Source organism: Neoarius graeffei, chromosome 8 (assembly GCF_027579695.1).
Source record: "Neoarius graeffei isolate fNeoGra1 chromosome 8, fNeoGra1.pri, whole genome shotgun sequence".
Classification (NCBI taxonomy): Eukaryota; Metazoa; Chordata; class Actinopteri; order Siluriformes; family Ariidae; genus Neoarius; species Neoarius graeffei.
The window spans coordinates 89,294,741-89,366,829 of NC_083576.1; the positions used below are offsets into that span (position 1 = coordinate 89,294,741).

Below are 72,089 nucleotides of genomic sequence, written 5' to 3' on the forward strand. Positions count from 1 at the left end.
ATGGATCTTTGAAATTCTTGCCAAGATCTTCAAGGATGTTTAATATTCTTAACAAGATCTACAAGAATCTTAAAAAACAAAAAAACACATTCAAGTCCAAACAAAACAATTATTTATTGATGCTATCATAACATAACATATCATGAACACAAAGTTATGTTGAACATTCAGGAAAAAGCAAACAGATGGCAACATAACAATGTCCTCATCAATCTGTGAATGTGAATTTATAATAATGTGTGTGAGTGCAACAGGATGGTAGTCATTGAGGCAGGACACTGAAGACTTCTTCAGCATGGGGAAGGGATTGTCTTCCTCACTGCCATGCGGTTCTGTGCCTCAAACTGTGCATAGAAGCTGTTCAGTACATCTGGAAGGGAGGCATCATTGTCACAGGCAGGTGGTGTTGTCCTGTAGTTTGGGATGGCCTGGATGCCCTGCCACATGCACCATCTGTCGCCGCTGTCCTGGAAGTAGCTGTGGCTTCTCTGGGCGTGTGCACACTTTGCTGCTCTGATGGTCAGAGACAGTTTGGCACCTCACTGCTCTTAGGGCCGCTCTGTCGCCAGCTCTGAAGGCAGCATCTCGGGTTCTCGGTAGAGCATACACCTCTGCAGTAATCCACAGCTTCTGGTTGGGGCTAATGGTGATGGTCTTAGAGACAGTAACATCATCAATGCACTTGTTGATGTAGCTGGTCACTGATGCTGTGTACTCCTCTAAGTTAGCACAGTTGCCATTGGTTGCAGCCTCCCTAAACATGTCCCAGTCAGTTTTCTCAAAACAGTCCTGGAGAGCAGAGATGGCTCCTTCTGGCCAGGTTTTCACCTGCCTTAGAACTGGTTTGGAGCATCTGATGAGCAGTCTGTATGCTGGAATTAGCATAACAGAGATGTGGTCTGAATAGCCAAGGTGTGTGTGTGTGGGGGGGGGGGGGGGGGGGGGCGCCAGGAATGTTTGTGTAAACAAGATCCAGTGTGGTTTCCCCTCTCATTACAAAGTCCACTTACTGATGAAATTTAGGGAGCACTGACCTGAGATTCGCATGGTTGAAATCTCCGGTGATAATAAACAGTCCATCGGGGTGTGCATTCTATAGTTCATTGATCGCACCATACAGTAGGCAGAGCGCTTCCTTAGCATTAGCACTGGGGGGAATGTAAACTCTGGTTATGAATGCAGAAGTGAATTCCCGTCGTAAATAATATGGTCTACATCTAACAGTCACAAACTCCACTCACGATGAGCAATAACCAGAGACTAGCACTGAATTCCTGCACCATTCTGTGTTGATGTAAATACATAAGCCATCTCCGTGAGTCTTACCACACAGAGCTGCATCTCTGTCAGCTCGGAATGAAGCTAGCCCATCCAGCTGAATGGCGGTGTCCAGAACTCGGGCACTGAGCCATGTGTCCATGAAACAAGGATGCAGCAGTCTCTAAACTCACACTGGGTGTCCACTGGAGCTGGATATAGTCCAGTTTATCTTCCAGGGAGCAGACTTTGGAGAGTAGAATGGATGGGAGTGTCAGCTGGCTAGTGTTAGCTGTTAGCCTAGCATGGACACCCATGTGCTTGCCGCAGTTCTGCCTCCTCACACACCGCTTCCGATGACTCTTCCTGTGTCACTGGCCTCAAACGAGGCCGAGGACTGGAGACCTGTTCCTCGCAGCAGGCCGAGGTGAAGTGGCTTCTCCACCACATCATATTTTATGATGTTTACTGCACGGTATCTGTATTGAAAGAGTGTCTGGCAATGGTAGACACAAACGCCAGTTGATCTGATGTCTGTGTGCTGTAGAGGGTCGAGCAGAGGAACAAAATGACAAAAAAAAGCACCATTTTGGATCCTGAGAGGCTGCTGCATGTTACTGCTGTGCCACCATTTTGGACACAACTACACTACTACTACTACTACACAGTAAAAAATGGAGTGTCAATATTGCAGTGTAAACCTATTTTCCTCTGGATAGAGTAGTTATAACACTATGCAGAGTAAAATCGTCTAAATGGTAGTGTCAAAAGTGAGAGTTAATTCCCACTTGCACACAACGACAAACTCTACTCTGCAGGGTGATGATCATTGTTAATTTTGACACAAAATAGAGTAAAATTAACTCTAAAAATCTTACACTGGCTATAGAGTAAATTTTACACTGATTTTGAGTGGGACCAAATGTTGTCTGACAGAGAGTTAAATTCAACTCTTAAAGAGTAAAATTGACACTATGATTTTTACTTTGTACTACTACTATTATTATTATTATTATTATTATTATTATTATTATTATTATTATTCCCCCAGGAAACTCAGATGTTTTTTTTTTTTTCCTGAGGCACACTGCATGTTAAGTGTTACGCAATGTTCTCGTGTAGAACACGTTTTTATTTCACAGGTAGGACAACTGTAATCATTGTTGCTTTACAGTATCTACACTGAGTAACCACTTATCAAGTCCATATCCTCTATAAGTCACTCTGAAGGTAGAACGTTAATAACTATTATACATAAGTTAATACCAAATAAAGTGTGTGTGACTCTAGCTAAAGACATCCTAGATCCACTCCTCAAACAATAATTCCATGCTCTACATCCAGACAAACCTGGACGCAGAGGTAGGGGGCGCCCTAAAAAGAATATAGCTCCTAGTGGGAGCTCCTCGGGGGGTCTAAACTTCATGAACACACAGTCTGGGGAACTTAGGAGTAATAACACTGAAACACACACAAATACTGTCAGTAAACCTGCTGAAACTGTCCAAACTACAAACATGGACACCATGGACTACACTCCCCAAAACTCACAGCACCCTCTCTCCTCAGACTATTGACATCAGCTGTCACTCATCATCCTAATTAGTCCCCCTGCCTATATAAACCTCTCTCTCACATTACTCCAATGTGAAGCATCGTTCTGCTCTCATCAGTTCATACTTGTTGTTTCTGACTGACTCTCATTATTCTGAATCTTGCTTCTCTCTTTCCCGTTTACGCTCTTTGTCTTTCCCCCTTAACATTGTTTGCCGATTGCCTGACCTTCGCTTGTTCTATGACTCTAAAACTCTCGTCACATGTTTTGGCTCCGTCACTGTTTGCTCCTTGTTAGTCTTCTGCACATTCATCCGTAAGTGCCTGTACCATGACAAACACACACACACATCAGTACAATCTCATCTACTCTCATCTAATTTAGAAATGGATTTAATTTCACTTTTCTAAAATTAAAATAATGGAATAAAACAGTAATCCATGTCTAATTGTCAGATACTCACATGAAACCTTCCTGTGGAGAGCATGGGTCTGTCTTTGTAATGTTCAGGATCTTTTCGGAAGGAATTTTACCAGTGAAAAACTCAGAACAGCAGTCTGTAGGCTCTCTGATATAGTCAACACCTAAAGATCCAGATTCATATTTTGCAGGACGTTCAAGAGCTGGAGCTGAGTGAGATACATCTTAAATGTTTTTTTTTTTTTTTTTTTTTTGTATTTTTATATGTATTATTTGGACCTTTGAGTCTGTAACAATAAAGTGTATATATATATATATATACACATGAGGTGTTTTTGTCAAATGGAAAATAATAATAAAATAAGTGTGCATAAATGTCAAATGTCATTCATCATTCAGATCTTCAGTTAAGGAAACGTTCTGATGTGATCTTATGACTACTACTACTACTACTACTACTACTACTATTATTATTATTATTATTATTATTATTATTTATCCAGGAAACTCAGATTTTTTTTTTGAGACACATTGCATGTTACATGTTACACATAGTTCTCATGAAGAACACATTTTTTATTTCACAGGTAGGCCAACTGTAATCATTGTTGCTTTACAGTATATACACTGAGTAACCACTTGTCAAGTCCATATCCTCTATAAGTCACAATGCCAAATTGGCAGTATTGTCCCTATATATATATATATATATATATATATATATATATATATATATATATATATATATATATATATAATATTCCCCCTTATGGAAATTAAAAAATCAAGGACCGCTTGTGCAGGAAGTTGAGAGGTACCGGCTAGAGATAGTCGGACTCATCTCCACACACAGCTCTGGAACCCAGCTCCTCGAGAGGGGCTGGACTCTCCACTTCTCTGGAGTCACCCATGGTGAGCGGTGGTGGGCTGGTGTGGGCTTGCTTATAGCTCCCCAGCTCAGTCGCCGTGTGTTAGAGTTTACCCCAGTGAACCAGAGGGTCGCCTCTCTGCGCTTTGGGATTGGGGAGCGGGCTCTTGCTGTTGTTTGTGCCTACGGGCCGAATAGCAGTATAGAGTATCCGGCCTTCTTGGAGTCCCTGGGAGAGGTACTGAGAGGTGCTCAGACTGGGGACTCCATTGTTCTACTGGGGGACTTCAACGCTCACGTGGGCGATGACTGTGACACCTGGAGGGGCGTGATTGGGAGGAACGGCCTCCCCGATCTGAACCCGAGTGGTGCTTTGTTATTGGACTTCTGTGCTAGTCATGGTTTGTTCATAATGAACACCATGTTCGAGCATAGGTGTGTTGATAAGTGCACATGGCACCAGGACACCTTAGGTCGGAGGTTGATGATCGACCTTGTTGTCATTTCATCTGATCTCTGGCCCTATATCTTGGACACTCGGGTGAAGAGAGGGGCTGAGCTGTCAACTGATCACCACCTGGTGGTGAGTTGGATCCGCTGGCAGAGGAGGAAGCCGGACAGACCTGGCAGGCCCAAACATATGGTGAGGGTCTGCTGGGAACGTCTAGCCGAGCACTCTATCGGGGAGGTCTTTAACTCCCACCTCCAGGAGAGCTTCTCCCAGCTTCTGAGGGAGGCAGGGGACATTGAGCCTGAGTGGACCATGTTCTCTACCTCCATTGTCAACGCGACTGTTCGGAGCTGTGGACGCAAGGTCTCTGGTGCCTGTTGTGGCGGCAATCCCTGAACCCAGTGGTGGACACCGGAAGTAAGGGATGCCATCAAACTGAAGAAGGAGTCCTATTGGGCCATGTTGGCCTCTTGGACTCCTGAGGCAGCTGATGGGTATTGGCAGGCCAGGTGTGCTGCAGCTCGGGCAGTTGCGGAGGCAAAAACTCGGAACTGGGAGGAGGTCGGTGAGGCCATGGAGGAGGACTATCGGTCGGCCTCGAAGAAATTCTGGCAAATCATCCGGTGCCTCAGGAGGGGGAAGCAGTACTCTGCCAACACTGTTTACAGTGCGGGTGGGGAGCTGTTGACCTCGACTGGGGATATTGTCGGGTGGTGGAAGGAATACTTCGAGGATCTCCTCAATCCCACCATCACATCTTCCATTGAGGAAGCCGAGGCTGATGACTCAGAGGTGGACTAATCCATTACACAAGCCAAAATCACTGAGGTGGTTTACAAGTTCCTCGGTGGCAAGGCACCGGGGGTTGATGAGATCCGCCCTGAGTATCTCAAGTCTCTGGATGTTGTGGGGCTGTCTTGGCTGACATACCTCTGCAACATCACGTGGCAGTTGGGGACAGTGCCTCTGGAGTGGCAGACCGGGGTGGTGGTCCCTCATTTTAAGAAAGGGGACCAGAGAGTGTGCTCCAATTATAGTGGAATCACACTTCTCAGCCTCCCCAGGAAGGTTTACTCCAGGGTACTGGAGAGGAGAATTTGGCCAATAGTTGAACCTCGGATCCAGGAGGAACAATGCGGTTTTCATCCTGGTTGTGGAACACTGGACCAGCTCTATACCCTTCATAGGGTACTCAAGGGTTCATGGGAGTTTCCCAACCAGTCCATATTTGCTTTGTGGATCTGGAGAAGGCATTCGACCGTGTCCCTCATGGTATCCTGTAGGGAGTGCTTCGTGAATATGGGGTTCAGGACTCCTTTGCTAAGGGCTGTCCAGTCCCTGTCCGAATGGAGCAGGAGTCTGGTTTGCATTGCCGACAGTAAGTCAGACCTGTTCCGAGTGCATGTTGAACTCCGGCAGGGCTGCCCTTTGTCACCGGTTCTGTTCATAATTTTTATGGACAGAATTACTAGGTGCAGCCAGGAGCCGGAGGGAATCCTGTTTGGGAACCACAGGATTTCATCTCTGCTTTTTGCGGATGATGTTGTCCTGTTGGCTTCTTCAAATCAGGACCTTCAGCATGCACTGGGGCAGTTTGCAGTTGAGTGTGAAGCGGCTGGGATGAGAATCAGCACCTCCAAGTCTGAGGTCATGGTTCTCGACAGGAAAAGGGTGCCTTGTCCTCTCCAGGTTGGTGTAGAAGTCCTGCCTCAAGTGGAGGAGTTTAAGTATCTTGGGATCTTGTTCATGAGTGAGGGAAGGATGGAGAGTGAGATTGACAGGTGGATCAGTGCAACCTCCACAGTGATGCGGTCGCTTTACTGGTCCATCATGGTGAAGAAGGAGCTGAGCCAAAAGGTGAAGCTCTTGATTTAACGGTCAATCTATGTTCCGACTCTCACCTATGGTCATGAGCTTTGGGTAATGACCGAAAGAACAAGATCGCGGATACAAGCAGCCAAAATGAGTTTCCTTGACAGGGTGGCTGGGCAATCCCTTAGAGACAGGGTGAGAAGCACAGTCACTCAGGAGGAGCTCGGAGTAGAGCCGCTGCTCCTCCACATTGAGAGGAATCAGCTGAGGTGGCGTGGGCATCTCTTTTGGATGCCTCCTGGACGCCTCCCTGGGGAAGTGTTCCAGGCATGTCCCCCCGGAAGGAGGCCCCAGGGAAGATCCAGGACACGCTGGAGGGACTATGTCTCTCAGCTGGCCTGGGAATGCCTCGGTGTTCTTCCCGAGGAGCTGGCTGAGGTGTCTGGGGCGAGGGAAGTTTGGGCTTCCATGCTCAGACTGCTGCCTCTGCGACCTGGCCCCGGATAAGCAGATGAAAATGAGATGAGATTACAACCACGATTCCAAAAAAGTTGGGACAAAGTACAAATTGTAAATAAAAATGGAATGTAATGATGTGGAAGTTTCAAAATTCCATATTTTATTCAGAATAGAACATAGATGACATATCAAATGTTTAAACTGAGAAAATGTATCATTTAAAGAGAAAAATTAGGTGATTTTAAATTTCATGACAACAACACATCTCAAAAAAGTTGGGACAAGGCCATGTTTACCACTGTGAGACATCCCCTTTTCTCTTTACAACAGTCTGTAAACGTCTGGGGACTGAGGAGACAAGTTGCTCAAGTTTAGGGATAGGAATGTTAACCCATTCTTGTCTAATGTAGGATTCTAGTTGCTCAACTGTCTTACAGTGGTGCTTGAAAGTTTGTGAACCCTTTAGAATTTTCTATATTTCTGCATAAATATGATCTAAAACATCATCAGATTTTCACACAAGTCCTAAAAGTAGATAAAGAGAACCCAGTTAAACAAATAAGACAAAAATATTATACTTGGTCATTTATTTATTGAGGAAAATGATCCAATATTACATATCTGTGAGGGGCAAAAGTATGTGAACCTTTGCTTTCAGTGTCTGGTTGGACCTCCTTGTGCAGCAATAACTGCAACTAAACATTTCCGGTAACTGTTGATCAATCCTGCACACCGGCTTGGAAGAATTTTACCCCATTCCTCTGTACAGAACAGCTTCAACTCTGGAATGTTGGTGGGTTTCCTCACATTAACTGCTCGCTTCAGGTCCTTCCACATTTTGATTGGATTAAGGTCAGGACTTTGACTTGGCCATTCCAAAACATTAACTTTATTCGTCTTTAACCATTCTTTGGTAGAACGATTTGTGTGCTTAGGGTCATTGTCTTGTTGCATGACCCACCTTCTCTTGAGATTCAGTTCATGGACAGATGTCCTGACATTATCCTTTAGAATTTGCTGGTATAATTCAGAATTCATTGTTCCATCAATGATGGCAAGCCGTCCTGACCCAGATGCAGCAAAACAGGCCCAAATCATGATACTACAACCACCATGTTTCACAGATGGGATAAGGTTCTTATGCTGGAATGCAGGCTTTTGCTTTCTCCAAAATTAACGCTTCTCATTTAAACCAAAAAGTTCTATTTTGGTCTCATCCGTCCACAAAATATTTTTCCAAAAGCCTTCTGGTTTGTCCATGTGATCTTTAGCAAACTGCAGATGAGCAGCAATGTTCTTTTTGGAAAGCAGTGGCTTTCTCCTTGCAACCCTGCCATGCACGCCATTGTTGTTCAGTGTTCTCCTGATGGTGGACTCATGAACATTAACATTAGCCAATGTGAGAGAGGCCTTCAGTTACTTAGAAGTTACCCTGGGGTCCTTTGTGACCTCACTGACTATTACATGCCTTGCTCTTGGAGTGATCTTTGTTGGTCGACCACTCCCGGGGAGGGTAACAATGGTCTTGAATTTCCTCCATTTGTACACAGTCTGTCTGATTGTGGATTGGTGGAGTCCAAACTCTTTAGAGATGGTTTTGTAACCTTTTCCAGCCTGATGAGCATCAACAATGCTTTTTCTGAGGTCCTCAGAAATCTCCTTTGTTCATGCCATGCTACATTTCCACAAACATGTGTTGTGAAGATCAGACTTTGATAGATCCCTGTTCTTTAAATAAAACAGGGTGCCCACTCACACCTGATTGTCATCCCATTGATTGAAAACACCTGACTCTAATTTCACCTTCAAATTAACTGCTAATCCTAGAGGTTCACATACTTTTGCCACTCACAGATATGTAATATTGGATCATTTTCCTCAATAAATAAATGATCAAGTATAATATTTTTGTCTCATTTGTTTAACTGGGTTCTCTTTATCTACTTTTAGGACTTGTGTGAAAATCTGATGATGTTTTAGGTCATATTTATCCAAAAATACAGAAAATTCTAAAGGGTTCGCAAACTTTCAAGCACCACTGTAGGTCTTTTTTGTCGTATCTTCCGTTTTATGATGCGCCATATGTTTTCTATGGGTGAAAGATCTGGACTGCAGGCTGGCCAGTTCAGTACCCGGACCCTTCTTCTACGCAGCCATGATGCTGTAATTGATGCAGTATGTGGTTTGGCATTGTCATGTTGGAAAATGCAAGGTCTTCCCTGAAAGAGACGTCATCTGGATGGGAGCATATGTTGCTCAAGAACCTGGATATACTTTTCAGCATTGATGGTGTCTTTCCAGATGTGTAACTTGCCCATGCCACATGCACTAATGCAACCCCATACCATCAGAGATGCAGGCTTCTGAACTGAGCGCTGATAACAACTTGGGTCGTCCTTCTCCTCTTTAGTCCGAATGACACGGCGTCTCTGACTTCTATAAAGAACTTCAAATTTTGATTCGTCTGACCACAGAACAGTTTTCCACTTTGCCACAGTCCATTTTAAATGAGCCTTGGCCCAGAGAAGACGTCTGCGCTTCTGGATCATGTTTAGATACGGCTTCTTCTTTGAACTATAGAGTTTTAGCTGGCAACGGCGGATGGCACGGTGAATTGTGTTCACAGAAAATGTTCTCTGGAAATATTCCTGAGCCCATTTTGTGATTTCCAATACAGAAGCATGCCTGTACACTCAAAAAAACCAACATGGGTGTTTGTTACATGAACCTAAGTCTAACATGTCACGGTTGACATTTAGGTCACTCAACAAAATTGTTTCTGGCTAAGTTAAGGCATTTTACTTGGGTGGAAATACTTTCCATAATTTTATTATGTTCACTGAGCAAGTTATTTGCAAGTTATTTTTTTGAGTGTATGTGACGCAGTGCCGTCTAAGGGCCTGAAGATCATGGGCACCCAGTATGGTTTTCCGGCCTTGACCCTTAGGCACAGAGATTCTTCCAGATTCTCTGAATCTTTTGATGATATTATGCACTGTAGATGATGAGATGTTCAAAGGCTTTGCGATTTTACACTGTCGAACTCCTTTCTGATATTGCTCCACTATTTGTCGGCGCAGAATTAGGGGGATTGGTGATCCTCTTCCCATCTTTACTTCTGAGAGCCGCTGCCACTCCAAGATGCTCTTTTTATACCCAGTCATGTTAATGACCTATTGCCAATTGACCTAATGAGTTGCAATTTGGTCCTCCAGCTGTTCCTTTTTTCGACCTTTAACTTTTCCAGCCTCTTATTGCCCCTGTCCCAACTTTTTTGAGATGTGTTGCTGTCATGAAATTTCAAATGAGCCAATATTTGGCATGAAATTTCAAAATATCTCACTTTCGACATTTGATATGTTGTCTATGATCTATTGTGAATACAATATCAGTTTTTGAGATTTGTAAATTATTGCATTCCATTTTTATTTACAATTTGTACTTTGTCACAACTTTTTTGGAATCGGGGTTTTATATATATATATATATATATATATATATATATATATATATATATATATATATATATATATAATGTGTGTGTATATATATATATATATATATATATATATATATATATATATATATATGAATGTGGATATATATATAAGCAGTTGCAGAAGAAATAAAAAAGAAATAAAATGGTCAGCAGACCTGCTAAAAAACACAAAAAAATGACTGGTTTACAGGAGAGTTAAAACCGCATTAAAAGTTCAAGTCCATTTCAACAGCTCCTCCCATGTCCACGCTTCTTCTCTCGGTCACTCAATGTCCTCCTTGCACGCCTCTCACGCAGATCTGAAGCCATCAGATGCTTTTCCTGGGCGGCAGATATCTCGCTGCTGACCCAGGCCTGAGTGAAACAGCGTTCACTGAAAAAAAATGGCCTGTTAAATTAACACAAAAAAATCTTGTACATCGGTTGCACTTATTAAAATCATATCCACCAAGACCAATTAAGTCATGTTCTGTTTTCTGAACATGACTTAATTGGTCTTAGTGGATATGATTTTAATAAGTGCAACCGATGTACAAGATTTTTTAACAGGCCATTTTTTTCAGTGTTGGTGGACACTGGCTGCTGCACGTCTTCTCACTGCAACTTCTCACAGGAGCTGGCTACTAACTCCTGGGAGGACCACTTCTCCAAAGACTGTTCTCTCCAGCGTCTGCTGCGGCCACATGCGCCTCTGTTCTCTCCTTTTCTGTCCCAGTAAAAATCCATCTAGACTGTGTGGCGCATCCCTGCACCTGTAGCTCATCAGGTAATTAAGTCGATGCACAGGCTGTGGGTGTGGCACTTCCAGGGTCATCACAGTTCATTTCAACTGTTTAAAAATGCACTTAACAACACTCTAAAAACATCAAGCAATTAAAATAAAAAGGGATGACTAAAACCACAGCAAACCAGGTAAAATTATTTAAAAAAGCATGCAAGTCAAACAATAACACAACACTCAAATAAAAAAATGCAATAAATATAAAAAAGGAAACCAAAATATAACATGCACATGCATTTTTGACCCTGTCACACCAGGCCAGGCCCGATACGCCTCATGTCCTGTCCAGTCGCCTCCTGACTCTGGGAAGGAAGTAGTTGCCCCGCCTCTCTACTTTACTGATGTCATGCTCTTTGTGCCTCCTGACTCTGGAGAGGTCGTTGCTCCAGTGCTCTGCTTCACAGAGGTCATCACACCACCACCATTCACTGCTGAAGTCAGTGCCCTGCCGCCCTGTTCCATCACTCTGCTGTCACAATTTCTATGCAGCACCTGCCCTGGCAACCCTCGAAACTTATGGACAATCTGTCCAGGGGCCCAGGACCCACTGTTTTGACAATTTTGGACTGTTTTGGGAGGAGCACCATTAAGGGGGAGTTGAGGATCCGTCATGAATTCCCCTCATTGGTGTGTGCCAATATATACTACATGCTCCAGCACTAAAGTGTGTGTTTGTGTATGTACATTTACGAGCACGCATCTTCCCCTTCCCTGATGTTGTGTCGTCTTAATCCTTGATGCTCTACCATCCCCTCTTTACCTCTTTTAAATTATCTTCATCTCAGTCAAAATAGGAGATGAACCCATTCCAAATTAACTGATAACACACAAACACTTGCCTGCTTTAAGTATTCATAGTCAAGTTTTAAAAATGTATGTAAACGTCTGGGGGAACAATCTGAGTCCAGGGTCCAAAAACTCATCAGACACTGTCCTATAAAACACACACAGTGTCTGGTTTCTGACAGAATCTGCTCCTCTGAAGAAAGACCTGTTCATATGAACCTTGCTGTGTGAACCGGGCCCTGATCAAACTAATCTGAGAGGACATGGTGGAGGGAGCATCATGGTTCAGGGCTGATTTCATGCTGAGCATCTGAGTAGAGCCCCATGATCAGGATGAAGCCCAGGACCAAAACCACATGACTCGTCTTCATGTTCTCAGCAGATGTGTGAAGATCTGATCTCTTCTCTCTTGAACATCAAATTTGTTTTTGATGTTGTTTAGTGGTATAGCTTGATTTTAAACCATCTAATTCTCGTAACCCCCCCCCAGCTACACACATCTAATCAACTCACCACATCCTCTACTCAAGCTCTACAGTTTATCTAGAAGATAACGACTGATCCATTTCTTACCCCTTAAATATTAAACGTTATTACACTAACCCAGCTTGCATTTGAGTGCAAAAGTTGATCTTTTCTGATGCCATGGTATATAAATACATACTTTAAATAATAAATTTCAGGATTTTCTCCAACTTTAACTCACATTGTTCATATATCTGTTCAAGAAAATTCCTGCATTTATTCATGTTTAATAAATCAGGTGATTCATTCAGTTGTGTGTTTATGGTTGATAAAAAGCGATGTTCATAACTAAACAGTGTTCATAGTAACACTAAAAGTCACACACACACACACACACGCGCGCACACACACACGCACACACAAATAATATGCTCTCATCTCAACAGCATCTCAAAAAATTCATGCATGTAATACTTTCACCCTGTGGGTACCCAATCCGCACTCACTGTTCGATTTGCGCTGCATGTACTGTGTACCATAATAATTTAGCCACACCCACATCTCCACTACACTTTTTAAATAATGTTGATGAGTAATAAATAATTTACCTAATTTTTAATCATATTCAGCGTGGCCCAAGCCCAGGCCCAATACCCCACATGTCCTGTCCAGTTGCCTCCTGACTGTGGGAAGGAAGTAGTTGCCCCGCCTCTCTACTTCACTGATGTCATGTTCTCTCTGCTTCCTGACTCTGGTGAGGTCATCACTCCAGTGCTCTGCTTCACCGAGGTCATCACAGCACCACCCTTCACTGCTGAAGTCAGTGCCCTGCTGCCCTGTTCCATCACTCTGCTGTCACAATTTCTGTGCAACACCTGCCCTGGGAACCCTGGGAAATTATGGACATTCTGTCCAGGACCCCCAGACCCCCTGGTTTGACACTTTTGGAGCACATTGGGAGCTTTGGGCTGGGGGTAAGGGGGGGGGGGGGTTCACAATTCTGTTATGATTTCCCCCACTTGGTGTGTGCCAACATATACTGCATGCTCCAGTGATAAAAGACTTGTTCATATTTGTGCCTTCACCAGCATGTCTTCCCCCTTCCCAGATGTTGTGTCATCTTAATGCTCGATGCTCTACCATCCCCTCCTCACCTCGTTACCCACTTCACATCCAAATATACTGTAGTTGCAAAAGAAACGTTATCTTTTAAATCATCTTCATCTGAGTCATCATAGGAGATGAATCCATTCCAGATTAACTGATAACACACAAACACTTGCCTGCTTTAAATGTTTATAATGAAGTTTTAAAAATGCATGTAAACTTCTGTGCGAACAATTTGAGTCCAGGGGCCAAAAACTCATTAGACACTGTCCTATAAAACACACCCAAAGTCTGGTTTCTCATCGAATCTGCTCTTCTGAAGAAAGACCTGTTCGTATGAACCTTGCTGTGTGAACCGGGCCCTGATCAAACTAATCTGAGAGGACATGGTGGAGGGAGCATCATGGTTCAGGGCTGATTTGCTGTTTCAGGGCCTGGACAGTTTGTGATCATTGAGGGAGTGAAATTCAATTCAAATTGCATCAAGAACTTTAACAGGAATCAGTCAGTTTGGGGAAGACCTCTTCCTGTTTCAGCACATTCCTCCCTGCAGGAACCAAGATCCATTTAAGTTTGGTGTGGAAGAATTTTACTGGACAGAGATATTTTCAGGCTGAACTCTGCTCCAGTGGCTGCGTTTACATGCAGCTTAATATTCCATTAATAATCCAAGTGACAGGTCAATCAGAAGAGAAAACGTCCATGTCTCTACCGTAATAGGAATAAAGCAAACCAGTCAAGGCCATGTCTATCTGATTGAATGAAGTGGTGTGTGTGTGTGTTTGGGTCATAATGCATTTCACAAACCACAGTTCATGTTATGCTGAAGTGCTACGTCTGAGACACAGGAAACCAGCCAACCACAGCTGCTCATGCTGAATCACAGGGCAGCGTATCACACTGATCAAATATTCACAAGTTTATTTTCAGACATTTTCTAACATTAATGTTTTTGTTAATAAATCATTCAGTTCACTCAGTGGTGCGTTATAACTTTATTTGAATCTGAATCACATTAAGCATCAGTAACATCCATAAGCATCATAATAAATGGTGTGTGTTGCATCTCAGTTGCAGCATTATGGTAGATTAAACTTTCTTTTGACGGCGTCTTCATGAACACACAGTCTGGGGAACTTAGGAGTACAAGCTATGGAGTCCATATCCTCCATAAGTCACTCCGAAGGTGGAACATTTATATGTATTATACACAACTGAATACCAAATAAAAAGTGTGTGTGTGTGTGTACTTTATACTGTACAAATTTCAAGGCAACAGTCTGCATTAAGAATTTTATGTTTTGCCAATGATGTGCCCATGATAATCCAAACTATGATCAAACTGTTATCTTTATTAAGAATTCTTAATTAAGTCAATTTTCAATTCCTCATTCTGCCAACATAGATTTCTCTTTTTGCTGAACAGTGGCATTCACAGTAGTGCAAAAAGGCAATCACAATTTTTTTTTGGGGGGGGCTTTTTTCACCTCTATTTGGATAGGACAGCGTAGAGACAGAAAATGAGCAGGAGAGAGACGGGGCGGGGCGGGATCAGGAAATGACCTCAGGTCGGAACCAAACCTGGGTCCCCAGATTTATGATATGGCACCTTATCCACCTGAGCCATGACGCCCCCAAGATTATCATAATTTATCATTAAACCATACATGCCTTTTTTCATTGTTCTACACAATTACAAAAATTTTTAAAACCGATGTTGTGGGTATGGCGTTGTGGCTCAGGTGGATAAGGCGCCATAACATAAATCCGGGGACCCAGGTTCGATTCCGACCCAAGGTCATTTCCCGCTCATTTCCTGTCTCTACACTCTCCTATCCAAATAAAGGTGAAAAAAGGTCTGATAACCTCAATTGCCTTTTTGTACTACTGTGAATGCCACTGTTCAGCAAAAAGAGAAATCTATGTTGGCAGAATGAGGAATTAAAAATTGACTTAATTAAGATTTCTTAATAAAGATAACAGTTTTATCATAGTTTGGATTATCATGGGCACATCATTGGCAAAACATAAAATTCTTAATGCAGACTGTTGCCTTGAAATTTCAAGTATTCTCAACTATTCTTTTTTTACAGTGTATTGTTGTACAGCTACATAAAGTGTGTGTATTAAACTCACGCTGAGCGTCTGAGTAGAGCCCCATGATCAGGATGAAGCCCAGGACCAAAACCACACGATTCATCTTCATGTTATCAGCAGGTGTGATCTGATCTCTTCTCTCTTGAACATCAAATTTGTTTTTGATGTTGAGTTTAGTGGTATTGCTTGATTTTAAACCATCTAAGTCCGGTCCCCCCCCCCCCCCCCCCACACACACACACACTTCCTCTACTCAAGCTCTACAGTTTATCTAGAAGATAACGTCTGATCCATCTCTTACCCCTTAAATATTAAACACATTAATTCATTCATACAGCTTACATTTATGTACAAATGGTGATACTTCCTGAAGCCATGGTACAGTATATAAATACATAAACTGTAAAAAAAAAAGTTACGCCAACTTAAAAATTCAAGGCAACTTACTGCACAGGATTTTTGAGTTTATGTGACAACTAAGATTTTTAAGACTTGTAAGAAAGTTGTGCCAACTTATACTTTTGGTCTCAGATAACTTAGCCTTCATATTCACACAAACTTAATTTTTTTCAGTTTTACATGATAAGAATTCAACTTTAAGGCCACTAATTTTTCATCCAAGTAAAAACTTCAAAATTTTAGTTCAATTTACTTTTTATCCCACAATAAAACAAATAACAATCCAGTTCAAATAACATGATGGTAGCAAAACTGCTATAAAACTGTAGTGGCAGTGCTTTTTGTTAAGTCACACATTCACTTATTTTAAGCCTGAAGCTAATTTGACAAACGAAATGTGCAAACAATTCAGTACCAGCCAATTAAAATGCTACAAATGGCATACAATGGTGTATAATATGCATACAATGAACATAAAGAGTGAATCTATTAAAACACATACATATTCAAAAGGTTGACAAATTGCAAACTGCACGTCATTACGAACAATAGCACACAGCACAATTTGGCACAAATGATGTAGGCTGTTGGGTGCGTAAGTATGTTTGAACTAACTGTCGGTTAGGTCCTGGCTCAAACTGAGCTCACTCTTACCTTAAAAGCACTGCCACTACAGTTTTATAGCAGTTTTTCTACCATCATGTTAAAATAAACATGCTATTTGAACTGGATTGTTATTTGTTTTATTGTGGGATAAAAAGAAAATTGAACTAAAATTTTGAAGTTTTTACTTGGATGAAAGATTAGTGGCCTTAAAGTTGAATTCTTATCATGTAAAACTGAAAAAATTAAGTTTGTGTGAATATGAAGGCTAAGTTCAGGGATGAGAATGAAAAATATTAAAAAAGTCTGAAAAAAGCCGGGGGTTTGGGGGCCACAGGCACCCAGCGGGGCCCAGGGGCAGAGCCCCAGTGGGGGCCCAGGGGCCGGGAGCTAATGATTTTTGGCTATTTTTTTTTTTTTTTTACCCCAAAACCATTAATTTTATCAGCAAAAAGTTTCAATTTATTTGGAAATAAATTCCCCTTCTTGGTGGACTACCAGGTGAAAATGATTAATAAGGTACAAGAGACTTGTTTTTAATCAATTCACATTTGATGATTTCAAAAAATCAATGCACCTTTTAATATAAACGAGCTCTACATTATTATATTTCTGCATTTTTGCTATTCATGTCTTTGAATACTCTAATCCTTTAAAATGAAGTGCAAACCAGAAAAAAGTTCTGTCATATAATTCTCTTAAGCTTTCTTCTGATGTTATCATGGTAGCAGGAGGTCTTGCATATTAAGCAGGCAACATTCAACATCACTTATCACTTCCCTTTCAACTGTTGTGTGTACTAACTAGGTTTTATCTGGACAGGATGTTGTGTAATGTAATACAGATACCATATGGTCAATTTGAAGATCAAGATAGTGATTTTGAATTAAAGAACAGGCATGTACAATTGGCATTACATATTTGAAATTTTTTTTAAATCAAAAACTATAAGTTCATCTTGGCCTAAACAATTTGGGCAGACGCTCCCGCACAGCACATGCCAGCAATCCCCCCCCCCCCCCCCCCCCCCATGAAATGAGCAATAAGTAGGAGAGTTATACATGATATCATACCTAAAATTTTATCAGAAATATAGATATGATACTATGATTCTCCCCAACATGCTACATTAGATAAGCTAAACCCATTTATAAAAGATACACACTTATATATGACATGTATTTATACACACACACACCATGGCACTGATTCGTGCGATATACATTATAAATATAATGAATCATTGAACACGCAAAATAATTTTCTACCTACCTTTGTGTTTTTTGGTGTATATGTGAAGTTTGATAGTCCTTGCCCCTCTACTAGCGTAGTTTATCATGTCAGAACACAATGAGCAAAGTACTTTTACTGGGATGTCTATTTTCCGTATGTGATCACCGAGCTACGTTGTGACAGTCTGTTTGTCGATCTCGACATTCAGTGTTCTTTCTAACCAAGCCCATCAAAAACAGTTCTTTATTCCTGCACCTTTATCAATCTCCCTCGCTCGAGCCTCTTCTTTCTTATCTCGGGCTTTTGCCATTGTCAATATGCTAAAATATCCCGCCTGAATACATGTGTCTTTCCGATGTTACCAATGCGTATCGTCAAACAGCATGTACGGTCGGTGAACGGCAATTGCAAGCCACGCGTGGAGAGCATGTGTACTTGTGTTTATACACTGCATGTGATGGGATTTCCCGAAAATTCTACCGCAAATAAGTCGAACATTGTGGCAAAAGTGAATGTTAATTACGACGTGTCAAAATACTCGAGTCTGTTAACCCGGAGCCCACCAGATCATTAACCATACCCCCCCCCCCCCCCGAAAAATTCGCAATGGATTTACATCGATCTCAAAAACTATCATTTTGGTCTGAAAAAGTCGGAAATCTGCCGATCGGCGGAAAATTCTCATCCCTGAAAGTTATCTGAGACCAAAAGTACAAGTTGGCACAACTTTCTTCAAAACTTAAAAATCTTAGTTGTCACATCAACTCAAAAATCCTGTGCAGTAAGTTGCCTTGAATTTTTAAGTTGATGTAACTTTTTTTTTTTACAGTGTACTTTAAAAATAATAAAATTACAATTTTTCTCCAACTTTAGCTAACATTGTTCATGTATCTGTAAAATAACATTCCTGCATGGTTCAGGGCTGATTTGCTGTTTCAGGGCCTGGACAATTTGTGATCACTGAACGAGTGAAATTCAATTCAGATTACATCAAGAACGTTAACAGGGAAATGTGTGTGTCGCGCTCCATCACTTTCATGATTGTGTGTGATGTACCAAGACATAGAACCAAAAAAAAGAGAGAGAGAGATGAACAACAAAATGGTTGAAAAAGAAGAAAATGTATTTTTATAATCACCATGTCAGAATCCAGTCTGAACCAGTTTTAGATGCTGAACTGAAAAAGCCCTGCTGTAGAAACTAATGGTCCAAAATTCCTCCACACTGTGCAAGTCTGCACAAAACACTTGGAGGTTGTTACTGTGATTATAATACATGGGGCCAAATTACTCAATTCTGATTGATCAATCAAGGAGGGCTTGTTTCCTTACACGTGGCCATATTTCTGAAATGCTATTGGCTCGTTCATTGCTTGGTTACGATTACAAAAATTAGCGAATTTTGTTAAAAATGGCTGACTCTGCTGACTCAGCAATGCCGCATTTCGCTATATTTGATGAAGAAATGATGAACCAATTGAAAGCTGCAAGCGAAAATGAAAATACCAAAAAAGTACAAATTTTTGGCTTTCCGTGTTTAAGAAATGGGCCGCAGAAAGACAAATAAACGACTCTCTAGTGGCGTATGAATGCTGTGAGTTAGACAAGGTGTTATTGTAGCAAGGTTGATTCTTCCCACTTGCCATTGGCAGCAAAATCCTTGAGCTGGTTTTGGTAGGTATTGGGAGTTTCATTTGTTCTGTTAGAGCTCCCTCTATGGGACTGTTGTGGCTATGCCCTGCATTTCTGCATCCTCTCCTCAGTCTGCATTTACCAGTGAAAAACTCGAAACAGCAGTTTGTAGGCCCTCTGCTATGTTCAAAAACTAAAGCTGGGTGAGACATGACGTGTTTTAGTCAAATAGAAAATAATAAAATAAATGTTAATAAAATGCCGTATAAAGATTATTCACCTTTCAGATCTTCAGTTAATGAAACAAGTTTTGATGTGATTTTACTACGACTACTACTAAAAACAATTATTATTATTATTATTATTATTATTATTATTATTATTATTACAGGAAACCCAGATGTGTTTTAGACACATCGCATGTTACATTTTAAGTGTTTATGCATATTATGTTTTAGTCAAATAGAAAATAATAATAAAATAAATGTTAATAGAATGTCATATAAAGATTATAAACCTTTCAGATCTTCAGTTAATGAACCAAGTTTTGATGTGATCTTACTACTACTACTAATAATAATAATAATAGATATTATTATTATTATTATTATTATTATTATTCCAGGAAACTCTGATCTGTTTTTAGACACATTGCATGTTATGTGTTACTGTCCACATTGTTCACGTGTAGAACACATTTTTATTTCACAGGTAGAACAACTGTAATCATTGTTGCTTTACAGTATATACACTGAGTAACCACTTATCAAGTCCATATCCTCTATAAGTCACTCTGAAGGTGGAACATTAATAAGTATTATACATCAGTTAATAACAAATAAAAAGTGTGTGTGTGTGTGTGTGTGTGTGTAGTTTATACTGTACATATTTACTTCTACTTCATCTCCAGCTAATGTTGACCAGCTACATAAAATGTGTGTATTAAACTCATGGAAAGCATCTGAGTAGAGCCCCATGATCAGGATGAAGACCACGACCAAAAACACATGACGCATCTTCATGTTCTCAGCAGGTGTGTGAAGATCTGATCTCTTCTCTCTTGAACATCAAATTTGCTTCTGATGGTGAGTTGAGTTGTACTGGTTTATTTTAAACCAACCATGTGTGTGTCCTCCCCCCGTACATCTACACACATCACCTCAACTCACCACTTCCTCTACTCAAACTCTACAGATTATCTAGAAGATAACGACTGAGCCATCTCTTACCCCTTAAATATTAAACATATTAATACATTAATACAGCTTACATTTCAGTGCAAAAGTTGACACTTTCTGATACCATGGTATGTAAACATATGTGTTTATATACATAAACAGTCTCTTCAGCCTGCTGCCGTCTGGGAGGAGACTGCGGAGTCTCCGGGCCAAAACCAGCAGGCTCAAGGACAGTTTCTTTCACCAGGCGGTCAGGAGGTTCAACTCCCTCCCTGTTCTGCCCTTCCTCCCCCCTCTGCCACAGATTCTAGCTGAAGTGGGGGTGGGGGGAGTTGCCCTGGGAATGTTTGTATGTTTGTGTAAACAAGATCCAGTGTGTTTGCCCCTCTCATTACAAAGTCCACATATTGATGAAATTTAGGGAGCACTGACCTGAGATTCGCATGGTTGAAATCTCCAGTGATAATAAACAGTCCATCAGGGCGAGCATTCTACAGTTCACTGATTGCACCATACAGTACACAGAGTGCTTCCTTAGCATTAGCGCTGGGGGGAATGTAAACTTTGGTTACGAATGTGGAAGTGAATTCCTATGGTGAATATTATCGTCTACATCTAACAGTCACAAACTCCACTAGCGATGAGCAATAACCAGAGACTAGCACTGAATTCCTGCACCATTCTGTGTTGATGTAAATACACAAGCCACCTCCGCGAGTCTTACCACATAGAGCTGCATCTCTGTCAGCTCGGAATGAAGCTAGCCCATCCAGCTGAATGGTGGTGACCGGAGCTCAGTTGCTGAGCCATGTCTCCATGAAAACAAGGATGCAGCAGTCTCTAAACTCACCCTGGGTGTCCGATGGAGCTGGATATAGTCCAGTTTATTTTCCAGGGAGCAAACTTTGGAGAGTAAAATGGATGGGAGAGTCAGCTGGCTAGGGTTAGCTGTTAGCCTCGCATGGACACCCACATGCTTGCTGCATTTCTGTCTCCTTGCACACTGCTTCCGATGACTCATCCCCATGTCAGTGGCCTCAGGCAAGGCCGAGGACTGGAGGCCTGTTCCTCGCAGCAGGGCAAGATCGCATAGCTTCTCCAGCAGATCATGTTTTATGATGTTTTCTGCATGGTATCTGTATTGAAGGAGTGTCTGGCAATGGTGGACATGAACACCAGTTGATCTGATGTCCTTGTGCTGTTCAGGGTCGAGCAGAGGAACAAAATGACACAAAAAAAAGCACCATTTTGGATCAGGAGAGGGCGTTGCATGCTACTGGCATGCCACCAGCTTGGACACAACAACACTACTACTACTATTACTATTAATACAAATATAATAATAATAATACAGGGCAGCACGGTGGTGTAGTGGTTAGCGCTGTCGCCTCACAGCAAGAAGGTCCGGGTTTGAGCCCCGTGGCCAGCGAGGGCCTTTCTGTGAAGAGTTTGCATGTTCTCCCCGTGTCTGCGTGGGTTTCCTCCGGGTGCTCCGGTTTCCCCATTAGTCCAAAGACATGCAGGTTAGGTTAACTGGTGACTCTAAATTGACCGTAGGTGTGAATGTGAGTGTGAATGGTTGTCTGTGTCTATGTGTCGGCCCTGTGATGACCTGGCGACTTGTCCAGAGCGTCCACTGCCTTTCACCCATAGTCAGCTGGGATAGGCTCCAGCTCGCCTGCAACCCTGTAGAGCAGGATAAAGTGGCTACAGATAATGAGATGAGAATAATAATACAACTTATTATTATTATTCATCCAGGAAACTCAGATGTTTTTTTTTTGGGTTTTTTTCCTGAGACACATTACGTTACGTGCTACTCTCCACATTGTTCCCGTGTAGAACACGTTTTTATTTCACAGGTAGGACAACTGTAATAATTGTTGCTTTACAGTATATACACTGAGTAACCACTTATCAAGTCCATATCCTCTATAAGTCACTCTGAAGGTAGAACGTAAATAACTATTATACATAAGTTAATACCTTATAAAGGGTGTGCGTGTGTGTAGTCTATACTCGACATATTTACTTATACATCATGTACAATTAATTTTGTGCAGCAACATAAAATGTGTGTATTAAACTCATGCTCCTGAACTTCATGAACACACAGTCTGCTCCTTTCTATAGTCCACACAGAACCAGACCGACCCATCGTTCAACATCAGTTAATACTTAATAAAGTGTGTGCGTGTGTGTGTATTTTATACTGTGCATATTAATGAATCATGCAGTTCACTCAGTGATGCGTGATACATTTATTTGAGTCTGCATTACATTAAGCATCAGTAGCATCCATAAGCATCATAATAAATGGTGTGTGTTGCATCTCAGTTGCAGCAGTAAGATGCTTTAAGCTTTTCATTCGATGGCAACTGTATGAACACACAGTCTGTGGAGCTTAGTAGTAGTAACACTGAAACACACACATCAACACACACATCAATACAATCTCAATCTACTCTCATCTCATTTAGAAATGGATTTAATTCCCATTTTTAAATTAAAATCCTGGAATTAAACAATAATCCTTGTGTAATTGTCAGATACTCACATGAAGCCTTGCTGTGGACAGCGTGGGTCTGTCTTTTTAACCTTCAGGATCTTTTCAGGAGGAATTTTGCCAGTGAAAAACTCAAAACAGCATTCTTTGGGGTCTTGAGAAGCTTCAACTGAGTGAGACACAGATGAGGTGATTTAGTCAAATAGAAACTCATAATAAAATAAATGTGCATAAATGTCATATAAAATTATTCATCTTTCAGATCTTCAGTTAATGAAATGTTTTGATATGATCTCACTACTACTACTACTACTACTACTACTACTAATAATAATAATAATAATCCAGGAAGCTCTGATCTGTTTTTAGACACATTGCATATTACGTGTTACGCATTGTTCCCGTGTAGAACACATTTTTATTTCACAGGTAGGACAACTGTAATCATTGTTGCTTTACAGTATATACACTGAGTAACCACTTATCAAGTCCATATCCTCTATAAGTCACTCTGAAGGTGGAACATTAATAAGTTTTATACATCAGTTAATACCAAATAAAAAGTGTGTGTGTGTGTTTCTGCATGTGTGTGTGTGTGTGTGTGTGGTTTATACTGTACATATTTACTTCTACTTCACACACAACTATTGTTGTACAGCTACATAAACTGTGTGTATTAAACTCACCAGCATCTGAGTAGAGCCCCATGATCAGGACGAAGCCCAGGACCAAAACCACACGATTCATCTTCATGTTCTCAGCAGGTGCGAAGATCTGCGGTGAGTTTCCCGATAATGTTGCAGGTTAAGGCTAAAGGGCGAGTTTAAACACACACTTCAGTAATGAACCTTGTCTCTGTATGTGGTTTTCCCGAACTCACTCAGAAGAAGGATTCTGAAGAGAAACTTTGATTAGAGCGTCTTTGCAGTGTGCAGCCTTGATTTCAGCATTAGTAGTTGCAAAAGGCATTAAGAGTTGTGAAATCCAGTCGATGAGGTCACACGGGGTTCATTTTTAACCAAAAATCTATGAAATATAGTGTTAAAATGTTAATATATCATTTCGTTGTTAAGCATTACATAGATAATGTGGTAATTAATAATTGAAAGTATTTTACACTTTTGTACAATAATATTTTTATACCAAGCATGTTTTTTAATTAAATAAACAACTGTTCACAATAAAGATTGAGAAAATAATAAGCTCAATAATTAACTAAATGTTTTCCCTGTGCTCGCTCATTTCACAGTAACCTAAACATACAGTCAGGATTTTTTTTTTTGGCTTTTTCAGTCCCTATATATTTTTATATATAAACAAAAAAACACAGACCGAAACATCTACCAGATTTCAGCAGGCACCTCGCGTATTGTTTTGTGGATCACTTTAAGGCCAAGTTTACATTAGACCGTATCTGTCTCGTTTTCTTCGCGGATGCACTGTCCGTTTACATTAAACCGCCTGGAAACGCCGGGAAACGGGAATCCGCCAGCGTCCACGTATTCAATCCAGATCGTGTCAGCTCCGGTGCTGTGTAAACATTGAGATACGCGGATACGCTGTGCTGAGCTCTAGCTGGCGTCATCATTGGACAACGTCACTGTGACATCCACCTTCCTGATTCGCTGGCGTTGGTCATGTGACGCGACTGCTGAAAAACGGCGCGGACTTCCTCCTTGTATCACCTTTCATTAAAGAGTATAAAAGTATGAAAAGCTTGCCATCCTTTCACTTGCAAGTGGTAAGTGATATGCGCTGGGATCACACGCACAGCGGCTCAGTCCCGAATCACTGCTTGTGCACTTTACTCGCGCGCTCTGTGAGCTGCGCAGGGCCGGAGTGCGCACCCTCTAGAGGGCACTCGCTGTTCAGGGCGGAGTGATTTGGAGCGCAGGATGCCTGCGGAGCCGAGTGTATCCGTGTATTGGCGTTGCTGTGTGCACACTAATCGTTTTAAAAACATTAATCTGATGATCCGCTGATACGGTCTAATGTAAACCCCACCTAAGACGGATAGCAGAGATGTTCTAGAACAGTTTTTCTCAACCACTGCGCGGCGACCCATTAGTGGGCCATGAAGCGCCATCTAGTGGGCTGCAAATTTTTTGTTCGTTGAAGCTAATTTTTACTGAGAGTACGGTACATTTGCTGGGTTGCATCCGACCTCACATCCACCTCATTAAGCAACGGTCACACTACAGCTCGCGGTGCTCTGCGATGGGTTGTTGATGAAAATGAGGCATTTTGGTGGCGATGCATGGCGATATACACATGAGCTAAAAGTTGTGGTTACATAGCACGTGAACACTTGACTGTCCCGGTTTTGCGCACTTGAGTCTGGCGCAGCTCGAGTGGCCGCGCTTGTTCACAGAGAGCATTGTGCGTGCGGTTGGGACCCGTTCTTTATTGGAAACACCTAATACTGATTTGAGCGCAATCAGCACGAGCAGATACAGATGCTGTTTTCACAGAAGCTTTGCAAAGTATTATCATTATCACATTTGTTTCTATCCATGTTTTTACCGCTGTTTAAATACTCTGCTTTATGATTCTGCTTTCTGTTTTGCTTTCGTTTTGTTAAATAACACGCCTGCTAAAAAACACTCTTTGTGCACTTACAGTAGATCCGTCTACTGCCATCTTTCTTGTAGTGTCCTGATTCCCAGATCTTTAACCCAGCCACATATAAAAAGTTGTATGCCTCCATGCTCTTCCAGGTTTTCATCTGTGTGTACAGCACCAGGTAGTTTGAGATGTCGGGGAACTCAACAGATGGATCATTTTCCAACTCGTAGGAAAAATTCTTCTTTGTTAGCGTGTAAGGATCTAATCCCATTGAGTGGTTTCTTTATCCACATTTTGGTTTTAATAACTTGCTTGTTTGCTGAACACAAACATGGCAATACATTCTTGTGTGAATGGACCAGACTCCACTTTTGGATCATTAATCCCTTTTGGCTGAGAATGCCCTGCATGCATGGTTTGGCTTCTGGCACATCTATACAGTTTTAAATACAATACCTACAATTAAACGCAGTTTGTTTTTATTGCACTTAATTAATTCCTGGGATCCCATCTGTAACAGGGAGTGATGTTGCATCCCATTAATACACTTTACAGTAGGTTATGAGGTTCTAATAGAATACATGAGCCAAAATAATTGGGGATCTTTTTTAATGGGCCCCAACTCTTTAAAAGTATTAATAAGTGGGCCTTACAGTAGAAAAGCTTGAGAACCCCTGCTCTAGAACACCTCTGGCAGTAGCCATTCCAGTATTTTGATTGGTGGAGCCGAGGAACAACTTTTTAGTGGAGCGCTAGAATCTTTGCCTAAACTAAAGTCATTCATTCAGCTTTGATATAGCGCTTCATCCGCTCCTGGACAGGTGAACCATCGTCTTTTTTTGTAGGCCTAAGTGACTGTAATGTGTCCCTGTTACCGTGGGCACTGAAACACGGGCAAGCAGGATCAAGTTCACTTTCGGTTTTTATTTCGAAACCAGGAATCAAACAAAACACACTTTTCAGCAGACTTCACAGATTTTCAGTGTCCCAGCACACCGGCGTGATTTCAGCCAGGGGAAGCGATCGCCATTTTCTGCTCCTCTCCCCTTTTATCTGCTCCCTCTCACTGCACACAAACACACACAAACAGCATATTGATTCACAACATGTGCTTCCACTTTGCCAGTCACCTTCCCCGGCTTCACTCTCCATTCACAAACCTGGCCTTGACCACGCCCCCACTGCCACGTAGACATCGTTTGTCATCTATGTTATTTAGCCTTGAAATGTGTAAGCTACATTTTGTGTTGTTGTATATGACATAACAATTGAGATGTAGCAGTTGATCGAACAAACCGTAGCCTACTGCGGCCAACGCTAGCAGGAGAAGCTCAGTGCAGCGCCAGTCAGTCCGCTGAAGTTGTTGCTAGATGTAGCGTTGCTGTAACAGAAATCACACTGAAGTTAAATTGTAACAGTTTGACGGCACTAGCGAACTCACACACAGATTGGTGTGTTATTCCACAGAGTTGCTGGCTATGGAAAGCTTATGGTAATGTTACCAAAGTGTCAGTAATTTGTGTAGCAGACTACACATTTTAATTGAGGCTACTCGTTTAGGCGAGGTCATCAATTCAGCTATGGCTACAATTTAGGCTATGGGAGATCGGGAATCATTTGTATCCTCAATGGATTTAAAAAGGATACCAGGGAGGTTATAAGGATCAGATAATTGTAATCTTACGTTTTTTTAGAATATAGATCAATTCCGTCAGTGGGAAGTATATTCAAATGGTATAGGCTGTATCTGGCGCTGTTCATGGCACCGTTTTGGCAGTAGTTTTTCTGCCAGTGGGTTAAAATTCTATTTTTTGTAACGTAACCAATATAACTCAATTTGCTATAACATTAGAAATGTTTGTCAGTGATGGCTATGATCTCTAGCATGACCTCCTCGAATGTTCATTAAGTTGTTTCCTGAAAGCCATGTAAATCCTTAAATGTATCCCTTGCCTATTCCAAAAAATACCACTGTTCCTGAAAAATTAATATTCTCATCAATGTTTTGAGATAAATTTGAACAAACAAAATTCAAGCAAGCAATAGGAATAAGGATTTTATCTAATAGTGTACTATTTATTGTTAAAGATTGGACAGGGAGGAGAAGAGTGAGAAAATAAAGGAGTAAAAGGAGTGATGGTATAAAAGAGAAATAAGACAAGTGACATATATGGTAAATAATTTAATTTATTTTTTTCGCAGTCTGGTTTCCATCAAATCCTGCACTCTGATTGGCTGGCGAGCGGGTTCATATCCTACGATACGGACCCCAGTTATGGACCTCGGTTACGGACCTCTGGCGACTCACTCGTTCACAACAACAACAAACATAGTAGCAATTTTTGTCAACATTTCACATTTCTCAGGGGAATAGCATTAATTTTACATCATGGATAGCGATAACGACAATCTTCACAGCGAAAGCGAGTTTTACTACCCTGAGGAAGAAGAAATAAAATAAAACATTTCAGGAGAAAGCTAAAAACCTGTAACTGTTGCTAACGCCGAGCAAAAACATGGCTGAATCCTGAATGACTCAATTTTGTATAAATAGGGGACTACATACGTGGCAAAATGCAGTTTTTTTCCTGCCATGGAAGTGCACTTGTATACCGAGGAGGAAGCCATTTGCATTACAGCTGTGAATGAGGATTCAAAATGGTGGCTCGGCTTGGTTTTCCCTTTCGGGCGCTCTTGTTTTATTAGAATTTGGTAAAGAAAAAAATAACTATATTATTTACCAGCTTAAGATCGGTCCGTATGGTGAAATACCATGACTTTGGCCTTGAATACTGACCTCGACCCAGAGGGCCTCGCTCAGTACTTTCAAGACCTCGGTCACGGTATTTCACAATATGGACCTCACAGCTGGTAAATAACATACAGTATATATATATATATATTTACTTTCATGGGTCTCAAGCATGTTTCGGATAGCCTACAATTTAAGAGTCTATAAATCCAAACTATGGACCCATACCAGAGATTTTCAGATTTTCTTTAATTAATGTGAACCTAAAGCAGTTGCAGAATCGGCCTACAGTGCACGCAGTGAGGGAAATCACACTTATTATGCAATGCATGATCACAAGACATGAAAAACAGAAATGCCCACCCTTTTTATCACAAAGATGAAAACAAATCAGGCGATTCACTCAGTGGTGTGTTTATGGTTGAGAAAAGCAATGACTAAACAGTGTCCATAGTAATACTGAAACACACACACACACACACACACACACAGAATGTGCTCTCATCTCAACAGCTTCTCAGAAAAATTCATGCATGAAGTGCTTTCACCCTGTGGGTACCCAATCTGCACTCACTGCCCAATTTGTGCTGCACGTACTGTGTACCATAATAAGTTAACCACACCCACATTTCCACTACACTTTTTAAATAATGTTGGTGTGTAATAAATCCATCCATTATCTATAGCCACTTATCCTGTGCAGGGTCATGGGTTAGCTGGAGCCTATCCCAGCTAACTATGGGCAAGAAGTGGGGTCCACCTCTCACCCATATCATTGCAGGGCTGACACACAGAGACTAACAACCATTCACACCTACAGTCAATTCAGAGCCACCAATTATCCTAACCTGCATGTCATTGGACTATGGGGGAAACCAGAGCACCCAGAGGAAACCCACACAGACACAGGGAGAACATGCAAACTGTTAGGGTTTTGCTGGGATTCGAACCTGGTTCGTTGGTGTGATGATCCAGCAAACCCCCACTAGGCCACCAGGGGAATGACTAAAATGCAGAGGCGTGAGGCGGAAGTAGAAAAAGTAACAAAAGGTTTATTTATACTATGTACACTATATACAATCCAGGGCAAAACAAAAAAAACAAAAACAAAGAGTATAATTCAAAAAGAAAAAGGCAAAAATGCAAACGCTCAGAAGATCCATAAAACACAGTACAAAGGAAACTGGAGATAAACATAACAGCACAAAGACTCTGTGACAAGAGGACTGAACTCAGGGGTATAAATACACAAACTAATTAAGGACACAGGTGAAGATAATTAGGACTAACAGGCAATTAACAAAAAAAAACACAAAACACAGGAACAGTGGCGGCCTCTAGAGGCCAAAATAAATATGACATGAAAAGGAAATAACAGCGGCCTCTAGAGGCCAAAACAGTCCAAGTCCTAACAGGACCCCCCCCCCCTCTAGGAGCGTCTCCTGACGTTCCCAGGGCGATCCGGATGGGCCAAATGGAAGTCCCGACACAGTTCTTTATCCAGGACATCCCGAGCAGGAACCCAGCAGCGCTCCTCAGGACCATAGCCCTCCCAGTCCACCAGATATTGCAACCCGCCGCGGACCCGGCGGGAGTCAAGCAGGCGATGCACAGTGAACACAGTCTGCCCCTGGAAGATGCGGGGGGGTGGGGGGTTCCTAGGGGCAGGGGCATACGTAGACGTCAGTACAAGCCGCAACAGGGAAACATGGAAAGTGGGGTTGATCCTCAGATTCCGGGGCAACTGAAGCCGGTAGGAGACAGGGTTCACCCTGCGCACCACCTTGAAGGGGCCAATGTAGCGAGGAGCAAGCTTGCGGTTCTCCACCCGCAGCGGAAGTTCCTTAGTGGACAGCCAAACCCGCTGCCCAGGGCGGAAAGTGTGTGCAGGTCTTCTGTGGCGGTTGGCCTGAGTCTGGTTGGTTCTGGAGGTCTGTATGAGGGTCTTCCTGACCTTGCTCCAGGTCTTGCGACACCGTCTCACATATTGGTTGACCGAGGGCACCCCCGCGTCCTCCTCCTGGTCCGGGAACAGAGGTGGCTGGAACCCGAATTGGCACTGGAATGGCGACAGCTTGGTGGCCGATGACTGCATGGTGTTGTGGGCGTACTCTGCCCATGGCAGCCAGGTGCTCCACGATGTCGGGTTATCCATAGCCAGGCCTCGCAGGGTGGTTTCCAGGTCCTGGTTGAGCCTCTCCGTCTGACCATTGGACTGTGGGTGAAACCCAGAGGAGAGGCTGGCAGTGGCTCCGATGACCTTGCAGAACCCGTGCCACACTCGGGAGGAGAACTGGGGCCCTCGGTCTGAGACGATGTCCTGTGGAAGACCAAAGACTCGGAAGACATGATTAAATATAAGTTTCGCTGTTTCAAGAGCAGAGGGGAGTTTGCACAGAGGTATGAAGCGGCAGGCCTTGGAGAATCTGTCAACAATGACCAAAATGACCATGTTACCTTGTGACTCAGGGAGACCCGTGATGAAGTCGACTGCCACGTGGGACCAGGGACGCCGGGGAATGGTCAGAGGATGCAGGAGACCCTGGGGACGCTGTCGTGGGTTCTTGGTTCTGGTGCAAACCTCACAGGACAGGACAAATGACCTTACTTCCTGCTCCATGTTAGGCCACCAGAAGCGTCTTTTCAGGAAGTCCAGGGTCCTCCGAGCTCCCAGGTGGGCGGTGAGAGGGGAAGAGTGACCCCACTGGAGAACCTTGGCCCGGGCTTGATGTGGGACGTACAAGAGGCCCGGTGGCCCCGTCCCAGGACCGGGGTCCTGGCGTTGGGCTCGTCGAACAGCCTCCTCAATACCCCAGCGGACAGGGGCCACAATCCGGGACACCGGGATAATAGGCCCGACTTCATTCTCCCTGTTAGTGGCAGAGAACAGCCTGGACAGTGCGTCAGGTTTGGTGTTCTTGGAGCCGGGACAGTACGAGAGGGTGAAGTCAAACCGACTGAAAAACAGGGCCCACCTAGCCTGTCGAGGGTTCAGTCTCTTGGCTTGCTGGAGGTACTCCAGGTTCTTGTGGTCAGTCCAAACCAGGAATGGATGTTGCGCTCCCTCCAGCCAGTGCCTCCACTCCTCAAGGGCCAGTTTGACCGCTAGCAGTTCTCGATCCCCCACATCGTACCGGGACTCCGCAGGACTCAGGCGGTGGGAGAAGTAAGCGCAGGGGTGCAGCTTTCCTTCCGAACGTTGAGAGAGTACCGCGCTGACACCACTGTCCGAGGCGTCCACCTCCACGATGAATGGTTGGGAGGTGTCCGGGAGGACCAGAATGGGTGCCGTGCAGAAGCGGGCCTTGAGGTCTTTGAACGCCTTTTCTGCCTGAGGAGACCAGCCATAAGATCCACCTGTCCCTTTGGTGAGGTCTGACATGGGTGCTGCCACAGAACTGAAGTTCCTGATGAACTTGCGGTAGAAGTTAGCGAATCCTAAGAACCGCTGAACCTCCTTAACGGACTTGGGAGTAGGCCAGTCCCGGACGGCCAGGGTCTTGGCAGGGTCCATTTGGAGTTGGCCTGTCCGTACAATAAATCCCAGAAAGGAGACCTCAGGAACATGAAATTCGCATTTCTGGGCCTTGGCGAACAGATTGTTCTGTAGCAGCCTCTGGAGAACCTGGCGGACATGGTGGCGGTGCTCCTGCACGGTCTTGGAAAAGATAAGGATGTCATCGAGGTAGACAAAGACGTACAGGTTAATCATGTCCCTTAAGACGTCGTTGATTAGGGCCTGAAAAACAGCTGGTGCGTTGGTGAGTCCAAAGGGCATCACCTGATATTCGTAGTGCCCAGACGGGGTGTTAAAGGCAGTCTTCCACTCGTCTCCCTGTCGGATACGGATGAGGTGGTATGCGTTCCGTAGGTCCAACTTGGTGAAGACGGTGGCGCCTTGGAGCAGGTCGAAAGCAGTGGACATCAGCGGAAGGGGATATCAGTTGCGCACAGTGATCTTGTTCAGGCCCCTGTAGTCAATACATGGTCGAAGCCCCCCATCCTTCTTGCCGACAAAGAAGAAGCCGGCACCAGCAGGTGAGGTGGAGGGTCGAATGAACCCAGAGACCAGGGCGTCTTTGAGGTATTCCTCCATAGCCTTGCGTTCTGGCTGAGAGAGGGAAAACAGTCTGCCACGAGGAGGGGTAGTCCCAGGGAGCAAGTCGATGGCACAGTCGTAGGCCCGGTGCGGAGGAAGAACGGCGGCCCTGCTCTTGCTGAATACCTCCTTGAGATCCCAGTACTCTGTGGGAACTTGAGATAACTCGGTGAGATCAGGGGGCTCGGCAGGAGACACAGGAGAGCTACCGTCGGTGGCAGGCCAATGTGCCCGCATTGACGCGGCAAGCACGCGGTATCGACGCGGTACGTACCGCATCTGTTTTGAACTGAGCTGCAATGTACCCAAACGACCACCAGGTAGCACTTGGGAGCACTCACCCCAGATAGCAAAATCCTCCGGCCCCCCTCTACTCACGGGGTAGCCTATTTGCATATGAATAGCAGCGAAACTGCTGCATCAATGGGTAGCCTATTTGCATATGAATAGCAGCGAAACCGCGCATGGTCCGAGAATTGCCTGGCTTGCCTCGAATTTCCTCACTCAGTATTGGATGAAAACACTACTTTTAAACCAAAGAAATCACTCGTGATTGGTTGGCAGATGCCACTAGGCCTAGGCTATTGGTTACCCTGGGTCATCATAACCACAACATACATATATACACACACACATACACATATACACACATACACATACACACACATACACACACATACACATACATACACACACACATACATACACACACATATACATACACATACATATACATACACATACATACACATACATACACATATACATACATATACATACATACACATATACATACATACACATATACATACATACACATACATACACATATACACACACATATATACACACACATACATACACACACATACATACATACACATACATACATACACATACATATATATATATATCTGTTGTGGTTATGATTAGCTATGATGCTGTATATTCATGTCATTGTTATCCTATCAATGACACACATTTATTGAGGAAGGAAAATTTGCAAGGAACGTTGTATCAAACAAGAGCTTTATTTTCAAAATCAGAGTAAGTACAAGACGTTAAAAAATAAACAAAATGGCAGCATTCAGTCAAAGACAAACAGTAGTTGCCTATACATTCTCTAGTGCAAGAGAGATGTGCAGGATACAAAACTAAACAAAAGCAAATAAGCACCGTATTTTAGTCCTACAGCTCCATGAAGTGCATGCTTGCGGTCTCTGAGCTGTGGGGAGCAGGCGGCATCGGACCGACATGCAGTCGTCTGTGGTGGGTTGCCCTGTACTTTGGATCTGCCTCAAGCCTTGATTGCAGCGTACCGGTAGCACATATGGCCCTTTTCCACTACCCTTTTTCAGCTCACTTCAGCTCACTTCAGCCCGACACGGCTCGTGTTTCGACTACCTTAAAACAGCACGACTCAGCTCGCTTCAGCCCTGCTTAGCCCCCAAAACTCGCACGGTTTTGGAGTAGGGCTGAAGCGAGCCAAACCGAGCTGAGTGAGGCTGGGGGCGTGAGCAGACACTCCCCTGTGCACTGATTGGTGAGGAGGAGTGTCCTCACACGCCCCGCGAGCACGCTGAGATCTGTAAACCCGGAAGAAGGAGAATTACGAATTACGAGAATTTCTGAAGCCTTATGCACCTCGTCTCATCTATACGCTCTTGCCAGTATCTGTTGGCATTGTCGGTGACAACAAGCCACAGCACCAAGACCAGCAACACTAACGACACCATGTCCTCCATGTTTATTGTTTACTATCCGGGCTGTGAAACTACCGCTTAAAAGATCACTGATGTCACTGTTTGCGCCGCTTAACGACATCACGTGACATCCACCCACTTTCGCTAACTCCACCCAATGTGTCCACCCACTTCCAGCCAGCACGGTTCAGCGCGGTTGTAGTCGAAATGCAACTCCAACAGCCCCACTCAGCTCGACTCAGCCCAACTCAGCACGGCATGGCTCAGCCGCATTTGTAGTGGAAAAGCGGCAATAGTTCGCTGAGCTCCAGGTTACGGGACGGCGGAGGCTTAACGATCCACCCAGACACCCCATCCACCACCCCATTTTCCTCATCCGACATCAGGTCTACGGTAGCACACTGCCATACATCCATCTCGTCCATAGCAAGGACACCTCGTCTCGCGTCAAACAGCTGTAAAAACGATCGATAAAGAGAATAAGTACTGAGCAATGCACTGCGTATGGACACAACACATGAAAAACACTGAAAAAAAAAGTCACATTGACCAAAACTGAAAAATCTTACCCTCTTTCTTCTGGAGCGACTACGAGCCGGCTACTTCATTGCTTCCGCCTGCAACGAAAGATCAGGCTGCTGGTATCTGTAGCTCCTGCGTAAGGTTTCGTAATACGTCTTGCAGGCAGCTAGAAAAACAAATGAGAGTACGATTAACAACGTAGCAGTAGGCTAAGCTTAATAAGGGAAAGGAAGAAGGGAAGTGTAGACAGCAGAGAAAGGACAGTATAGGCTACCATAATATTTAGTGAAATAGTTGTTACTTACACACAATGTTGTCTTTGTCAGCATCATGAAGATTTGGATTTGTCGACAAAGCCTGCACTAAATAGCTTGTCACGGCTTCGTTATGAGGCAAAGTAGTCTGTGAAAACAAGATGGCTACAGTTAGGATCAGGCTAGGATCTGCATCTATTAACGTATCTCATACAGAATGAAAGCATATTCTTTAAATCTTACCCTTGCGCCGGCTCGTATCGCCTAGTGTTTGTCTCCGAGTTGTGAAGACGGCGTACTGTTTCCTATGAAAAGAACAAAACAACGTTTTTAAGTCACTTGTCCCTCATAGCTAGCTACTGGCTACTTTTAGCTTGGGCTAGCTGCTATGCTTACTTTTAGGCTATTTAGCTTAGCTAGCAGACACCGGACAAATTCTTACCGCAATCATGGGACTCTGCACCTGTCTTTTCTTCCTGGAGTTTGCGTTTTCCCCAAAGTTACATCCCTCCAAAGCAGTCAATCTGTCTTCCATGGTGTTGAATCTGTCGTCCATAGAGTTGAATCTGTCGGTTACGAACGTAGTCAGCTCTGCAATCTGACGAGACAACCCACTGAGAGCAGACAGCAGTTTTCTCTCATCGATCTGCGGACTTCCCGACACAGGTCCATCGCGTCCAGACACAGGAGTCGACGGAGAGTAGAACGCGAGGCGCCGTCCAGCCATTGAAGATCACCAAGCAGCAAAAATCCCAGAAACCAAGAGAAAGTTCCAGAGCACATGAAAACTACGGTACCTGGTAAGCTACGGTACACCTGTTTATACTGTATGAGCCACGCCCATGACCGCCTGGTCCTGGTCCAATCACATGCGAGGTTATTGTTATACGGTACATGCTCGCATGTTTGTGATATAAACCATTTTGGATATTTTTGAATATAGAAGTATGAAGTTCCTGCTTACTGACTGAATTAAATAATTCAATTATAAGTAATTTCAAGATTCCCCTGAAATAAACACAGAGGCCACAGATTAGGCTTCTTTTAACAGCAGTTTGAGATGCATATGATTTTTTTAAACTATAGTTTCACAAACTTTTCATACTCAAATGGTCATGTTAACAATGGCCTATTCACAGTGTTCAAACTATGCCGATATTTTTGGGGGGTCCCTTTTTTTCCCTTGGGGGGGGGGGGGGGGGGGGGGTGCTTGTGCTTGCGCTTGTCTCAGAGTGCGGCTCTCCAAACACGAGAAGCCTATCTTACGCACATATCACGCGGACTCCACACCTCCACACACGCATCGCGTCTGAAGTCATAACTCATCAGGGGAAATCATGTCCGCATTGGCATGTTCAAAAAACAACCTCGCATCAACAATGATATCAACGGGAACATTACCAATGGTAACAATGGGAAAATTCTGGGGACACAAACTAGTAGAAAGGAAGTGTGTTGGCACTGTTGGCACACTTCCTTTCTACTAGTTTGTGTCCCCAACCTGGCAGCAGCAGTCGTTGTCATATCGGTTTATTTTATCTTTGATGTGAACACAACACTTCGGATATGCAAATGCTTCCCGTTACACACGATTGCTATGTCAATAAACATCATTTTGCCAATATTTTAGAGACCCCCCCAACATTTCCCAAATCATGTTTTCAAAGGATCTCATGTCTGTTTCAGGGGATCTCGGATCCCCCGAGTACCCCCGTAGTTCGAACGGTGCCTATTCACTCTGCCATGGACATATTCATGCACTGACTGTGGTCATTTGACTGGTCTCATACTAAAATGGCCATGCTAATGATGGCCTATTCACTCTGACATGGACATATTCATGCACTGAGTATGGTCGTTTGAGGTGTCGAATGTGGGCATTTGCATGCATTGTAATTTATTGCATGGATATGAATTTAAATGTGTGTTTTACATTTGCATAGGATGAGTATGTGACTGAAGAGGGGGAAAGCCTTACTGAGGAGCAGAGTGAAGCCTGTCCAGACATACAAGATGGAGAGGGGCATGGAAGTGATCAGTCCAGAAGTGAAAAACCAGAAGACTTGATGAAATTTCTGGCCATGATGCTTTTGTCATGGCAATCAGCCTTCAAGATTTCTGATAACGCCATCACATCGCTTCTTCTGTGCATCAAACAGTTTGTGTGGATACTTGGAAATGTTCTCTGTGTTAATTCCCTCACTGCCTTTTCCATCAATATTCCAGCAATATACAGGTTTTGTACTGTTGCTATTATTGATAGACATATACCCTTGGCTGCTACTTTCACAGTACACTGTTGAAACACATTATTGTTGCATTCATGTCTTTGTTATTTTTAGTACTAATAAAAGTTTTTCATCTCACTGTGTACTATGTATGGCTTAAATGACAATAAACCTTCTTGACTTGACTTGTGTGCAGCAACTCAGTTTTAAAAAGCTTACAATTCTCAATTCTTACAATTAAGTTAATACCTTTTAGCAAAATGTTACCTGGGAACTCCCCCTGCTATCCTGATTTGCATTTGCATAGCCTTCCCTAGGCTTAGGGGAAGGGGGGTCATGGGGGACAACTGCCAAAGCAAGTTACACGTCCATTTCCGACAATTCACGGCAGTTTTCAGTGTTGCCTGCAAATTGCTGTAAATTGTCATAAACCTGAAATTCCACAGAAATCTACAGTCCCGTTTGCTCCCGTAAATCCCACTTTTCATACAGTGTCATTTCTGCCGCGCATTAAGCTGGAATGCTGAGAAATTAAATGAAACGTCACTGCATGATAACTAGGCTATGTGTTTAAATTCCACTTGTGCAAAAATGCTCAGCCTTCGTCCCAACAGTTTAGTAGCCTATCTTAATTTTTGTCATTAGATGCGTAAAATAGCGTAAATTATAAACCAAGTTTCACTAGTTCGCCCTTGAGTGCTTGGTGTACAGTAAGCATGTTTGGCATGTCAGCTGGCCTCGGTACCTGGATGCTTTCAGCGGAGATCATACGGGATGAGATCCGCTTCACACACCCCCTATAGAGGAATTGCAGCTGGGTGCTCTAGTGAAATGGAGGAGAAGGGGGAGGTGGTGGGACAATTCGAGAAGCCTTCGCGCATGACAGGTGAAAGGAGCAGGAGGGATTAAATCTCCGGGAAGGCGGGAGCAGGTAATGACAGCTGTCAATCACTCCGCAGGCTTCCTCCCGAACTACGTTTATACAAACAACATTTATTTTAAATACCGAAATCACGCACAGCCACTTCTTCACCTCTCTAACTTAAATCCTGGAAGTGTGCTAGAGAATACTGTGCAGTTTAATGATCTCGTTATCAGCTGAATCGGCATGCGCTAGAATATTAATGTTATAAATTAAGTTGGGATATTTATTAATAACTAACATAACCAGACGAACTGTCTTCACCTACAAAACAACAGCAGTGTCTGTACAAAAAATTAAGTGACGGGGCATGCCAAACAAACTGTGCAATTGCATTTTTTTTTTTTAACAGCTGCATGGAGGAAAGGAGGTGAGAGGAGAAATTGGCGCATCTGCTCAAGTTTGCGGTGTGCAATTATCAACTCGTATGCGTTCAATTGTCTCTGTTATTAGTTAGCAATAGAGGTAATTTGCTATCACCAAATCGCCGATTATCAACGAAAGGAGAGGGAGAGATAGCGGGCGCACATGTTTTGGCGGCCACTGACAAAGCCTACTTCAGTGTTATGCTGCCCCCATGGCTGCAAGTTGTAACTGCACCCTTACCGCAGTTTACCGCGAGGGCCCCTACCGTTCTGCGGCAGACAGGCGAGCATTCTGAGTATGTCACTAGCGGTACAACCTCTGCTGAGCCTTTTTGATGATAGTGACTGTGTTGGTCTCCCACTTCAAGTCCTGAGAGATTGTGGAACCCAGAAACCTGAAGCTTTCAACAGCAGTCACAGTGTTGTTGGTGATGGTGATGGGCAGCAGAGTGGGGGGGCTCCTCCTAAAGTCCACTGTCATCTCCACAGTTTTGAGCGTGTTCAGTTCCAGATTGTTCTGACCGCACCACCAGACCAGCCGTTCAACCTCCCGTCTGTATGCAGACTCGTCACCATCTCGGATGAGGCTGATGACTGTTGTATCATCCGCAAATTTCAGGAGTTTAACAGACGGGTCTCTTGAGGTGCAGTCGTTGGTATAAAGGGAGAAGAGCAGTGGGGAGAGCACACACCCTTGGGGGGCGCCAGTGCTGATAGACCGAGTGCTGGATAAGATGCTCCCCATCCTCACCTGCTGCTTCCTGTCAGTCAGGAAGTTTGTAATCCACTGACAGGTGGAGGAGGGCATAGTGAGCTGGGTGAGCTTGGTGTGGAGGATGTCTGGAACAATGGTGTTGAATGCCGAACTGAAGTCCATGAACAGGATCCTGGCATACATCCCTGCAGTGTCAAGGTGTTGCAGGATGTAGTGTAGACCCATATTTATTGCATCATCCACTGACCTGTTTGCCCAGTAGGCAAACTGCAGGGGTCCAGCAGGGGGTCTGTGATGTCCTTCAGGTATGACAACACCAGTCTCTCGAAGGACTTCATGACTACAGATGTGAGGGCAACAGGCCTGTAGTCATTCAGTCCTGTGATATTGGTTTTCTTAGGAACCGGAATTATTGTGGAGCATTTGAAGCATGAGGGGACTTCACACAGCTCCAGGGATCTATTAAAGATCTGGGTGAAGATGGGAGCCAGCTGGTCAGCACAGACCTTCAGACAAGAGGGTGACACACCATCTGGGCCAGGTGCCTTCCTGATCTTCTGTCTGAGGAAAAGCTGACAGACATCCTCTTCACAGATCCTGAGTGCTGGTGGGGGGTCAGAGGTGGGGGGTGGCAGAATGGCAGGGGGTGTAAATGGGTCTTTAATGACTGAAGGGGGGAGAGGTGTGAATGTGTCGAATCTGCAGTAAAACACATTCAGCTCGTCAGCCAGTTGATGGTTCACTGCAGTGTTGGTGGATGCTCTCCTATAGTTAGTAATGTTCTGCAGGCCTATCCACACTCACTACGTTTACATGCACATCCAAATCGAGCTGCTGTCGGTAATCGAGCTGAAGGTCCCAGCAGGGTGCCAGAGAAATCCAATCCTACATGCACACAAATGAAATCGGGCTATTGTGAGGTGCATTGTGCACCCGAGCCACAGGTGGCGCAACACGCCCCATCGTGTTGGTACACTTCCGGTTGTCGTCATGAAGAAGAGCTATTCAAGAGTGTAAACAAAGTTATCAGTTCCGTGTTCTCCATTGCGCGTTTTTCTCCCGTCCATGAATTTTAATATATTCAACTCCTTAAGCTGAATGAGCATGAACTCTGTCTCCTGCTCCAGAAGTGCACGTTTCTGCTTGCCTGTGGCAGTGGGGGCATGGTCAAGCGCCGGTCTGTGACAGGAGGGCGGAGCCAGGGAAGGTGAGTGGCAGAATCACTTCACCTGACAGTAATTAACCTGTGTTTGTGTGTCTTCCCAGTAACCGCGCCCTACTTAAGGAGGCAGAGGGAGAGCAGAGGGGAGAGCTCATCCCGGGACTAGAACACAGCGCGCGTGTGTGTGTGTGTTTCTCTCAAGAATAAAAGTAGGCTGTTAAACTGAAAAGTCTGACAATAAAAAGCCTATTAGTACCAGAAGCTTTGTCCTGCCGTCCTCTGTGCTCCACCCACACTTCAGAGAGCTCTACATCCACATTTTCTCTTCTTCGTTTGTTCCTCCTATCCTCTTCTGCTGCTCGCTACTACTGTTGTCATGCCGACCGAGGCTGTTGTGTTTCCCGCTTGTGGTCTCGTCACTCGTCACTTCCGGAAGTAGTTCGACAACTAGCTCGATACATGCACAAAGTAGCTCGGCAGAAATCGCATAAACTAGGTCGTGTAGCTCGATTCCGAGAAATCAAGTTCGGTTCAATTTCAGCCGAATTAAGGTGTATACATGGCATTTTGAACTTCGATTTCAGTCGAGCAACGGCAGAAATTCGATTCTCTCTATGTGCATGTAAACGTAGTCACTGATGTTGGATCGTTTGCTGAAAGGCTGTTTTTAATCTTATCAGCATAGCTCCTCTTAGCTGCTTTCACCTCCATTGTCAGTGTGTTTCTGGTCTGATTATACAGAACTCTGTCTCCACTTTTGTAGGCCTCTTCTTTGTTCTGGCGAAGTTGCCTGAGTTTTGCAGTGAACCAGGGTTTATTGTTATTGTATATGCGGAAGGTTTTGGTAGGCACACACATATCCTCACAAAAACTGATGTAAGATGTCACAGTATCAGTCAGTTCATGCAGGTCTGAGGCTGCAGCCTCAAAAACACTCCAATCAGTGCAGTCAAAGCAGGCTTGTAGTTCCACTTTGGCCTCATCGGACCATCTCCTCACCGTCTTAACTACAGGCTTAGCAGATTTCAGCTTCTGCCTGTAGGATGGGATAAGATGAACCATACAGTGATCAGATAGTCCCAAGGCTGCACGGGGGACAGAGTGGTATGAGTCCTTTAAAACAGTGTAACAGTGGTCCAGAGTGTTAGAGTCCCTGGTGGGACACTTAATGTGCTGTTTATATTTTGGCAGTTCATGGCTGAGGTTTGCTCTGTTAAAGTCCCCCAAAACAATGAGTAAAGAGTCCGGGTGGTTTTTCTCCACATTGTTTATCTGGTCAGCCAGGTGTTGTAACGCCTCATTAATACACGCCTGAGGATGTAGACTCCAACCAGAATAAACGAGGAAAACTCTCACGGAGCATAAAACAGTTTGCAGTTTATGAATAATGACTCCAGATGAAGACTGTATGATTTGTTTAGAACTGTGACATCAGTACACCAACCTTCGTTAATGTAAAAGCAGACTCTGCCTCCCCTCGTTTTCCCCGTGAACTCCGTTTCGCGGTCCGCTCGGTGCAGGTGAAATCCAGGCAGGTGGACAGAAGAGTCTGGGATGTGCTCACCGAGCCAGGTTTCAGTGAAGCACAAGGCAGCAGATCTGTTAAAATCCATGTTAATTGAGTTGAGGAGCAGCAGTTCGTCCATCTTATTGGCCAGAGCGTGGACATTAGCCAGGTAAATAGACGGGAGCACAGTGAGAAACCCCCACTGCCTCAGTCTGACGAGTGCACCAGCTCGCTTCCCCCGGTGTCTCCGGTGTCCTCGGCGTAATCCATAGAGAGCTGCTGCTCCTCCAACAAGTAGCTCTGGAAAACTTTCCGGATCAATGATAACCGATGAAAAAACTTTACTGGTGGTTATTCCAATGTTTATAAGTTCTTCTCTGGAGTATGTGACCAGCGAAGGAGCGCAAAAAACACAACAAATACAAAAAAACATAGAAAGTACGAGAGAGCGAAGTACAGAGGCAACCGTCCGCAGCGCCATCTTGGATATCGTGATATTAATAATAATCTTGGCTATCAACATTCCTGAACTTTATGAACACACAGTCTGGGGAACTTAGGAGTAGTAACACTGAAACACACACATAAACACACATATCAATACAATCTCATCTACTCTTATCTCATTTTGAAATGGATTTAATTTCACTTTTTTAAAAATTTAAATCATGGAATAAAACAGTAATCCATGTGTAATTGTCAGATACTCATATGAAGTCTTGCTGTGGACAGCGTGGGTCTGTATTTGTAACCTCCAGGATCTTTTCGGTTGGAATTTTGCCAGTGAAAAACTCGAAACAGCAGTTTGTAGGCCCTCTGCTATGTTCAAAAACTAAAGCTGGGTGAGACAGATGACGTGTTTTAGTCAAATAGAAAATAATAAAATAAATGTTAATAAAATGCCGTATAAAGATTATTCACCTTTCAGATCTTCAGTTAATGAAACAAGTTTTGATGTGACTTTACGACGACTACTACTAAAAACAATAATAATAATAATAATAATAATTATTATTATTATTACAGGAAACCCAGATGTGTTTTAGACACATCGCATGTTACATTTTAAGTGTTTATGCATATTATGTTTTAGTCAAATAGAAAATAATAATAAAATAAATGTTAATAGAATGTCATATAAAGATTATACACCTTTCAGATCTTCAGTTAATGAACCAAGTTTTGATGTGATCTTACTACTACTACTACTAATAATAATAGATATTATTATTATTATTATTATTATTATTATTATTATTATTATTATTATTATTATTATTATTCCAGGAAACTCTGATCTGTTTTTAGACACATTGCATGTTACGTGTTACTGTCCACATTGTTCACGTGTAGAACACATTTTTATTTCACAGGTAGGACAACTGTAATCATTGTTGCTTTACAGTATATACACTGAGTAACCACTTATCAAGTCCATATCCTCTATAAGTCACTCTGAAGGTGGAACATTAATAAATATTATACATCAGTTTATACCAAATAAAAAGTGTGTGTGTGTGTGTGTGTGTGTGTGTGTAGTTTATACTGTACATATTTACTTCTACTTCATCTCCAGCTAATGTTGACCAGCTACATAAAATGTGTGTATTAAACTCATGGAAAGCATCTGAGTAGAGCCCCATGATCAGGATGAAGACCAGGACCAAAAACACATGACGCATCTTCATGTTCTCAGCAGGTGTGTGAAGATCTGATCTCTTCTCTCTTGAACATCAAATTTGCTTCTGATGGTGAGTTGAGTTGTACTGGTTTATTTTAAACCAACCATGTGTGTGTCCTCCCTCCGTACATCTACACACATCACCTCAACTCACCACTTCCTCTACTCAAACTCCACAGATTATCTAGAAGATAACGACTGAGCCATCTCTTACCCCTTAAATATTAAACATATTAATACATTAATACAGCTTACATTTCAGTGCAAAAGTTGACATTTTCTGATACCATGGTATGTAAACATATGTGTTTATATACATAAACAGTCTCTTCAACCTGCTGCCGTCTGGGAGGAGACTGCGGAGTCTCCGGGCCAAAACCAGCAGGCTCAAGGACAGTTTTTTTCACCAGGCGGTCAGGAGGTTCAACTCCCTCCCTGTTCTGCCCCTCCTCCCCCCTCTGCCACAGATTCTGCCAGCACACCCCCCTGCCCCCTCTTCAGCATCTGACATCATGTCACCCTCACAGTGCTGCTCTGATGGTCCGAGACAATTTGGCCCTCACTGCTCTTAGGGCCGCTCTGTCACTGGCTCTGAAGGCAGCATCTCAGGTCCTCAGTAGAGCACAAACCTCTGCAGTAATCCACTGCATCTGGCTGGGGTGAGTGGTGATGGTCTTAGAGACAGAAACATCATCAATGCACTTGTTGATGTAGCTGGTCACTGATGCTGTGTACTCCAGTAAGTTAATGCAGTCGCCATTGGTTGCAGCCTCCCTAAACATGTCCCAGTCAGTTCTCTCAACACAGTCCTGGAGAGCAGAGATGGCTCCTTCTGGCCAGGTTTTCACCTGCCTTAGAACTGCTTTGGAGAGTGTGATGAGCAGTCTGCATGCTGGAATTAGCATAACAGAGATATGTCTGAGTAGCTGAAGTGGGGGTGGGGGGAGTTGCCCTGGGAATGTTTGTATGTTTGTGTAAACAAAATCCAGTGTGTTTGCCCCTCTCATTACAAAGTCCACATATTGATGAAATTTAGGGAGCACTGACCTGAGATTCGCATGGTTGAAATCTCCAGTGATAATAAACAGTCCATCAGGGCGAGCATTCTACAGTTCACTGATTGCACCATACAGTACACAGAGTGCTTCCTTAGCATTAGCGCTGGGGGGAATGTACACTTTGGTTACGAATGTGGAAGTGAATTCCTATGGTGAATATTATCATCTACATCTAACAGTCACAAACTCCACTAGCGATGAGCAATAACCAGAGACTAGCACTGAATTCCTGCACCATTCTGTGTTGATGTAAATACACAAGCCACCTCCGCGAGTCTTACCGCACAGAGCTGCATCTCTGTCAGCTCGGAATGAAGCTAGCCCATCCAGCTGAATGGTGATGACCGGAGCTCAGTTGCTGAGCCATGTCTCCATGAAAACAAGGATGCAGCAGTCTCTAAACTCACACTGGGTGTCCGATGGAGCTGGATATAGTCCAGTTTATTTTCCAGGGAGCAAACTTTGGAGAGTAAAATGGATGGGAGAGTCAGCTGGCTAGGGTTAGCTGTTAGCCTCGCATGGACAGCCATATGCTTGCCGCATTTCTGTCTCCTTGCACACTGCTTCCGATGACTCCTCCCCGTGTCAGTGGCCTCAGGCAAGGCCGAGGACTGGAGGCCTGTTACTCGCAGCAGGGCAAGATCGCATAGCTTCTCCAGCAGATCATGTTTTATGATGTTTTCTGCATGGTATCTGTATTGAAGGAGTTTCTGGCAATGGTGAACATGAACACCAGTTGATCTGATGTCCTTGTGCTGTTCAGGGTCGAGCAGAGGAACAAAATGACACAAAAAAAGCACCATTTTGGATCAGGAGAGGGCGATGCATGCTACTGGCATGCCACCAGCTTGGACACAACAACACTACTACTACTATTACTATTAATACAAATATCATAATAATAATACAGGGCAGCACGGTGGTGTAGTGGTTAGCGCTGTCGCCTCACAGCAAGAAGGTCCGGGTTCGAGCCCTGTGGCCAGCGAGGGCCTTTCTGTGCAGAGTTTGCATGTTCTCCCCGTGTCTGCGTGGGTTTCCTCCGGGTGCTCCGGTTTCCCCCACAGTCCAAAGACATGCAGGTTAGGTTAAATGGTGACTCTAAATTGACCGTAGGTGTGAATGTGAGTGTGAATGGTTGTCTGTGTCTATGTGTCGGCCCTGTGATGACCTGGCGACTTGTCCAGAGCGTCCCCTGCCTTTCACCCATAGTCAGCTGGGATAGGCTCCAGCTCGCCTGCAACCCTGTAGAGCAGGATAAAGCGGCTATAGATAATGAGATGAGAATAATAATACAACTTATTATTATTATTCATCCAGGAAACTCAGATGTTTTTTTTTTTTTTCCTGAGACACATTACGTTATGTGCTACTCTCCACATTGTTCCCATGTAGAACACATTTTTATTTCACAGGTAGGACAACTGTAATCATTGTTGCTTTACAGTATATACACTGAGTAACCACTTATCAAGTCCATATCCTCTATAAGTCACTCTGAAGGTAGAACGTAAATAACTATTATACATAAGTTAATACCTTATAAAGGGTGTGCGTGTGTGTAGTCTATACTTGACATATTTACTTATACATCATGTACAATTAATTTTGTGCAGCAACATAAAATGTGTGTATTAAACTCATGCTCCTGAACTTCATGAACACACAGTCTGCTCCTTTCTATAGTCCACACAGAACCAGACCGACCCATCGTTCACCATCAGTTAATACTTAATAAAGTGTGTGCGTGTGTGTGTATTTTATACTGTGCATATTAATGAATCATGCAGTTCACTCAGTGGTGCGTGATACATTTATTTGAGTCTGCATTACATTAAGCATAAGTAACATCCATAAGCATCATAATAAATGGTGTGTGTTGCATCTCAGTTGCAGCATTAAGATGCTTTAAGCTTTTCATTCGATGGTGACTTCATGAACACACAGTCTGGGGATCTTAGGAGTAGTAACACTGAAACACACACATCAACACACACATCAATACAATCTCAATCTACTCTCATCTCATTTAGAAATGGATTTAATTCCCATTTTTAAATTAAAATCCTGGAATTAAACAATAATCCTTGTGTAATTGTCAGATACTCACATGAAGCCTTGCTGTGGACAGCGTGAGTCTGTCTTTGTAACCTTCAGGATCTTTTCAGGAGGAATTTTGCCAGTGAAAAACTCAAAACAGCATTCTATAGTCTGTTTACTACGTTCAGCTGAGTGAGACACAGATGAGGTGATTTAGTCAAATAGAAACTCATAATAAAATAAATGTCATATAAAATTATTCATCTTTCAGATCTTCAGTTAATGAAATGTTTTGATATGATCTCACTACCACTACTACTACTACTACTACTACTACTAATAATAATAATAATAATCCAGGAAGCTCTGATCTGTTTTTAGACACATTGCACATTACGTGTTACGCATTGTTCCCGTGTAGAACACATTTTTATTTCACAGGTAGGACAACTGTAATCATTGTTGCTTTACAGTATATACACTGAGTAACCACTTATCAAGTCCATATCCTCTATAAGTCACTCTGAAGGTGGAACATTAATAAGTTTTATACATCAGTTAATAACAAATAAAAAGTGTGTGGGTGTGTTTCTGCATGTGTGTGTTTGTGTGTGTGTGTGGTTTATATGTACATATTTACTTCTACTTCACACACAACTATTGTTGTACAGCTACATAAACTGTGTGTATTAAACTCACATTGAGCGTCTGAGTAGAGCCCCATGATCAGGACGAAGCCCAGGACCAAAACCACACGATTCATCTTCATGTTCTCAGCAGGTGCGAAGATCTGCGGTGAGTTTCCCGATAATGTTGCACGTTAAGGCTAAAGGGCGAGTTTAAACACACACTTCAGTAATGAACCTTGTCTCTGTATTAGTCCGGGAGCCAAAGGCCCAAATTTGGCTGAACCTGGCTTCGTCGGTTAAAGTTTAAAGTTTTTTTTTGCTGTTTGTTGTTGTTCAAGGTCTACTCATTAAGATAAGAGAGGGTGCCCGGTGATATCCCTTGGGCAATTCCGGATATTGGCCCTTTATTGTTGGATGTGCTGCAGTCATAGCCTAAATTCTGACATTTTGACATTCTTCACTTTATGTTCACCAAAGTCTATATATCATACTTATTTTTGTGTTTGTTAACATAATAGGATGAGTTTAAGGCCTGGGGGTGGGGTTCCAGCCATGGTTGGGGGTGTGGCCATGCAATTGGGGGCGGGGCTTATCCCAAAAAGCCCTTTATTACTCTATTACTTTGGTTGTTAATGCGAGCCTTAAATTATTAGGCATACACTCCATTGTCATCCTTGTGTTTACTTCTGCAGGGGTATATGAGGGACACAATTAGCTAATTCAAGCCAACTTGTGTAGCTATCTTGCTAACTCTGTCAATCACACTGCCCCCAAAAGATCACAGCACGCATAAGCTAAGCAGAGAAACTATTTGACTGTAATCATGAAAGAGCAGTGACATGTACTCACTGCTCACCAGTGAACTAGACCCATAGTTTCACAACACTGGCTAGCACACCCAACTCTCACCTAGTAAATGCTAGTCACTGATTTTTTTAAGCTAATACATTAAGCTAATAGATTGCTTATTTTAACGATATTGACTGTTGAAATAGTAATGTCCCTGGTTCCCTAGTAAAATTCAGGGCATTGTCCCCGATTATCATCTCAAAAGTCTGTTAACCTTACCCTCACCCCCACTCCAAACCACACTGCTTGTGGACTGAGAGTCATGTGCACTAGCCAGTCCACTGACTAGCACGACTTTTAAAACGTTGGGCAGTAAGGTTTCCTTAAGCTAATACATTAAGCTAATAGATTGCTTATTTTAACGATATTGACTGTTGAAATAGTAATGTTCCTGGTTCCCTAGTAAAATTCAGGGCATTGTCCCCGATTCACCCCCACTCCAAACCACACTGCTCTTCCACTGACTAGCATGACTTTTAAAACGTTGGGGAGTAAGGTTTACTCAACATTCTCCTCTGTACTAGCTGGCATCCAGTACATAAGCATATTTTTACAGACACTAAGCAATGGCAAAGGGTTTAGAGGGTTTTTTTTTCATCTGAACTCTTAGTTCTTTCCTTAAATAGTTTTTGTGTTTTGTGTGTGTGTTTGCATACTGTATGTAATTATTTTACATAATTATTGCTCATTAGTGTGTGTGCATGTGTATGTGTGTGTGTGTGCATGCATGCATGCACGTACATGCTTTATGTACTGTAGTTCTTGTATCAAAATTGTTAATTTTGCAAATTTATGAAAGGGTCAATTACACGTTTGACTAATTTGAATGACAGTAAAGCGTGAATACTGTACAGCCAATTTGGTTAATTGAAAATCAGTATCTTTTGCTATTCTTGTGTGTGTGCGCATGCTGTATATGCCATTTTGCATGCTTGATATATTGCATACTGTAGTTTTACATAGTGGATCACTGGTGTGAGTGTATATGCATGCTGTATATAGTTCTATTGCATGCTGTATATAGTTCTTTTACATAGTGGATCACTGGTGTGAATGTATATGCATGCTGTATATATTTCTATTTCATGCTGTATATACAGTAGTTCTTTTACATAGTGGATCACTGGTGTGAGTGTATGCATGCTGTATATAGTTCTATTGCATGCTGTAGTTCTTTTACATAGTGGATCATTGGTGTGAGTGTATGCATGCTGTATATAGTTATTTTACATAGTTATTGGTCATTAGTGTGTGTGTGTGTGCATGCTGTATATAGTTCTTTTGCATGCTGTATAGTTCTTACATAGATATTGATCATTATTTTGTATTAACTGTAGAGTTTATGTAATACTTGTATAAAAATCGCTAATTTGGAAAAGTTATGAAAGGGTTAATTAATCCACATTTGATGTATTTGAATGACAAATATAGAGAAAAATGTGAATACCTATCAGATACAGCCAACTTGGTGCATTTAATATCAGTATTTACACTGATATTATTTTTTTTGTATTTTCTTCCATTATTTGGGCATATAGGGCATTAAAGGGTTAATATATTAAATTGCCCAAGGGATATCACTGGGCACCCTCTTAAATCTTGAAGAGCTACCTCAAATCCATAAGATAAAGCAAAAAAAAAAAACTTTAACCAAAAATTCCGGGTCCGACCCCATCCCCGATAGCAGAGGGTCGTTGAAACGACGTAGAGTTTTGGTCAGAATGGTCGGTTTCCGTCGTACGTCAGAAAATCAACGTTGAAACGGCGCCGTGAAACGTCGATTTCTCCGCCATCTGAGAGGGTCGATTTATCACCGTTGAATCAACGTGGGTAAAGGTTGATCTGTCGACAGTCAGAGAAGGTTGAATATACGACGTTGAACCATCGTCACTTTTGCCGGCCAGTTTTCAACATTGGTAGGATTGCTCATAAATTGCCACTAGTGTGTGTCTGTCTGTCTTATGCTGCTTACACATAGACACGAGTAAATGATATAAGTAGGCCTATATAGGCTAAGTGATAATGGCAAGTAAACGATAAGTAAATGATGAAAAAAGGAATAAAACCAATTTAGGTCTACTGTCTGAACTCAGCAATATTTGACCTTCTATGAAAGTTTTTTTTTTTTTACAGTTTGTTGATTTCAAGGCATGATTTAAAAAGAAGGGCAGGCCTATTGCGATGTCGTTGGATGACCCATGCTATCCCATAATGCACCGTTGTTTACTGCATGACATCATTTGCGTTACTGTATACTGGCTGCAGGTTAACTTCAACACTAGTTGGAACGCGACTCTCTTGTGGATCGGCCTGCTGATAGACGCTACTTTTTCATTCATCCCTGGACATCTGGTACATACCATTATTCAGTCGCTATTAGTAAAGGGAATTTTAAATACAATTTCAAGCAGTTTAAGAAGATGAACTTCAGTCATATCGCCTACGCCATAGGCCTAGGTTGCATGTCGTTGTGAGCCGACCTGTTATTTTGTGTAGCGGCTTTGTGTTTGGGTCACGGCCATGAACTTTAAACATTATCCAGGCTACCAACGCTTTTGTAGTGACCTTTCTTTGAGGTACCACGACCAACTTTGCTTATATTCCCTCAATTCATACAATAAACATGCAGATGCATTGTTTAGCCGAAAACTGGTCATAGTTGTGGTCTTGGAAAAAAAAGCATTTCAATTGAGTATACAGGCCGCGGTTATAACCGGTAGCTAGCCTACACCTAGCTTGTGGGGGCTGGGCTTTGTAACACTGTAGGCCTATGGGTCGCAGCCATTACAACATGAATCCAGGCATTAAAACATTGTTGGTGTTAAAACAGAACTTTCTATAAAACAATTGTTTGATCTGTGTGTGTGTGTGTGTGTGTGTGTGTGTAAGGTTATTTCAAATGTAATGGCGTAAATGTGTGTGTGCGTGCGTGTGTCCACTTGCAACAAACATGCAGATGCATTTTTCTGCATGTTTCTTGTATGAGTTGAGGGAATATAAGCAATTTCGTTCGTGGTACCTCAAACAAAGTGGTCACTACAGAAGTAGCCTGGATAATCTTTGAAGTTCATGGCCGCCATGGCTACACAAACGAACAGGTCAGCTCAAAACAACATGCAACCTAGGCCTACATGCTAGATTTAAACTCTAAGTTTTGTAACACTGTAGGCCGATGGGTCGCAGCCATTACAACATTAATCCAAGCATTAAAACATTGTTGGTGTTAAAACAGAACTTTCTGTAAAACAATTGTTTGACCTGTGTGTGTGTGTGTGTAAGGTTATTTCAAATGTAATGACGTAAATGTTGTCTTTGTCCCCCCCTATGTTTACCTCAATGGAACCTGAAGACCATATGGCTCCCGGACTATATGTGGTTTTCCCGAACTCACTCAGAAGAAGGATTCTGAAGAGAAACTTTGATTAGAGCGTCTTTGCAGTGTGCAGCCTTGATTTCAGCATTAGTAGTTGCAAAAGGCATTAAGAGTTGTGAAATCCAGTCGATGAGGTCACACGGGGTTCATTTTTAACCAAAAATCTATGAAATATAGTGTTAAAATGTTAATATATAATTTCGTTGTTAAGCATTACATAGATAATGTGGTAATTAATAATTGAAAGTATTTTACACTTTTGTACAATAATATTTTTATACCAAGCATGTTTTTTAATTAAATAAACAACTGTTCACAATAAAGATTGAGAAAATAATAAGCTCAATAATTAACTAAATGTTTTCCCTGTGCTCGCTCATTTCACAGTAACCTAAACATACAGTCAGGATTTTTTTATTTTTTTTTGCCTTTTTCAGTCCCTATATATTTTTATATATAAACAAAAAAACACAGACCGAAACATCTACCAGATTTCAGCAGGCACCTCGCGTATTGTTTTGTGGATCACTTTAAGACGGAGAGCAGAGATGTTCTAGAACAGTTTTTCTCAACCACTGCGCGGCGACCCATTAGTGGGCCATGAAGCGCCATCTAGTGGGCTGCAAATTTTTTGTTCAAGTTGAAGCTAATTTTTACTGATAGTACGGTACATTTGCTGGGTTGCATCCGACCTCACATCCACCTCATTAAGCAACGGTCACACTACAGCTCGCGGTGCTCTGCGATGGGTTGTTGATGAAAATGAGGCATTTTGGTGGCGATGCATGGCGATATACACATGAGCTAAAAGTTGTGGTTACATAGCACGTGAACACTTGACTGTCCCGGTTTTGCGCACTTGAGTCTGGCGCAGCTCGAGTGGCCGCGCTTGTTCACAGAGAGCATTGTGCGCGCGGTTGGGACCCGTTCTTTATTGGAAACACCTAATACTGATTTGAGCGCAATCAGCACGAGCAGATACAGATGCTGTTTTCACAGAAGCTTTGCAAAGTATTATCATTATCACATTTGTTTCTATCCATGTTTTTAACCGCTGTTTAAATACTCTGCTTTATGATTCCGCTTTCTGTTTAGCTTTCGTTTTGTTAAATAACACACCTGCTAAAAAACACTCTTTGTGCGCTTACAGTAGATCCGTCTACTGCCATCTATCTTGTAGTGTCCTGATTCCCAGATCTTTAACCCAGCCACATATAAAAAGTTGTATGCCTCCATGCTCTTCCAGGTTTTCATCTGTGTGTACAGCACCAGGTAGTTTGAGATGTCGGGGAACTCAACAGATGGATCATTTTCCAACTCGTAGGAAAAATTCTTCTTTGTAAGCGTGTAAGGATCTAATCCCATTGAGTGGTTTCTTTATCCACATTTTGGTTTTAATAACTTGCTTGTTTGCTGAACACAAACATGGCAATACATTCTTGTGTGAATGGACCAGACTCCACTTTTGGATCATTAATCCCTTTTGGCTGAGAATGCCCTGCATGCATGGTTTGGCTTCTGGCACATCTATACAGTTTTAAATACAATACCTACAATTAAACACAGTTTGTTTGTTTAATTGCACTTATTTAATTCCTGGGATCCCATCTGTAACAGGGAGTGATGTTGCATCCCATTAATACACTTTACAGTAGGTTATGAGGTTCTAATAGAATACATGAGCCAAAATAATTGGGGATCTTTTTTAATGGGCCCCAACTCTTTAAAAGTATTAATAAGTGGGCCTTACAGTAGAAAAGCTTGAGAACCCCTGCTCTAGAACACCTCTGGCAGTAGTCATTCCAGTATTTGATTGGTGGAGCCGAGGAACAACTTTTTAGTGGAGCGCTAGAATCTTTGCCTAAACTAAAGTCATTCATTCAGCTTTGACAGAGCGCTTCATCCGCTCCTGGACAGGTGAACCATCGTCTTTTTTTGTAGGTCTAAGTGACTGTAATGTGTCCCTGTTACCGTGGGCACTGAAACACGGGCAAGCAGGATCAAGTTCACTTTCGGTTTTTATTTTGAAACCAGGAATCAAACAAAACATGCTTTTCAGCAGACTTCACGGATTTTCAGTGTCCCAGCACACCGGTGTGATTTCAGCCAGGGGAAGCGATCGCCATTTTCTGCTCCTCTCCCCTTTTATCTGCTCCCTCTCACTGCACACAAACACACACAAACAGCACATTGATTCACAACATGTGCTTCCACTTTCCCACTCACCTTCCCCGGCTTCACTCTCCATTCACAAACCTGTGCTTGACCACGCCCCCACTGCCACGTAGACATCGTTTGTCATCTATGTTATTTAGCCTTGAAATGTGTAAGCTACATTTTGTGTTGTTGTGTAGGGCATAACAATTGAGATGTAGCAGTTGATCGAACAAACCGTAGCCTACTGCAGCCAACGCTAGCAGGAGAAGCTCAATGCAGCGCCAATCAGTCCGCTGAAGTTGTTGCTAGATGTAGCGTTGCTGTAACAGAAATCACACTGAAGTTAAATTGTAACAGTTCGACGGCATTAGCGAACTCACACACAGATTGGTGTGTTATCCCACAGAGTTGCTGGCTATGGAAAGCCGTAGGCTTATGGTAATGTTACCAAAGTGTCAGTAATTTGTGTAGCAGACTACACATTTTAATTGAGGCTACTCGTTTAGGCGAGGTCATCAATTCAGCTATGGCTACAATTTAGGCTATGGGAGATCGGGAATCATTTGTATCCTCAATGGATTTAAAAAGGATACCAGGGAGGTTATAAGGATCAGATAATTGTATTCTTACGTTTTTTTAGAATATAGATCAATTCCGTCAGTGGGAAGTATATTCAAATGGTATAGGCTGTATCTGGCGCTGTTCATGGCACCGTTTTGGCACTAGTTTTTCTGCCAGTGGGTTAAAATTCTATTTTATGTAACGTAACCAATATAACTCAATTTGCTATAACATTAGAAATGTTTGTCAGTGATGGCTATGATCTCTAGCATGACCTCCTCGAATGTTCATTAAGTTGTTTCCTGAAAGCCATGTAAATCCTTAAATGTATCCCTTGCCTATTCCAAAAAATACCACTGTTCCTGAAAAATTAATATTCTCATCAATGTTTTGAGATAAATTTGAACAAACAAAATTCAAGCAAGCAATAGGAATAAGTATTTTATCTAATAGTGTACTACTTATTGTTAAAGATTGGACAGGGAGGAGAAGAGAGTGAGAAATTAAGGGAGTAAAAGGAGTGATGGGACAAAAGAGAAAGAAGACAAGTGACATATATGGTAAATAATTTAATTTACTTTTTCGCAGTCCAGTTTCCATCAAATCCTGCGCTCTGATTGGCTGGCGAGCGGGTCCGTATCCTCCGACACGGACCCCAGTTATGGACCTCGGTTACAGACCTCGGTTATGGACCTCTGGCAACTCGCTCGTTCTCAACAACAACAAACATAGTAGCAATTTTTGTCAACATTTATTTTCACATTTCTCAGGGGAATAGCATTAATTTTACATCATGGATAGCGATAACGACAATCTTCACAGCGAAAGCGAGTTTTACTACCCTGAGGAAGAAGAAATAAAATAAAACATTCCAGGAGAAAGCTAAAAACCTGTAACTGTTGCTAACGCCGAGCAAAAACATGGCTGAATCCTGAATGACTCAATTTTGTATAAATAGGGGACTACATACGTGGCAAAATGTAGTTTTTTTCCTGCCATGGAAGTGCACTTGTATACCGAGGAGGAAGCCATTTGCATTACAGCTGTGAATGAGGATTCAAAATGGTGGCTCGGCTTGGTTTTCCCTTTCGGGCGCTCTCATTTTATTAGAATTTGGTAAAGAAAAAAATAAATATATTATTTACCAGCTTAAGGTCGGGCCGTATGGTGAAATACCATGACTTCGGCCTTGAATACTGACCTCGGCCCAGAGGGCCTCGCTCAGTACTTTCAAGACCTCGATCACGGTATTTCATGGGTCTCAAACATGTTTCGGATAGCCTACAATTTAAGAGTCTATAAATCTAAACTATGGACCCATACCAGAGATTTTCAGATTTTCTTTAATTAATGTGAACCTAAAGCAGTTGCAGAATCGGCCTACAGTGCACGCAGTGAGGGAAATCACACTTATTATGCAATGCATGATCACAATACATGAAAAACAGAAATACCCACCCTTTTTTATCACAAATATGAAAACAAATCAGGCGATTCACTCAGTGGTGTGTTTATGGTTGAGAAAAGCAATGACTAAACAGTGTCCATAGTAATATTGAAACACACACACACACACACACACACACACACACAATGTGCTCTCATCTCAACAGCTTCTCAGAAAAATTCATGCATGAAGTGCTTTCACCCTGTGGGTACCCAATCAGCACTCACTGCCCAATTTGTGCTGCACGTACTGTGTACCATAATAAGTTAACCACACCCACATCTCCACTACACTTTTTAAATAATGTTGGTGTGTAATAAATCCATCCATTATCTATAGCCACTTATCCTGTGCAGGGTCATGGGTGAGCTGGAGCCTATCCCAGCTAACTATGGGCAAGAAGTGGGGTCCACCTCTCACCCATATCATTGCAGGGCTGACACACAGAGACTAACAATCATTCACACCTACAGTCAATTGAGAGCCACCAATTATCCTAACCTGCATGTCTTTGGACTATGGGGGAAACCAGAGCACCCAGAGGAAACCCACGCAGACACAGGGAGAACATGCAAACTCCACACAGAAAAGCCCCTGTTGGCTACTGGGCTTGAACCCAGAACCTTCTTGCTGTGAGGCAATAGTGCTAACCACTACACCACCGTGCCACCTGTGTAATAAATCCTTTACCTAATTTTTAATCATTTTAAGTGTGGGGCAAGTGTGGCCCCGCCATCCAGCAACTAAAACATGGGCCATAGTTAAAATTAATTATCAGATTTAGACATGTAAAAACCAACAACACCACCAAGGAATTAGCACAGCCTCGGTCACTGGAAAGGCTTACAGGTTCTTAAAACAATCAGGGGAGCAGAGTCAAAAACCAACCCAATTTCAAATTCAGTTTATTCCACAAGAAAACATAACCCAGGATTGAATCTTTAAATTAATACCACCAACAGACTCCAAAAAAAAAAAGAAAGAAAATGGTAAGCAGACCTGCTAAAAAACACTAAAAAATGACTGGTTTACAGGAGAGTTAAAACCCCATTAAAAGTTCAAGTCCATTTCAACAGCTCCTCCCATGTCCATGCTTCTTCTTTCAGTCACTCAATGTCCTCCTTGCACGCCTCTCACGCAGATCTGAAGCCGTCAGATGCTTTTCCTGGGCGGCAGATATCTCGCTGCTGACCCAGGCCTGAGTGAAACAGCGTTGGTGGACACTGGCTGCTGCACGTGTCCTCACTGCAACTTCTCACAGTTCGGTGCTGGCTACTAACTCCTGGGAGGACCGCTTCTCCAAAGACTGTTCTCTCCAGCGTCTGCTGCGGCCACATGCGCCTCTGTTCTCTCCTTTTCTGTCCCAATAAAAATCCATCTAGACTGTGTGGCGCATCCCTGCACCTGTCGCTCATCAGGTAATTAAGTCGATGCACAGGCTGTGGGTGTGGCACTTCCAGGGTCATCACAGTTCATTTCAAATGTTTAAAAATGCACTTCACAACACTCTAAAAACATCAAGCAATTAAAATAAAAAGGGATGACTAAAACCACAGCAAACCAGGTAAAATTATTTAAAAAAGCATGCAAGTCAAACAATAACACAACACTCAAATAAAAAAATGCAATAAATATAAAACAGAAAACCAAAATATAACATGCACATGCATTTTTGACCCTGTCACACCAGCCCAGGCCCAATACGCCTCATGTCCTGTCCAGTCGCCTCCTGACTCTGGGAAGGAAGTAGTTGCCCAGCCTCTCTACTTTACTGATGTCATGCTCTTTGTGCCTCCTGACTCTAGAGAGGTCGTCGCTCCAGTGCTCTGCTTCACAGAGGTCATCACACCATCACCCTTCACTGCTGAAGTCAGTGCCCTGCCGCCCTGTTCCATCACTCTGCTGTCACAATTTCTATGCAGTACCTGCCCTGGAACCCTCGAAACTTATGGACAATCTGTCCAGAGGCCCAGGACCCACTATTTTGACAATTTTGGACTGTTTTGGGAGGAGCACCATTAACGAGGAGTTGAGGATCCAGGACCCCCAGACCCCCTGGTTTGACACTTTTGGAGCACATTGGGAGCTTTGGGCTGGGGGTAAGGGGGGGGGGGGGGGGGGGGGGGGGTTTCACAATTCAGGTATGATTTCCCCCACATGGTGTGTGCCAACATATACTGCATGCTCCAGTGATAAAAGACTTGTTCATATTTGTGCCTTCACCAGCATGTCTTCCCCCTTCCCAGATGTTGGTGTCATCTTAATGCTCGATGCTCTACCATCCCCTCCTCACCTCGTTACCCACTTCACATCCAAATATACTGTAGTTGCAAAAGAAAAGTTATCTTTTAAATCATCTTCATCTGAGTCATAATAGGAGATGAACCCATTCCAGATTAACTGATAACACACAAACACTTGCCTGTTTTAAATGTTTATAATGAAGTTTTAAAAATGTATGTAAACATCTGTGCGAACAATTTGAGTCCAGAGGCCAAAAACTCATCAGACACTGTCCTATAAAACACACACAGTGTCTGGTTTCTGATAGAATCTGCTCCTCTGAAGAAAGACCTGTTCATATGAACCTTGCTGTGTGAACCGGGCCCTGATCAAACTAATCTGAGAGGACATGGTGGAGGGAGCATCATGGTTCAGGGCTGATTTCATGCTGAGCATCTGAGTAGAGCCCCATGATCAGGATGAAGCCCCAGGACCAAAACCACACGACTCGTCTTCATGTTCTCAGCAGATGTGTGAAGATCTGATCTCTTCTCTCTTGAACATCAAATTTGTTTTTGATGTTGTTTAGTGGTATAGCTTGATTTTAAACCATCTAATTCTCGTCAACCCCCCCCCCCCAGCTACACACATCTACTCAACTCACCACATCCTCTACTCAAGCTCTACAGTTTATCTAGAAGATAACGACTGATCCATCTCTTATCCCTTAAATATTAAACATGTTATTACACTAACCCAGCTTGCATTTGAGTGCAAAAGTTGATCTTTTCTGATGCCATGGTATATAAATACATACTTTAAATAATAAATTTCAGGATTTTCTCCAACTTTAACTCACATTGTTCATATATCTGCTCAATAACATTCCTGCATTTATTCATGTTTAATAAATCAGGTGATTCATTCAGTTGTGTGTTTATGGTTGATAAAAAGCGATGTTCATAACTAAACAGTGTTCATAGTAACACTAAAAGTCACACACACACACACACACACACACACACAAATAATATGCTCTCATCTCAACAGCATCTCAAAAAATTAATGCATGTAATACTTTCACCCTGTGGGTACCCAATCCGCACTCACTGTTCGATTTGTGCTGCATGTACTGTGTACCATAATAATTTAGCCACACCCACATCTCCACTACACTTTTTAAATAATGTTGATGAGTAATAAATAATTTACCTAATTTTTAATCATATTCAGCGTGGCCCAAGCCCAGGCCCGATACCCCTCATGTCCTGTCCAGTTGCCTCCTGACTCTGGGGAAGGAAGTAGTTGCCCCGCCTCTCTACTTCACTGATGTCATGCTCTCTCTGCTTCCTGACTCTGGTGAGGTCATCACTCCAGTGCCTCTGCTTCACCGAGGTCATCACAGCACCACCCTTCACTGCTGAAGTCAGTGTCCTGCTGCCCTGTTCCATCACTCTGCTGTCACAATTTCTGTGCAACACCTGCCCTGGGAACCCTGGGAAATTATGGACATTCTGTCCAGGACCCCCAGACCCCCTGGTTTGACACTTTTGGAGCACATTGGGAGCTTTGGGCTGGGGGTAAGGGGGGGGGGGGGGGGGGGGGGGGTTCACAATTCTGTTATGATTTCCCCCCACTTGGTGTGTGCCAACATATACTGCATGCTCCAGTGATAAAAGACTTGCTCATATTTGTGCCTTCACAAGCATGTCTTCCCCTTCCCAGATGTTGTGTCATCTTAATGCTCGATGCTCTACCATCCCCTCCTCACCTCGTTACCCACTTCACATCCAAATATACTGTAGTTGCAAAAGAAACGTTATCTTTGAAATCATCTTCATCTGAGTCATAATAGGAGATGAATCCATTCCAGATTAATTGATAACACACAAAACACTTGCCTGCTTTAAATGTTTATAATGAAGTTTTAAAAATGCATGTAAACTTCTGTGCGAACAATTTGAGTCCAGGGGCCAAAAACTCATCAGACACTGTCCTATAAAACACACACAAAGTCTGGTTTCTCACAGAATCTGCTCTTCTGAAGAAAGACCTGTTCGTATGAACCTTGCTGTGTGAACCGGGCCCTGATCAAACTAATCTGAGAGGACATGGTGGAGGGAGCATCATGGTTCAGGGCTGATTTGCTGTTTCAGGGCCTGGACAGTTTGTGATCATTGAGGGAGTGAAATTCAATTCAAATTGCATCAAACTTTAACAGGAATCAGTCAGTTTGGGGGAAGACCTTTTCCTGTTTCAGCACATTCCTCCCTGCAGGAACCAAGATCCATTTAAGTTTGGTGTGGAAGAATTTTACTGGACAGAAATATTTTCAGGCTGAACTCTGCTCCAGTGGTTGCGTTTACATGCAGCTTAATATTCCATTAATAATCCAAGTGACAGGTCAATCAGAAGAGAAAATGTCCATGTCTCTACCGTAATAGGAATAAAGCAAACCAGTCAAGGCCATGTCTATCTGACTGAATGAAGTGGTGTGTGTGTGTGTGTGTGTGTGTGTGTTTGGGTCATAATGCATTTCACAAACCACAGTTCATGTTATGCTGAAGTGCTACGTCTGAGACACAGGAAACCTGCCAACCACAGCTGCTCATGCTGAACCACAGGGCAGCATATCACACTGATCAAATATTCACAAGTTTATTTTCAGACATTTTCTAACATTAATGTTTTTATTAATAAATCATTCAGTTCACTCAGTGGTGCGTTATAACTTTATTTGAATCTGCATCACATTAAGCATCAGTAACATCCATAAGCATCATAATAAATGGTGTGTGTTGCATCTCAGTTGCAGCATTATGGTGCATTAAACTTTCTTTTGACGGCGTCTTCATGAACACACAGTCTGGGGAACTTAGGAGTACAAGCTATGGAGTCCATATCCTCCATAAGTCACTCCGAAGGTGGAATATTTATATGTATTATACACAACTGAATACCAAATAAAAAGTGTGTGTGTGTACTTTATACTGTACATATTTACTTCGACTTCATATGCAACTATTGTTGTACAGCTACATAAAGTGTGTGTATTAAACTCACGCTGAGTGTCTGAGTAGAGCCCCATGATCAGGATGAAGCCCAGGACCAAAACCACACGATTCATCTTCATGTTATCAGCAGGTGTGATCTGATCTCTTCTCTCTTGAACATCAAATTTGTTTTTGATGTTGAGTTTAGTGGTATTGCTTGATTTTAAACCATCTAAGTCCGGTCCCCCCCCCCCCCACACACACACACACACACACACTTCCTCTACTCAAGCTCTACAGTTTATCTAGAAGATAACGTCTGATCCATTTCTTACCCCTTAAATATTAAACACATTAATTCATTCATACAGCTTACATTTATGTACAAATGGTGATACTTTCTGAAGCCATGGTACAGTATATAAATACATACACTGTAAAAAAAAAAGTTACGCCAACTTAAAAATTCAAGGCAACTTACTGCACAGGATTTTTGAGTTTATGTGACAACTAAGATTTTTAAGACTTGTAAGAAAGTTGTGCCAACTTATACTTTTGGTCTCAGATAACTTAGCCTTCATATTCACACAAACTTAATTTTTTTCAGTTTTACATGATAAGAATTCAACTTTAAGGCCACTAATCTTTCATCCAAGTAAAAACTTCAAAATTTTAGTTCAATTTACTTTTTATCCCACAATAAAACAAATAACGGGAGCTAATTTTGGCTTTTTTTTTTTTTTTTACCCCAAAACCATTAATTTTTTCAGCAAATAGTTTCAATTTATTTGGAAATAAATTGCCCTTCTTGGTGGACTACCAGGTGAAAATGATTAATAAGGTACAAGAGACTTGTTTTTAATCAATTCACATTTGATGATTTCAAAAAATCAATGCACCTTTTAATATAAACGAGCTCTACAGTATTATATTTCTGCATTTTTGCGATTCATGTCTTTGAATACTCTAAACCTTTAAAATGAAGTGCAAACCAGAAAAAAGTTCTATCATATAATTCTCTTAAGCTTTCTTCTGATGTTATCATGGTAGCAGGAGGTCTTGCATATTAAGCAGGCAACATTCAACATCACTCATCACTTCCCTTTCAACTGTTGTGTGTACTAACTAGGTTTTATCTGGACAGGATGTTGTGTAATGTAATACATATACCATATGGTCAATTTGAAGATCAAGATAGTGATTTTGAATTAAAGAACAGGCATGTACAATTGGCATTACATATTGGAAATTTTTTTTAAATCAAAAACTATAAGTTCATCTTGGCCTAAACAATTTGGGCAGACGCTCCCGTGCAGCACATGCCAGCAATCCCCCCCCATGAAATGAGCAATAAGTAGGAGAGTTATACATGATATCATACCTAAAATTTTATCAGAAATATAGATATGATACTATGATTCTCCCCAACATGCTACATTGGATAAGCTAACCCCATTTATAAAAGATACACACTTATATATGACATGTATTTATACACACACACACACACCATGGCACTGATTCGTGCGATATACATTATAAATATAATGAATCATTGAACAGGCAAAATTATTTTCTACCTACCTTTGTGTTTTTTGGTGTATATGTGAAGTTCGATAGTCCTTGCCCCTCAACTAGCGTAGTTTATCATGTCAGAACACAGTGAGCAAAGTACTTTTACTGGGACGTCTATTTTCCGTATGTGATCACCGAGCTACGTTGTGACGGTCTGTTTGTCGATCTCGACATTCAGTGTTCTTTCTAACCAAGCCCATCGAAAACAATTCTTTATTCCTGCACCTTTATCAATCTCCCTCGCTCGAGCCTCTTCTTTCTTATCTAGGGCTTTTGCCATTGTCGATATGCTAAAATATCCCGCCCGAATACATGTGTCTTTCCGATGTTACCAATGCGTATCGTCAAACAGCATGTACGGTCGGTGAACGGCGATTGCAAGCCACGCGTGGAGAGCATGTGTACTTGTGTTTATACACTGCACGTGATGGGATTTCCCGAAAATTCTACCGCAAATAAGTCAAACATTGTCGCAAAAGTGAATGTTAATTACGACATGTCGAAAGACTCGAGTGTATTAACCCGGAGCCCACCAGATCATTAACCATACCCCCCCCCCCCCCCCCCCCCCCCGAAAAATTCGCAATGGATTTACATCGATCTCAAAAACGATCATTTTGGTCTGAAAAAGTCGGAAATCCGCCGATCGGCGGAAAATTCTCATCCCTGAAAGTTATCTGAGACCAAAAGTACAAGTTGGCACAACTTTCTTCAAAACTTAAAAATCTTAGTTGTCACATCAACTCAAAAATCCTGTGCAGTAAGTTCCCTTGAATTTTTAAGTTGGCGTAACTTTTTTTTTTTACAGTGTACTTTAAAAGTAATAAAATTACAATTTTTCTCCAACTTTAGCTAACATTGTTCATGTATCTGTAAAATAACATTCCTGCATGGTTCAGGGCTGATTTGCTGTTTCAGGGCCGGGACAATTTGTGATCACTGAGGGAGTGAAATTCAATTCAGATTACATCAAGAACGTTAACAGGGAAATGTGTGTGTCGCGCTCCATCACTTTCATGATTATGTGTGATGTACCAAGACATAGAACCAAAAAAAGAGAGAGAGAGATGAACAACAAAATGGTTGAAAAAGAAGAAAATGTATTTTTATAATCACCAAGTCAGAATCCAGTCTGAACCAGTTTTAGATGCTGAACTGAAAAAGCCCTGCTGTAGAAACTAATGGTCCAAAATTCCTCCACACTGTGCAAGTCTGCACAAAACACTTGGAGGTTGTTACTGTGATTATAATACATGGGGCCAAATTACTCAATTCTGATTGATCAATCAAGGAGGGCTTGTTTCCTTAACACGTGGCCGTATTTCTGAAATGCTATTGGCTCGGTCATTGCTTTGTTACAATTACAAAAATTAGTGAATTTTGTTAGCAAAATGGCTGAATCTGCTGACTCAGCAATGCCGCATTTCGCTATATTTGATGAAGAAATGATGAACCAATTGAAAGCTGCAAGCGAAAATGAAAATACCAAAAAAGTACGAATTTTTGGCTTTCCATGTTTAAGAAATGGGCTGCAGAAAGACAAATAAACGACTCTCTAGTGGCGTATGAATGCTGTGAGTTAGACAAGGTGTTATTGTAGCAAGGTTGATTCTTCCCACTTGCCATTGGCAGCAAAATCCTTGAGCTGGCTTTGGTAGGTATTGGGAGTTTCATTTGTTCTGTTAGAGCTCCCTCTATGGGACTGTTGTGGCTATGCCCTGCATTTCTGCATCCTCTCCTCAGTCTGCATTTACCCTGGCTGGGAGAGGTACCGTATGTATCCAGAGCAGTTGGATCATAATCTACACTTTAATGATCTATAACCTGAGTCTAAGTGCACATAGCAGTGTCTTCATATGTTATAAGTGCACAAGAATAGTGTCTCTCAGTGTTGGTCACTACATTTGTAAAGAGTATATTGAGAGCTTATGATTGCTAGCTTTGCTAACCATGTGGTTTTGTTGTACATGTTAGCTAGTGGTATCTTCACATGAAAAGCTTGCTTCTGCTTGTCTCTTTCTTGTGTTAGGTTGCCTTTGTGAAGATTCATGATCATCTTTTGCTCTTTGTTATAAATGTTAACAGGTATGTAGCCAACTCCCATTACCATGTTAAGCGAGTAGTTTGTTGATTGGAAACTTATTTTTTCTATTCAGTGTTACTGGATAGCACTGGTTAGCCAGATCAGTGGCCATGCATTCATGCATTCACTAACCCAATAAGGGAAAAAATTCAGATTCATTTCATGTTGCATGATCTTGATGTAATATACAGTATTTTCCGGACTATAAGTGGCACTTTTTTTCATAGTTTGGCCGGGGGTGTGACTTATACTCCAGAGCAACTTATATGTGAAATTATTAACACATTATTGGGGGGACTGGCGAAAAGCGGAGGTTACTCTTACTGCAATGAAGAAAACAAAATATATGCTAAGTAATCAGGAATCAGCTCTTTTTTTTTCCTGTGGAAGTTTGAGTAATGATTCATGTACAATTTACATTTTGAAAGTCTTTTCTACCTTTGCAATGGCCAAAAGATCATTAAGGTGTTCATAATTGTAGCCACCGCTCGACTATTACTAATATTAATAATAATAATAATAATAATAAGAAGAAGACTCATTATTATTAATCCAGGAAACTCAGATATGTTTTTTAGATACATTGCATATTACGTGTTACGCATTGTTCTCGTGTAGAACACATTTTTATTTCACAGGTAGGACAACTGTAATCATTGTTGCTTTACAGTATATACACTGAGTAACCACTTATCAAGTCCATATCCTCTATAAGTCACTCTGAAGGTGGAACATTAATAAATATTATACATCAGTTAATACCAAATAAAAAGAGTGTGTGTGTGTAGTTTATACTGTACATATTTACATATACTTTTATATCTAACTATTGTTGCACAGTGTGACGACTCTCAGCGCTGCTGCTGTGATCGCTTGTAGGCGTGGCTGGGGAGCTCGTTACGGCAACACCTGTGCTCTCCCTTTTAACCCTTTGATGCAAAACATGGGTCAAAAGTGACCCGGCTGAGTTTTTATCTTCTATATCTTTGCAATAAATTAATTCCATCATTCAGTATTCAAGGTATTCCTCAATTAACTTGTTTTTGATCATCATACATCCTTATTTTATTTTTTCCTTTCTTACTTTTTGAATAAAAACCCTTTTTGTATCACTACCCTTCTAATGCACAACATGGATCAAAAACGACTTGCATTCATTTTCCAGGTTATTTCATGTATGGCTGAGTGTTTCTATGATATACTTTTGAAATAAATTCATTTTGTCATTTACTTTTCCAAATATGCAGTAAATTATCTTGTTTTTTGTTTAGCACAAATCATCATTTTTATTTTTCCCTTCTTAAGTTATGAACAAGCACAGCTTTTGTAATTCTACATCAAGTTTACACACATGGGTCAGAACCGACCCGCATGCATTTACTCCAGCGTTTGGTGGGAACTGTGAATTGTGCTTGTGTCAGACATTTCACAGCTCAGCACAGCGCCCTTTGCCCATCTAATACATGGAAGTAATGTTTTTCAATTGTTCTAACATTACCTTAGAAAAAAATTGATGATGTTTAGGTTACCTTGAGAGTGAGTAGATTACTTGTCAGAAAGTTACAAGTAATTACTATTAGCTACCGAGCTGTCGACATATTCTACTTCAGTTAGCTAATTTTATTGTAGTTGTCTTAGCTAACTACATAGTTAATAAATAAATAACTGGCCCCATTCACTGCTAAAGTAATTACTTGAAACAAATTATTATTATAGTATTAAGACATTTAATTTTAAATCACACTTGGATGACCCATGTGTAGTAATATAAAAAGTATTTTTGTTCATAAAGTAGGAAAGAAAAAATTTAATTAATGATTTGTGGTAATTAAAAACAAGATATTTAAAGAATACTTGGAATATTCAATCATAAAATAAATTGATTTCAAAAGATAGAGCAAAGAAAAACTCAGTCAGCATGAAATAACCTGGAAAATGAATGCGGGTCATTTTTGACCCATGTTGTGCATTAGAAGGGGTGTGCATATGTTTTGCATCAAAGGGTTAAGTCCGTGAAAGTCCGGCAGTACATTCCTCAAAAAGGGCGTTGAAGAATAAAATAATCCATCAACATGTAGCCTTCGATTTATTTCGGACTATTAAAGAATTCTGGAGGATATCAGAATGTTTGCGCGCCGGCTTCCATCTACCCCCATCCACGCCTCTGTTCAAACAATGAGCATGTGATTTAAAGGGACTATAGCCATAGGATAGGGAGTGAGAAGGTGTGTGCGTGTGACAGTGACAGGGAAAAACCCTATAGACTTCTGAGGCTCATGCTCGCCCTGAATTTCTCTTCTGAACGCCCGTATCTCTTAAAGTGAAGGCAAAAGAACGTTCAGCGCCTGGCCAGGCTTTCTATGTATTAATTTACATAGACGTTTTAATATGAAATATAAATAAATGTCTGAGACAATAGATACTATTTTATGCTACTGATCAATAATTAAAACTTTATGTGGCTGATGCTACAAGTCATAACATACAGCTCCATCAAATGTGTGTATTAAACTCACGTTGCTCAAATTTATGAACACACAGTCTGGGGTGCTTAGGAGTAGTAACACTGAAACACACACATAAACACACACATCAACACAATCTCATCTACTCTCATCTCATTTAGAAATGGATTTAATTTCACTTTTATAAAAATTAAAATCATGGAATAAAACAGTAATCCATGTGTAATTGTCAGATACTCACAGGAAGCCTTGCTGTGGACAGTGTGGGTCTGTCTTTGTAACCTTCAGGATCTCTTCAGGAGGAATTTTGCCAGTGAAAAACTCAAAACAGCATTCTGTAGGCTCTGCCAGATGGTAAACACCTTCTGCTGAGTGAGACACAGATGAGGTGATTTAGTCAAATAGAAACTCATAATAAAATAAATGTGCATAAATGTCATAAAAATAATCCACCTTTCAGATCTTTAGTTAATGAACAAGATTTGATGTGATCTTACTACTACTACTGATAATAATAATAATAATAATAATAATAATAATAATAATAATATATATTTTTTTCATCCCGGAAACTCAGATATGTTTTTTAGACACATTACATGTTACGTGTTACGCATTGTTCCCGTGTAGAACACATTTTTATTTCACAGGTAGGACAACTGTAATCATTGTTGCTTTACAGTATATACACTGAGTAACCACTTATCAAGTCCATATCCTCTATAAGTCACTCTGAAGGTGGAACATTAATAAGTATTATACATCAGTTAATACCAAATAAAAATTGTGTGTGTGTGTGTGTGTGTGTGTGTAGTTTATACTGTACATATTTAGTTCTACTTCTTATGTAACTGTTGTACTGCTACATAAAATGTGTGTATTAAACTCACACCAAGCATCTGAGTAGAGCCCCATGATCAGGACGAAGCCCAGGACCAAAAACACACGATTCATCTTCATGTTCTCAGCAGTTGTGTGAAGATCTGATCTCTTCTCTCTCGAACATCAAATTTGTTTTTGATGTTGAGTTTAGCAGTATAGCTTGATTTTAAACCATCTAAGTCTGGTTTCCCCTCCACCCCCCGTACCTCTACACACATTTAATCAACTCACCACTTCCTCTACTCAAGCTCTACAGTTTATCTAGAAGATAACAACTGATCCATCTCTTACCCCTTAAATATTAAACACATGAATACATTAATACAGCTCACATTTTCATACAAAAGGTGATACTTTCTGAATCCATGGTATATAAATACATACTTTCAAAATAATAAAATTATAATTTTTCTCCAACTTTAGCTCACATTGTTCATGTATCTGTTAAATAACATTCCTGCATTTATTCATGTTTAATAAATCAGATGATTCACTCAGTGGTGTGCTTATGGTTGATAAAGCTATGTTCATGACTAAACAGTGTGCACAGTAACACACACACACACACACACACACGCTCTCATCTCAAGAGCATCTCAGAAAAATTCATGCATGTAGTACTTTCACCCTGTGGGTACCCAATCTGCACTCACTGCTCGATTTGTGCTGCATGTACTGTGTACCATAATAATTTAGCCACACCCACATCTTAACTACACTTTTTGAATAATGTTGATGTAAATAAATAATTTACCTAATTTTTAATCATATTATGCATGGCCCAGGCCCGATACCCCTCATGTCCTGTCCAGTCGCCTCCTGACTCTGGCAAGGAAGTAGTTGCCCCACCTCTCTATTTCACTGATATCATGCTGTCTGTACTTCCTGACTCTGGTGAGGTCATCAGTCCAGTGCTCTGGAGCGATGACCGAGGTCACCAAGGTCATCACACTACCACCCTTAACTGCTGAAGTCAGTGCCCTGCCGCCCTGTTGTGGTGGAGTCCAAACTCTTTTAGAGATGGTTTTGTAACCTTTTCCAGCCTGATGAGCATCAACAACACTTTTTCTGAGGTCCTCAGAAATCTCCTTTGTTCGTGCCATGATACACTTCCGCAAACATGTGCTGTGAAAATCAGACTTTGATAGATCCCTGTTCTTTAAATAAAACAGGGTGCCCACTCACACCTGATTGTCATCCCATTGGTTGAAAACACCTGACTCTAATTTCACCTTCAAATTAACTGCTAATCCTAGAGGTTCACATACTTTTGCCACTCACAGATATGTAATTTGGATCATTTTCCTCAATAAATAAATGACCAAGTATAATTTTTTTGTCTCATTTGTTTAACTGGGTTCTCTTAATTTACTTTTAGGACTTGTGTGAAAATCTGATGATGTTTTAGGTCATATTTATGCAGAAATATAGAAAATTCTAAAGGGTTCACAAACTTTCAAGCACCACTGTATACACTTGGTAAAGTGCACAGTTAAAATGAAGCAATGTTTCTCCAGGACCATGGTGCTCCATTAAACATTACAGGACTGCAATCTACAATATATTATAAAGTGCAAGAATGTAAAGAGACCAACATTGCAGACAATAAATGACACAAACAACATAAAGTGCAGACACAAACAATATAAGGTGCAGAGTTGAGTGTGCATATTGAGGTAGGATATGAAAAGGGAATCAATAAATGTAAATTTTGTGTGTTTGAGAGACATTGTAAACATTGTAAAGCAATAGTACATTATTGTCCACTGTGCAAAGACTGCAGTGTGAGTGGTGTGTTCAACAGTCCGAGTGTGTATCAGTCCAGTCCCTCAGAGTTGAGGAGTCTGATAGCATGTAGGAAGAAACTGTTACAGAGTCTGGTTGTGAAGGCCCAAATGCTTCCGTACCTCTTTCCAGATGGCAGGAAGGTGAAGAGATTGTGTAAAGGGTGTGTGGGGTTAGCCATGATGCCGGTGGCTTAGCAGATGCAGCGTGTGGTGTAAATGTCCGTGATGGAGAGAAAATAGACTACGATGATCTTCTCAGTTGTCCTCACTACCCACTGTAGGGTCTTGCGATCTGAGACGGTGCAATTCTCAAACCAAACCATGATGGAGCTGCTCAGAATGCTCTCAATAATCCCTCTGTAGAATATTGTGAGGATGGGTAATTGGAGATGGGTTTTCCTCAGCCTCCATAGGAAGTAATAGTGCTGCTGGGCTTTCTTGGACACTGAGCTGGTGTTGAGGGACCAGGTGAGGTCCTCTGCCAGATGAACACCAAGGAATTCAGTGCTCTTTATGTTCTCCACGAGTGAGCCATTGATGTTCAGTGGAGAGTGGTAACTCCGTGTTCTTCTGAAGTCAACAACCATCTCTTTCGTTTTGTCCACATTCAGAGACAGGTTTTTGACTCTGCACCAGTCCGAAAGCTGTTGCACCTCCTCTCTGTATGCTGATTAGATGTTCTTACTGATGAGACCCACCACAGTTGTGTCATCAGCAAACTTGATGATGTGATTCAAACTGTGAGTTTCTGCACAGTCATGAGTCAGCAGAGTGAACAGCAGTGGACTGAGCACACACCCCTGGGGGGGAGTGCTCAGTATGGTGGTGCTGGAAATTTTGCTAATAATAATAATAACTGATTGAGGCCTCTCAGTCATGAAATCCAGGATCCAGTTGCAGAGAGAGGTGTTCACCCTGGTGAAAAACCTCACAGGATCTTTAGGGATCCATGAGGATTGTCAAGGAACTGCCAAAGATCCTTAAAGATAAGGTTCTTTATAGGATCCTTAAAGGATCTTGGAAAGATCTTCATATGCAAAATCATTTGTGCTGATCCTCTGTTAGGACTGGGACTGTTTTGGCCTCTAGAGGCCGCTGTTATTTCCTTTTCTTGTCATGTTTGTTTTGGCCTCTAGAGGCCGCCACTGTTTCTGTGTTTTATGTTTGTTGTTTTCCATGTGTCTTGTGCCCCGCCTAGTCGTCATTAGTGTCACCTGTGTCCTATTTTAGTTTGTGTATTTATACCCCTGAGTTCAGTCCTCTTGTCACGGAGTCTTTGTGCTGTTATGTTTAGCTCCAGTTTCCTCTGTACCGTGTTCCTTGTCTTTTTGGTTTTGCACTTTGCTTTGCTTTTTGGACCTAAGTATTTACTGTGTTTTTGGATCTTCTGAGCGTTCAGCATTTTGCCTTTCCTTTTGTTTTTGGACTTTGCCCCTTTGGATATTTTTATTTTTGTTATCTTCTGAGCTTTTGGATTTTCTTTTTTGTTTTTTTTCCATCGGATTGTAAATATTGTCCATAGTGTAAATAAACTGTTTTTTGATACTCTACTTTCGCCTCACGCCTCTGCACTTAAGTCATCCCCCTGGTGGCCTAGTGGGGGTTTGCTGGATTATCACACTAGTGACCCGGGTTCGAATGCCAGCAAAACCCTAACATCCTCAAGGATTTGACAAAGACCTTTTAAGGATCATAATAATGATCCCCGCAAAGATCTTTGCAAGGATTCTTTAAGATCCTCAAAGATTCAACAAGGATCATTCAAAGATATTACAAGGATCCTTTTAAGACCTTTGCTAGGATCCTTGAAGATTTGATCAGGATCTTTTCAGGATCTTTGTCCAAATCTTCACAAGATCTTTGCAAAGTTCCTCCAAGATCCTCAAAGATTTAACAAGTATCCTTCAAAGATTTTAAATGTATCCTTTTCAGGATCTTATAAAGATCTTAACTGGAATCTTGAAGGATTTAATCAGGATCTTGTAAGGATCCTTGTCAAGGTCTCTACAAGATCTTTGTGACGATCTTTTAAGCTCCTCAAGGATCTAATGAGGATCTTTCAATTTTTTTTAATGATCCAAATTCATTGGTATTGGCAAGGATAGAAATAGATTGAAATTTACATAATTATGCCTCATAAGAATTTGATAAGGATGGCCGGATGAAAGTCTTTCAGGAATCTTCAATAATCCATAAAGTTCTTTGTGACGGACTTTGAGGATCCTGCTGAGGATCTCAACAAAGATCCTCAAAAGATCTTGAAGCATCTTTAGAATTCTTGGCAAGCTCTTCAAGGATTTAGACCGGCTGGTGGCCTAGTGGTAGCGTGTCCGCCGTTCACTCGTGAGTTCTATTCACGGTTGGGTCATACCAAAGACCATCATAAAA

At 41.9% G+C, this 72,089-nt stretch overlaps 2 protein-coding genes and 1 long non-coding RNA gene across 3 annotated transcripts; all 3 read right to left on the minus strand.

The window, feature by feature from the left end:
* Positions 1-22,965: 22,965 nt before the first annotated feature.
* LOC132890297 (C-C motif chemokine 14-like) lies at positions 22,966-23,870 on the minus strand. The gene is made up of 3 exons (XM_060927107.1): positions 23,794-23,870; positions 23,159-23,276; positions 22,966-23,020 (listed from the first exon to the last, which is right to left on the minus strand). The coding sequence occupies exons 1-3, from the start codon at positions 23,858-23,860 to the stop codon at positions 22,966-22,968; spliced, it is 240 nt and encodes a 79-aa protein (XP_060783090.1). The 5' UTR covers positions 23,861-23,870.
* Positions 23,871-34,549: 10,679 nt separating this feature from the next.
* On the minus strand, positions 34,550-35,100 carry LOC132890293 (uncharacterized). Its single transcript, XR_009655180.1, has 3 exons — positions 35,054-35,100; positions 34,796-34,914; positions 34,550-34,681 (listed from the first exon to the last, which is right to left on the minus strand). It is a non-coding gene; the product is annotated as an uncharacterized LOC132890293 (long non-coding RNA).
* A 7,317-nt stretch (positions 35,101-42,417) lies between these two features.
* LOC132889957 (C-C motif chemokine 14-like) lies at positions 42,418-47,446 on the minus strand. Its single transcript, XM_060926761.1, has 3 exons — positions 47,377-47,446; positions 46,748-46,865; positions 42,418-42,472 (listed from the first exon to the last, which is right to left on the minus strand). The coding sequence occupies exons 1-3, from the start codon at positions 47,444-47,446 to the stop codon at positions 42,418-42,420; spliced, it is 243 nt and encodes an 80-aa protein (XP_060782744.1).
* Positions 47,447-72,089: the final 24,643 nt, after the last annotated feature.

What these genes read in the sequence shown, in the direction of transcription:
- LOC132890297 (XM_060927107.1), bottom strand. Translation starts at nt 23,860, where the DNA reads ATGAAGATGAATCGTGTGGTTTTGGTCCTGGGCTTCGTCCTGATCATG. An exon ending in GGGGCTCTACTCAGATGCTG is followed by an intron (nt 23,277 to 23,793) that starts GTGAGTTTAATA and finishes TGTCTCACTCAG; the next exon opens with TTGAAGCTTCTCAAGACCCC. An exon ending in TGTCCACAGCAAGGCTTCAT is followed by an intron (nt 23,021 to 23,158) that starts GTGAGTATCTGA and finishes TGTGTGTTTCAG; the next exon opens with TGTTACTACTACTAAGCTCC.
- LOC132889957 (XM_060926761.1), bottom strand. Translation starts at nt 47,446, where the DNA reads ATGAAGATGAATCGTGTGGTTTTGGTCCTGGGCTTCGTCCTGATCATG. An exon ending in GCTCTACTCAGACGCTCAAT is followed by an intron (nt 46,866 to 47,376) that starts GTGAGTTTAATA and finishes TGTCTCACTCAG; the next exon opens with CTGAACGTAGTAAACAGACT. An exon ending in TGTCCACAGCAAGGCTTCAT is followed by an intron (nt 42,473 to 46,747) that starts GTGAGTATCTGA and finishes TGTGTGTTTCAG; the next exon opens with TGTTACTACTCCTAAGTTCC.